Source organism: Rattus rattus, chromosome 2, assembly GCF_011064425.1.
Source record: "Rattus rattus isolate New Zealand chromosome 2, Rrattus_CSIRO_v1, whole genome shotgun sequence".
NCBI lineage: Eukaryota > Metazoa > Chordata > Mammalia > Rodentia > Muridae > Rattus > Rattus rattus.
In genome coordinates this window covers 101,650,193-101,722,281 of record NC_046155.1, presented here as the reverse complement: position 1 = coordinate 101,722,281, position 72,089 = coordinate 101,650,193, and the positions used below count along the sequence as shown (strand labels likewise).

Sequence of the window (72,089 nt, the reverse complement as noted above, 5' to 3'; positions counted from 1 at the left end):
TAAGACAATCACTTGGCAAATCTCAGGGTAAATGCTACAGATGTGTGCCTACCACAATATTTGTAATAAGAAAATCCAATATGATAAAGCATTCTCTTTTCTTGTTCTAATCTGTTCTTGTATTTAGTGTTAAAAGCATGATGAAGATAGCAATCATTAGTACTTTTATAAATCACAACCCTAGATCTCTACTGGCTCCCCAAGTTCACTGCCATTGAGAAATAGCAGCAGTGGAACAGCAATCAAATTCCGAAGAGTGAAGCTCAATGATCTTGGAGATACATTTTTACGACGAAGGTGGGTCCATGAGTAATGGCTAAAAGTTCACTAAGATATGTTTTGACAGCATGTGAGATGCACAATCCACATGAGATATGGAACAAGGTGGTCAAAATTTTTCTGGCTAATACCAGAAAATGAATGCCTCCCTCCAATAATACCTTAGAGTTCTGATCATGAAGCTTTCTCAATTTATTTAAATTTCATCAGACTCCAGTTATTGAAACATTGTCCATGTGACCATGTCTAAATAATGAATTTCTAATTTGCTTCTCCAAGTAGCTGACATGTAACAGTAATTTGTCTGATGTTACCAAATAGTGCCTCCAAGTGATTATCATAGACTTGTTTTATTGTTCATTTTTATAAGTATATTAGAAAACTCTGGAACTTTCAGAAGAGCTCATGGGAAGCTAGAGTACTATACCATTTGATAACTTGGAGGTTCATTTTTTTGGGAAATACACATGCAGATCAGTGTTATATCATTTTTCATCCTCCCAAAAATCTTTAGACCTTTATCATGTGAAGATTACTTACAAGTATGTTGAATATATCCAACCCTAAAATTAACTATTATCTTCTGTTTATTTACAATTTTCTTTACATTATTTTTCAGTCAGATATCCATGCCTGGTCTTCAACAATGCTTAGATGCTTTCTGGCATTCTGTCTCCTTTATTCTGGGGAATCTTTGGGTCTATTCTAAATACCAATATTCATGATGAGGAGTACCATGAAAATAGCCCTGTAAGTACCAATTCTATTAAAGCACTACTCAACTATACCTCATTTTCTTTGAAGAATAAGATTTACAAAGATTTCATCTAAGTCTACCCTTCACGGATAGCTTATGACTAATGTACATTCCAATGATGTGAGCTCTGGAAATGTAGAGTTGTTCTTGACATATCCTGTTTTGTCATACCTAGAAAGCTCCCAGGAATATTGAATTATCATTGTTGTTGGAAAGCAGAACCACTGATCATCCACACAGCAAGTAGCATCCTCAAGGGGCAAATCCTAAAGAACTGTATTTGATCATCGTGTCAGATGTGACTATTTCTGTCTGCAATGCCTACAATGTGGCTCAACATTTCCTCTTCCCCATTCCTGCTCACTGGCTTCCCAGGTCTGGAGAAAGCCCATCATCTAATCTCCCTCCCATTACTGATGGCTTATATCTCCATACTGCTTGGCAATGGCACCCTCCTTTTCCTCATTAAGGATGACCATAACCTCCATGAACCCATGTACTATTTCTTAGGTATGTTGGCAGCTACGGATCTTGGAGTAACATTGACCACCATGCCCACAGTGCTTGGTGTACTGTGGTTAAATCACAGGGAAATTGGTCATGCAGCCTGCTTCTCTCAGGCCTACCTTATCCACACTCTGTCTATTGTGGAGTCAGGGGTCTTGCTTGCCATGGCCTATGATCGTTTCATTGCCATTCGCAACCCATTAAGGTATACAACCATCCTTACTGATACTAGGGTAATAAAGATTGGCATAGGTGTAGTAATGAGGGCTGGTCTGTCAATCATGCCAATAATCATTCGCCTGTATTGGTTTCCCTATTGTCGATCCCATGTACTCTCCCATGCTTTCTGTCTACACCAAGATGTCATCAAGCTAGCCTGTGCTGACATCTCATTCAATCGTCTCTATCCAGTTGTGGTTGTGTTTACAATGGTCCTGCTAGACTTCCTGATCATCTTCTTCTCCTATATTTTAATTCTCAAGACTGTCATGGGCATTGCTTCTACAGATGAGCGGGCCAAGGCCCTCAACACATGTGTCTCCCATATCTGTTGCATCTTGGTCTTCTATGTCACTGTGGTTGGTCTGACATTTATTCACAGATTTGGAAAGCATGTTCCTCATGTGGTCCACATCACAATGAGCTACATCTACTTCCTTTTCCCCCCTTTTATGAACCCTGTCATCTATAGCATTAAGACCAAACAGATTCAGAGTGGTTTGCTTCGCTTATTCTCCCTGCCTTGTTCTAAAACATGACTCTGACTGCTCCTGGAATGTAAATATAGTGACAGTGTTCCAGGCAGAAGCACTCACACAAAATACATTAGTAGAGACATACTAATTCCTCTGCTACTTGATTACTATTTATTGCTGACTTGATATGCCATAATGTATTCACAATGCTAAATGCTATGTCTTGATCTCACTTGATGTTAACTATTTCCCTAAGGAAACTTAAACCATTTGTTGAGCTTATGACATACAACAAGCACATACATATATGGCTTTTGAAACTTCAGGATAGTTCATACTATACTATGTCATACATGTTTGGGTCAAAGGCCATCATTCTCCATGTGTTCCCCATACACTGGGCCTCCTATATGTAATGCTAAGGCATTTAGTAATCTTGTTCATATGTGGCTGGTTTCTGGTTCTAGAAAACTATCTAAAATGAAACAAGCCAGACTAAGCCTCGATTCAGGATGCTTGATCTCAGAAAAGCATATTCATGAAAAGTCTGCTCAGTTTCAATATTGATAAAATTTATCAAATAATGATACCAATAATAACAATTTTAAAGCAGAAATGCTAGTCCAGATAACCATCATCTTAATAAGTTTGGTCCAGGGCACTACTAAATAGACATAGACACATTTTTATTTATCAACACATATTAAAAATTTCTATTTAGAGAACAGAATGGTTAAACCTAAATGGGATAACTGGTACACAGAAGTCCAGAACATCATATCCTGGTCATTTTTCTGGAATGGCAGGATGGGAAAAACATAGCCAATGGTTCTTACTGGAAGAGAAATTATCTTTTATTTCCCCCAATACCTTTCAGATTTTATTGCCTCTTAAAGAACCAGTATACAAAATCAAAAGATAAGTTTTAAATGTACCAAACAAACAAGAAAACAAACAAAAAACTCTCATGAGCAGACTCAACAAGACATAAAATGCTAGGATAATTGCATAGCCAGACCCAAGATGAATCACTTATTTTCCAGGTTCTGGGCTCTGTCATGCTAGCCTTCCAGGTGATCTCTACTAGCCGCATCTACTCCTTCTCACAAAAAGTGATCATTTTCTCAAATTTCTTAGACTTACAGCTAACTTAGAGGGAAAAAAAAGAAATATCTTTATAGCAGTTTCCAAGCTACTAAAAAAGTTTTATCTGGTCTGCCTAGTGAACTATAACTTGTTTTATATTCTTCTGCAACTTGGCTTTTTGTTCTGATTTTATGTAAAAGCTGTTTCTCCTTTCATAGCTCCAAGAGTTTGTTCCTTAGACAGAACAGAATAAAATAATATAATAATTGTTGTGATACAGAATTTACCAAATAGATTATTTTTAATAAAATAAAATTTTTATTAAACCAATGAAAGTAAGTTTAAGTGACTGGCTCTCTCTGTCTATATGTCTGACTGTTACTTCCTATGTCTCTTCTATTTTCTCTAGTAATGTGTTCCAAAATTTGGACAACCCAGGATCATCTAGAGAGGTCAAAAATATCACGGTTTGCCTGTAGCTCAGTTTATGGAATCCTTGCTTGGCATATATAAAGCCTTTGACTCAACCCTCAACATCACATAAAGCTACAGAGTGTAGAGATGGACACCAACAATCCCAGCATTTAGGAGGTAGAGGCATGATGATCAATAGTTCAACATTTTTCCATGTACATAGAAAGCTTCAGACCAGAATATAATGCAGGAAGTTCTAGCTCAAAAAAAATTTTTTTAAAGGTTGATTTTTTTCTTTCTCGGAATAAATTCAGAGGGAATCTAATCTACATCAAAGTAATTATTTCTCTGTAGTCATTCTGGTCTTGAGCTCTGCTCCATCCAGCTATTGGGAATATTATGATAACTATTTTTTAATATCTATAAATTGATATATATGATGGATACCATCTTTAGTGTCATTTTATCATATATGTTGTCTATAATTCTCCTTCCTTTTTGCTTTTTGTGGTGTCTATATCGTCTTAGGTGTTTTCACAATTCACCCAGAAAACAGAATGTACTAGGTAACAAGATGAAGACATGCCAGGCTATGAGAAAATTTCCATCAAGCATTTGGCAGAATGCTGAGACAGGGTAGAACCAAAGAAAGCTGTCCAGTAGCCAGATAAGATTGCCATTGCTGTCTTGTGGAATCCCTATGGCCTAGTGTTCTTTAGTATGAATAGTATAAGTCGGTAACAAGTCTCCTAACCCTGATGGCTCTCAGTTGGGCAACAAGGAGATATTCTTACAGCTGTGGAATTTTAGAGAGACGTTTTGCTCCAGAAAACCCCAGTTAACCCTTTTAACAATAGGAAGCTTTCATAAGGTATCTGTTATTATGGATCAAGGAGTACTCCTGTCCTGTTTTTCACCATTTTGCCTTTAAAGCTAATTTATCTGTACAAAAGTGGTATAGTGAGCAGTACTTCTGCATCTTGTGTACTTCTAAGTACACAAGAGTAGATGTAATGTTTCCTTGCAGCTATACCTTATTGTGTAGAAGGTGCTTTAAACATTTGGATCAATGAACACATTGGGACCTCTCTGAAAGCTTCTTATTCGTGATATATGAATATTGGCTAGACTTCCCAGGTTTCGATAATAACAGATGTTCCTTCTCCAACTTTAACATGGTAACGGCTTATGTTAAAGTGTCAGGCACACTCCCAAGCAGGAGGAAGGGGCCAGATGTCTGTAGTAACAGTTGTTAGAGTATGATAATCTCCTAGATGGACATCAGCTTGCAGCTGCTGGCAGAGGCCAGCTGAAGTGACAGAAGCCGTGTGATCCTGAATAGAGGTAAGGGCTCAGTGATAACCAGTTGTTTTGAGATTAGACTACAAATTAAGCTTTGAGGGTAGAACAAATGTGGACAATCTGCTTTAATAGCAGTGCAACTTCCTGCCTAGAAACACAGAAACAACTTAGTCTATTATTGATAAGCCCCTGCCTCAATGCCCAGAAGGAGCAGGGATCCTTTGTAATAAAATATTCCACTCCTGTTTTGCATAAAAGCAGCATGATGCAGCCAGGTAAATTCACTCTTCAGGCAATGTTGCTGCATTTCAGGAACACAAACAGAGGATTACATCTTGCCCAGATCTTGAGTCTCCTAAGAAGTGTATGTGGAACTGGCAGTAGCCAGAGGACAGGAGCACAGCTGCACACAAGACAGGAGCGGAACTCCACACTGTTACCCTCAGTAAAGGGAGATATTCTTGAGACTTTTAGAGACTTTGACTTAAGCCAAATGAGAATTTGAAGCTTCATCTCTGAAGAGAATTTCTAGGACTAGACATTTAAGTGAATCAGAGATGGTTTCAAGATATTTTAATACAGACTTAAGTGTGGAGGATGAAAGAAAGAGAGGTATTCAGAAGAAGGTGCTTCATAACCAAGTCAGGGAAGGTGTATCCCAAAAAAGGGAGAGTTAACAAAAGCTAGATGCACCCAAGTTTCTTATTTCTACAGGAGCAACCATTCCTATGTGTTGCAGACAACATATTCTTATCTCTCCCAAGAACATGGGAGATCTCAAGACCATTTCTTTGTTTTTGTTTTTGTTTCTAAACCAGAAATTTCTCATAAAACTCTGGCTGGCTTGGAGCACGCACTTCTTCTATTAACTTCCCCAGTGCTAAGATATTCTGTATGTGCCAACATCTTTGACTCTAAAACCATTTGTATTTTTCTTGTTTCATTTATTTACATTCCAAATGTTGCCCCCTTCTGGGTCCCCTCTCCAAGAGTTCTTCACCCCATGCTCCCCTCCTTTGCCTCTTAAAGGGTGTGTCTCTCTTGCCTTATTCTAATTAGTCATTACTGGGTCGGATTCAAAGCAGAATAGCACAAAGTAAGGAAACACACAATGGTTTCTTTAAAAAGACTCAGAGACCTGTTGCTTCTGCAGGACTTGGAAATAAGATCATCCTTAAACTCAGCCTCCAGGTGCATGCCTTGTTGACCCCAGCCTTTCCTAATGCTGAATTTGTGGGGATAGAAAAAGACTGTCCTTTCTTATGGAGATTTTTCTTGGCAGGAAATTTCTACTTCATTTGCAGAGCCTGGTAAATTAATGTCGCCTCATTGATTCTAAGGGGAATACACTTTTGAAAAGAATGAAGATAAATGAAGGGACATGATAGAGAGGAAAGTAGATGACAAAGAATCTTAACAAAGAGCTCAGAAAATGCATGGCTTTGGTTGGCCTAAAAGTAAATTATTGTTAAAGACTTGTAAAAATGAGGAGTAGAGCAACCCTTTAATGTAAGACCTGAATGTCCAGGACTTTAAAGATAGGACTCGGTCTCAGAAGGATGCATTTATGGAGAGTTGTTTAGTCATCTGATCAAAATCTTGACAATTTGCAGGTTCTATAGTTTCTATGTTAACTTACAACCAATATCTGTATCATCTTTCCTCCAAATTTTTATTGAGAGTCTCAAATATTTCTGTTACAGCATCTAAAGCCAGTGGCTATTTTGGTCATTTCTTTTAAGTCATTCCACATAGAAAACCACAACCAATCAAAATGCAATTGCAGAGCCAGCCCCAAAGGATACAACTACAAACAACTCTTGTACCTAAGACCTAGGGACCTTTGTGGAAGAGGGAGTAGAAAGACTATAGAAGCCAGGTGACCAGAGAGTTTGCTGAGAGATTATGTTCCCTGGGAATGTCAGAGGCCACACCTATAAAGTCTCACCAACGTGGCTGCCTAAACATGAGCTGAACAAGGACAACAATAGACATGATGAAGTGAATGGGGAAAAAGCCAAGAGGGCTTAACCCTACACAAAGAGCTACAGGCAACTAAGGAAAGCTGGAAGGAGAAGTTGTCTTCACCAGGGAATGGTCAACCAGTTGGTTATTCAATAACAGTGATCAGTCCTGAAAACATGCATATGAGTAACATTATACAAATTGAGCAGATTATATATCGGAATATATATATATATATGTATATATATATATATATATATATATATATATATATACACACACATATACATATAATGTATGTGACAGCAATTAGTGAAAAAGAGAAGCCATAGATGTGAAGGGGAAGCAGAAGAGCTATATAAGAGGATTTGGAGGGAGGAAATAATGTAATTATAAGCCCATAAAGTAAAAGAAGCAATTTTTAAGTTTTGTTAACTGTTTCAACACCTCCTCACTATGAGCAAAACCATTCTATCCCAAGGATACATAATGGTCGCATGTGCAGTGAGCTACACTGTGGTTGTGACATGCTTATACTGATTGAGTGACAAATTCACCAGGCTTTAAAGAAACTACGTCCTCCTTAACATGATTCCTCTATAAGATGATGGAGTGACACAGGAATAAGTGTTTAGGAAATAACAGATTTGCTTTAATAAGACAGATATATCATTTCCTAGTGGTTGCTGTACAGTCTCTAGCCCACCCAGCGTTGTGTGTTATCCTGCATGGTTTGGATTCCTCTGCTGAGCTCTGCAGTTCTTCTAGGATTTGATTCACTGTATTATGTAACATTCATTCCCAAATCACACTTGTTAACCTTTCCAATTATCCCATTAGAAATGTCAAGTTCACCGTGGCAAATTAAACTTTTCCGAGGCTCCAGCTTTCACTTTTGAAAGCCTGGATTTTTCTACTGGCACCCAATACTTTCCACTGTTTTCTTTGAAGAAATGGGTTTATTCATTCATTAAAAAAATGCCAAACATCAAGAAATAAAAAATAATATATAAAAAAATAAAAATAAAGATATTTGACATCAATAGTCCACTGTCTTTGGGTTTCTGTGTGAAGGAATACCATGATCAAAAATCAAGTTGGGGAGGAAAGGGAGTTATTTTGGCTTAAACTTCCATATTGCTGTTCATCATCGAAGGAGTCAGGACAAACTGAAACAGGGCATGCACCTGGAAGCAGGAGCTGATGCAGAGGCCATGGAGCAGTGATGGTTACTGGCATTGTTCCTCATAGCACTTTTAGCCTGCATTCTTATAGAACCTAGGACCACCTGCCCAGTGATGGCACCAGCCACAATGGGTTGGACCCTCCGACATTGTTCATTAATTAAGAAAATGCTTTACAACCAGATTTTAGGAAGGTATACATACTTCATTGAGGGTCCCTCCTTTCATATTTCTCTACTTTGCATGTCAAGTTGACATAAAATTAACAAGCCCATCCACAAATGAAACACATAAGGGAGGAAATGGTTACTTCTTCAAAAAGGCTGGGCAGTGTGAACTTTGAGGAAGGGAGAGAATTGTCTCTTGGGCACCGTGGCAACTTCTGCTCTGTTACTATTCTAGACATAAGTAAGTGTGCAGGGGAGTAGAGGATGGATTAAAGTCCAGCAGTATCATTCCAGCCTTAAAAACCCATATTAATCCTCCATCACCCACTGGAGCTCACCCTGCGCCTTGGATAAGGGGAGAGTGACTTGATGTTGCAGGCATTTCTCACCTCAGCGAGCCCAAAAAGAAGCAAACTGTTTGGGGATGTTGAGGACAGTAAGTGAGGGCTTCTTTTAGATCTGCTTGTGTTAAGTTGGAGTGAGAGCTAAGACTTGATGAGGATTGCTAGGACAAAAGACACTCAGAGAGATTTATATCTGAGACATTGATTCTTTTAAATTATGAATAAAGTAGAGAATAATTTTGTTTCCCTCAAAGTCAGAATTTTTATTGAGAGTTTGTTGGATATGGAGTGTGAGCATATGTGAGAGAGGAACAGATCATTCTTGAAGAACAAATGGGTCTGGAGTTCTCGGTTGTATGGCAGGCATAGATCACATGGCAGCATAGCCCCTAAAGAAAGTAAATTCTGGGAGGTGATATCCAGGTGCCGGCCTGAATTTATCTTAGGGTTGCATTCTACCCCTGGTGACTACACTAGAGAACTACAACATGTACACTGACCAACTTGAGCTTGGGAGGAGCTTCAGGTTCCAACCAAGCCTGGCTCAACCAGTGCAGGTATCAACTCTGGAAGGAGCCTGCTTACGTGTAACTGATACTACAGTATCTGTGAAAACCATGGTAGTTGAACTCTGTCTTAATAATACCTCTCCCTTTTCCTCTCCCTACCTGTCCCTGCCCCTTCCTTCTCCTCCTATTTTTCTCCTCCCCTCCCCTTCCCTCCTCTCCAAGTACATGTACTAAAATCCAGAGAATGTTTAAAACAGAAAACTCTTGTTTCCAATATTTATAATATTGGAGTTTATATTACTAACTGGATATTGTATGTATCTTTATAATAATGGATTCAGATACTTGGGGGAGAGAATCAATATAATCCTGGTTGAAGCCTTTAAATGACTAACTCTAACATAGGTTTTCCATAACCCCATATCAATCTACCTTCATTCGTTTCCCTCCATATCTCCCAGACCCCAATATTATCCAGAAACACAGGAACAGAGGTAAGGGCAGATGCTTTGTGGACTCAACACTCTCATTTTGTCCTCATTTCTCATAAACAACCTTTGTCTTCCTACTCTGTGCTAATTGTAGTTTCACAAGTTCTGATAGATCAACTATTTTATTTACTAAATGTGAACTTTGTATCCATGTACATATAGAACCTGGGTTGGAGTTCTTCACAATGAACACTAAACTCATGCATTTGAGTTGTATTAAAATGTATAAGAATGATTAATTTAGCTAATATTCCAAATAGGTTATGTACAGTATGATAAAATAAACCTAACTATCAATTGGGAAAAGAAAAAAAGCAGAAATGTAGAGTGCTTTGTGTTTGTCTCTTTGTATGACCATTGAATGCTATTGTTTAACTCTAGACCTTCAATTATATAATTTACATAGGTAAAGCAGAACATTGTTATATGGGTTTTATAATAAACATTGTAAAGCCAGTATTAAAGACTCTACAAAAATCATTCTGGTCCACTTTCCCTGTTGAAGGATATGACACAGTTTTCATGACAGTCTCTAAAAGACCACCCTGGTGCATTATGAAGGGAAAGAAAAGCAAGCACATTGACTAAAGATATCATGAAAAGATGAAATTGCACAGCAGAGAAGTAAAGAAAGCAAAAGCAGTTAGGAAATCTGCTTGCTGTTGATCGTGTAGGAAATATCCTATGCATTGCAAGTTGAGTAGAGACTGTTAAGGAAGCCTGGGATGTTGGCCTGGACAAGCACTTGCAGGCAATTGTACAAGGAGTGATTAAAGTAAAGGGATCTCAAAAACACATAGTGGCTGGCAAAGAAAAGTGAATAATTTAGCAATCAAAAAAGTAGTAATAAACACGAAGTAAATAATGAGTGTAGGAAGGTAAGATATTTGAGGTAGTTGTGACTCTGAACTTGAAAACAGATGAACAATTTAGAAAGCAGAATGACATCCCATAGATAACCCCCTTCATACATCACACTTAACCTGTGCTGGAAATTATTCTTTGTCATGTGCAAAAGGAGGAAAATGAAGTCAGAACTAACAAGGATGCTTCTTCATAAAGCAGGAAGAGAATGCAATGCCGTAGGATGACTTTCACTGCCTTTCACCGCTGGATCCAACCCTGTAAAGTAAGAAAGCTCCAGCTTTAGGTGACTCTGCAAAAAGAATGACGTGGGAGTAATCAAAGACTCTGCCTACATGGGTCCCAGCCCTAGGGACTCGTTGTTTGTCCCCGAGTTCTCCCAGTTGAAGTGAAATGCTTTACAAGCACAGAGGAAGGAGGAAGATAAATACTTCCCTGAGAAAGCAGCCTGATGCTTCTCCCTGATCCAGCAGCCATTCTAGTCTACAGAACAAACTGCTCTGACTTCATGTTTTTATATTAACAGCAGCTGGTGAGTGTCCATCACCATCTCCTCTTGGAGTGGTTTAATAGGCAGTCATAGAGGAGAGGGTGGGGATGTGTATATAAAGGTAGAGGGATGAATGAAGGTTCCGAAAGGGCAGTCATCATGCAAGGGGATGTTCTCAGCTCTAATTTGGGCTTCTCCCTGACATGTTTGAGTGACCTTCTGTAAATGTATTTCCCACATTTCCCTCACTGAAGCTCAGATGTTTTTCTCTTAAGAAAATTAATTCTGAGGATCTGAGCTCTCTACAGAATCTTCTCTATTTCTGATGTTCTCAGAGAAAGTCAGGGTCACGGTCAGAGGGAAGGGCCTGGTATCACTGGAGAAGATAACAGACTATTTGCAATATTATCTTATGGTTAGGGAACAGTGCTGCCCCGTCCTCATGACTGTGACTTCTGGACCAGTCAGGCTCTTTCCAGGTCAGGCCTAGAGATTAGCTTTCCACTGGCACCAAAGGATAAGCTTTCTACTCTGTGTGTGCCCCTCTTGCCAGCTCTGAACTACACTCAGTATGCCTCTTTCTCTCCTAAACAAAAGTCATTCATTTTTCTAACACATATGTCAAGGACATTTTGTATTTCAAGCCTATGCACACAGCAGACCATATAGCTCTGCTCTTCAGGTATCAATGCTGACAACCTCCCATGACAACCTTACTGTCCCAGCATGATCTCCTCTTCCACAGTCCTCCTCTGCTCTACTCAGAAGAGGCTGGCTCCAACATGGTGCGGATATTCTCAAGTTCTCAGTATGAGGATTCTAGTTGGAATTCTTATGCTTAAAACACAAGAAATAGTGTTTCTACCAATAGTTCATTCTAGAAATAGCAAATACTAAATTTGAAAGAAATAGGTATAGCAAAAAATAATTGTTCATCATTTATTAGAAAATCCCATTTTGAGAAAATTTGCTAAATTTCACCTATATTTGTTCTGCTTTACTGTTGCAACATCACAGTCATTAGGAGTTTGAATATGAATTGATAGACAAGACTTCTGTTTTTCTGTGAAAATTGTGATATGGATGTTACTCTCCCTCTAAAAACCATTGTTCCACATTGCCAACATAAACCATGCATAACATTCACTCTAAAGGAGAAATCCCAGTTCCACCATTGACTCTGCGGACTTCTTGTCTGTTGTGCCATGTCACACTGAAGACAGTGACAAGAGCCAACCCAGGATTCCAGAAACAGCCAGTCAGGACAAGAAGTGAGTAGCATGACCAATCATCTCTTCATTTCATTCTTAATACTACAAGGTAGAGCTCACCATGTGATAAACACTGACCTGGAATCCTGGGCTCTAAGAGAACCTAGTTTACATGGTTGAAAAAAGAAGAGTTAAAGAATCATTAGTTTTAAATATGTGTGATTGAGGGACATACATAAATATAGATTTGTAAGTGCTATATGCAACATGTAACTAATTCATGTAGCATAAAGTTTATTGAAACATACATTGTTCTTAGCATTTTTCCAAAGATCAATTATAAAGTACATATAAGTATAAATATATGTATAAAATAAAATTATGATTTTAATACTTGTGCATTTATATGCATTTCTTCATCTTTTTATAATATCTTATATTTTCAATAAAATCTACACCATATAAAAGTACAAATTACTGATAAGTAATACACATTTTATAAACTGTTAGTAAGTTCTTAAAACACATTGTACACAATTGTAATTATGCTAATGTGTGTATATTCTCTTCTACATAGAAATACATTCCTTATATAACTACAAAAAGTATATACTTCAAGATATATGTGTGTGTGTGCGCATTATATTTCAGTAATGTTACATAAAAAAGAATATTGAGAACTCTCCTAACTACACAATGAAGTCTGGAGAAATCTGTAAGACCAAATATTTGTACTAAGTCTTAAACAATCAACAAGCATTTACTAGTTGAACTCTCTTAACTCTACACAATGAAGTTGGGAGAAAATTGTAAGAAGGAATATTAGTATTAAGTCTTAAACAATTAGGAAGCATTTACAGGTTGGATGAACAAAGGCTGTTGTTTGCTAAGAAAGTAAGGAATATAAAATGTAAAAAAATTAATATAGAGAGCATCAAGAATTAACAACATCAGTATATTGAGTGGAGTAAGTAAAGGCTGTATATGGAAAGGGACCAAACCAGGTAGGGCTTGGCCAGGGTCAGTGTATTACAAACTCTTGTATGACATTAGGATAATAAACTTTGGAATGAGATGGGGCTTATGTGCCATCTGTCAGATAGTGATAAAAATCTCATAGTTATGAGAAACACAAATGTGTAAAGTTCTTTTTGTGTGTGTGTTCTTCATGAATTGTTTTTAAGCTCGACAAACCGAACCCATTGCCAGAGATTTTTTTGTGTGCTGAAAGGAAAGTTAGTGAAGGACTGTCATAGTAGCTCAGAGTTAGCACTTTCCAAATGATGCTGTGACAGTAAGAGGTGGACTCTGAAGATGGAGGATCAAACATTGCAAGTTACATAGCAGAGGGCTCAGCTAGGATGGGAAAACTATGGACTAAGAGGATGATTACAAAGACAAAGACCAAGGAATACATGAAGGGATACTTTAAAGGTAAGAAAGATTGAACCCAGTTAAAAATAGATAAATTCAAAAAATTGTAGTGGATATTTGGAAATAGTAACTGATATCTAAAAATCATAGGTAAAGGATCATTAAGTGTGGGGTGATGGACTTGAACTCAATGGCAAATGTGTTAAGTATAATTGTCACATACAAGCAATTCAGAAAGAAACAGTCATTCAGACTGGCTACATAACGAAACTATCTAGACTGGAGATAAGTATTCACAGACATCTTCGCAATTATAAATAATCATAAATGAGAAGTTAGGAAGTCTTAGGTCAGAAAATTGAGTACTATGAGCATTTTGATTAGGGGAAGGAAAAATACAATGGGAACTATTACCAGAATATATTTGTATATTTTGTGGCAAAACCAATTCTTTATATAATCATTTACATCTAGCATAATGCAGTGGTTAAGTATTAAGGCACAGGGAATTAACAAACTTTGAAAGACACAAGAAAATGAGCACTTTAACAATTTAAATGTATTATGATAGGATGATCAACACCCAGAATAGAAAATGCCTGTGTTAGAGGGTTTTAGAGAAAGAAAATATCATTGTTGGATAATCAAGTAGCAATAAGATTTGCCATTTTCACATTCACTTTAGAAACACTTTCATTGTCTAGATTTTACCTATCAATTCACTGATTTAGAAAAACAGAGTAAGTTAAAAGTAAATTTACATATGTACAGTTTGTTTGTGGATGTACATCAACTAACCCAACATTAGGTGTAAACAAAAACTATTTGCCATAAAATTAAAGAAAAAATAATTTTGGCAAAAGAATAAAGAAAAGGAGAGGAGGAGGAAGAATCTCAAGGGAACAAGCCAATATGACATCAAAACTTCTAAAGGAGGAACATACGGTAAGACATGGTCAGAAGTATGTATTAATAATGTAACTAAATAATGATATTTTAAAGATGCAGTAAACATAGACCCCCTATGGTACACTTTAAAAGCATTTCTCTAAACAGACTATAAAATTAATTACTTGTATACTATATACTTTAATAGAAAACTACTAAAGAAATGGAGAGGATAAGTGGGCAAAACATTCTCACCCCTTGGCTGAAGTGAGGTGGGCTCATCTTAGTCTTGTTCATCTTTCTGTTGTTTGTTTGTTTGTTTTAACTAAATAATTTTTTCTTTAAGTTTTTTGAGACAAGGCATTTTTGTATAGACCAAGTTGGCCTTGAACTCAAAACTTTGTCTCTGCCTTCTTTTTAGTCCAAGAGCACCATCACTGGCTTTGTTTTTATTGTAGTTTTGTTCTGTTTTCATTCTTCCAGTATCCTCCCAAAACCTGTTCTGAGCCACCTCATACATTGTCACCATGATCCTCCTTATGTCATTCACCTGCCCTAGAGTATTACTGTAGACTCTAGCCTACTGACTTTGCTCATTCTCATAATCGTCATGATATAATTCTTTGTTTTTAACTTAATATCTCATCAAGAATTGCATAATATACCTAAAATCAATGATCAAGCCTAACCCATGATCGAAAAAGTCTGTTTCCTGGTCATTATCCCTCCTCCTCTCCTATTTTAACTGGATTTTTAACCTATAATATTCTCTATAGTACATCATGACTATTAATCATTTATTTGCCTATTTGAATTCAGACTATGCTGACTTAGCCAAAGTTCAACTAATTAAATCCTCTTTGTAGCTATTTATTTTGTGTAAGCTAAATGTAGTGATGGGAAATAAACAAGAACACTTACTGATTATATTTTGAATATGTGGACCTGAAAAGGGCCATCTGCATTGTGGAATCCCACCCCACCGGTCTGATACACTCTCCCCATTTCTCCTTGATGCCTTAGAATAAGATTTTATTTCAGTCACTCTGCCGGAACTGCTCCATTCTTGATCATCCATGGCTTCCATGTTAATTACACTTTGGTCCTTTCTCAAATCATGTTATCTTGACCTCTCATCAGCACTACAGATATTTGTTGAACACCTGTAGTACATGCTTGAACAGAATTCCCTGTCTTCATCCCTGTCTTATTGAAGTGTTTCTTCTCTGTGTTATTGTTGTTGTTGGCTTCTACTTGGCCACAGTTTAAGAAAAATGAAACTCAAAAACAGTTAATGACAATTCTCATGAGCTGTGAAGGCATACATAATCTAGATTAAGCTGTTGTCTCAAACTCTTGTCTCACCAGGACCCTCTACTTCTTCCTTTGCATACGCATGCCCCTTTGTTTTTCCAGCCAAGCAAGTAGTTAGGCTGCAATCTGTTTCAGACACTCTTACTTTCTGTTTTCTCACTAGAAGGTACTTTTATAAGATATAGTTGCCCAAAATCAGTGGTATTTTTGGAGATTCCATTTCTCATAATACTTTGGTCATATCTATTTATCTTTCTTTGGTTCTATCTGTGATTCTCTCCTTTTGTCTTTCTTTTTTACTTCCTTACTTTCTGCTTATAAGTCTTTTGCATATACATTACAGTCTCCAGTGTTATGTTTTTATGGGATTTCTGTGTGCACAAAGTATGTGTCTCTGCATCTATATGTGTTTCTTGTGCTTTTTCTTTGGCTCTTTGGCTCCTTGTAGTTTGTTTGTTCGATCATTCTCTGGTTTGTTTGTTTTTATTTTCTGTTGTTTTGTTATTAGTTATCTGTCTGTCATCAGAGAAAGAAAGAAACTGTGTGCATTTGGGTGGGTGGGGAGTTAGAATCTGGGAGGAGTTGAAGGAGGGGAACCATAGTTAGAATTACATTGACATCAGTGCAAATTTAAAAAAACAAAAATGTGACTTATGCTCCTATGATAAGCAACATAAAATAATAAAAAGGTTGTTGAAAGACAAAATTGTTAGCTTCTACTTAGTCACAGTTTAAGCACAATGGAAATCAAAAACAGTTAAAAAAACTGTAAAATAACAGTTAAAAATGTCAAAAACAACTGTAAAACATCAAGTTACACATTCGTATGTGCTATGACATACAAATCTGGAAATTAAAAGAAAAGTTCTACAGTCACAGATTTAATTCTCAGAACAAGACTGAAAAATGAAATAATGAGAGTCATTTATATTGCTAAGGAGAAATAGAACATTATAAAAGAAATGCCTAAAGATGAAAACAGCCATACTTAAGGAATAGGCATGATTGGAAAACTAGTGGAAAAGACTAGAAAAAATATAAATAGCCTGCAATGGTGGTTCATGCCTTTAATATCAGTACTCTGGAGGTAGAGGTAGGCAAATCTCTGTGTTCAAGGCCAGCCTGGTTTACAGAGTGAGTTCCAAGACAGCCAGGACTGCCCAGAGAAACCATATTCCTTGAGGGAAAAGAAAGGAAGAAAGAAAGAAAGAAAGAAAGAAAGAAAGAAAGAAAGAAAGAAAGAAAGAAGGAAGGAAGGAAGGAAGGAAGGAAGGAAGGAAGGAAGGAAGGAAAGAAGGGGAGAGAAAGAGAGAGAGGTAGAAAGAGGAGGGAGGGAGGGAGAGACGTATAAGAAGACTAATGACAATTATTTGTGATGTAAATGGCTAAAGGGTACAGCTGATGGATGGGGTTAATAATATGAATGGAGAGATCATAGCAAAGTTCCTGCCAGAGATGTGTTTATGAAGCCGAAGAACTAATTAATAATCAGAAATATCAATTATTTTCAGGTCCATCCTTGAGAAATACCAGCACAGTATCTTCTTACTTCTCAATTCATGATCCTGTCAAACATAACTCATTTTAGCCCCATGTTTTATCTCAGTGGCTTTCCTGGTTTGGAAGCCTTTGAACACTGGATTTTCATCCCTTTTTTCTTGATGTACCTGGTGGCCATCTCAGGCAATTGTCTCATTCTGGTGATTATTAAGACCAGCCCTCGTCTGCACACACCCATGTACTATCTGCTCTCCTTGCTGGCGCTCACTGACCTGGGGCTGTCAGTGTCTACCTTGCCCACCATGGTGGGTATTTTTTGGTTCAATTACCATAGCATTTATTTTGGAGCCTGCCAAATCCAGATGTTCTGCATCCACTCTTTTTCCTTCATGGAGTCTGCGGTGCTCCTTGTCATGTCATTTGATCGTTTTGTGGCCATCTGCTACCCACTGAGGTACTCGGTCATTATCACCATTGAGAGGGTGATGAGGGCAGGCCTATGTATCATCCTCAGGGGGCCTGTAGCCCTTATCCCAATTGTCCTCCTCCTGAAGAATTTTCCCTACTGTGGACCTCTTGTTCTCTCCCATTCATTTTGTCTACACCAGGAGGTGATACACCTGGCATGTGTGGACACCACCTTCAACAACTTATATGGACTGTCACTGGTGGTGTTCACCGTGATGCTAGACCTTGTGCTCATTGCACTGTCCTATGGATTCATCCTATACACAGTGGCAGGTCTGGCTTCCCAAGAGGAGCAGATCCGAGCCTTCCAAACATGTACATCACATCTCTGTGCTGTGCTTGTGTTCTTTGTGCCCATGACGGGGCTGTCTCTTGTACACCGCTTTGGGAAACATGCTCCACCTGCTGTACATCTTCTCATGGCCAACATCTACCTCTTCGTACCTCCCATGCTTAACCCAGTCATATATAGTATTAAGACAAAGGAAATCCGAAGAGCAATCATTAGGTTCGTAGGCTTTAGAAAGGTCAATTCTGAGTCCTGGAGCTAAATGAATCATTGAATGTCCTTACTGTAAGAAATCAAAATTCAATTACATTAAGTACCTGTCATAACACTCAACAGCATGATAGCTTCGTCATAAATAAAATGTAAATATGTTTCTTTTCCTTCAAGTTGTGGCTCACAAAAACGACCTTCATTTCCTTAAATTATGATGCCTATTTCATCTCATCTTTTCTTCTTGGCCAAAGTCCTCTTCCTTTCTTATTATTCTGTTTAAACCTTACTGTCAGACTGCAGACTCATATCAATTCATTAACATTTGGCACACTTCCCCTAAACTGGTTAGAATGAATCCCTGAACTCTTCCTGAAGTTGATCTCCTATGAGCATTCCTCTAGAAGCCCTTGAACCTCCTCCTGAGTCTGCTCATCTCTGATTTTCTCTTGTTTGTTTTAATCTCTTGAATCTTGCAACTCAATTCAATGTGAAGCTGAAGCCACTGTTTCTATCTGTCTGCCGTAGTTGTGAGTTGCTGAACAGTGATGTGCAGCAGAATAGGTTCAGTCAAGGAAACCGTGACAAACATGTGGAGTCACAGTTCCACTGCTCAGGATATGTGAACTCCAAATCAACAGAGCATCCAGCTCTACTATACCACAACTGATCATAATCCATGTTTAGTCTCACCTTTAATTTTGCTTCCTAAATGACAGGCAGTTTTCTAAACACAGAACAGACAAAGCTGTTTGTTTTCATCACATCCTATATGTACATTTGTCATATGGTTTGTATGTTCATGTATTATGTGCCTGCATCCAATAGAATATAGGACTAATTTAATTTAAACTCCTTGCAGGTATTATAGATGCATCTAACATTAATAAATATATATGTTGTAAATTCAATGACTGGTATATAATGTATCTTCACTAGTAAGTGTCAATAATAGCAAAAGAGACACAGTCACCAAAGAAAATGGTTTGTTGATATAGAGACATCAAACATTGTACAAGACTTCCTAAAAGTCATATTCTAGACCATAATCTCCTAGTTTCTGAATGATTTCGTGTGGGGGGAGGGTGTTTACATGCCTGTGTTTATACATTGTGTTTTTCTGTTTATGTATGTGTATGTCTGTATGTATACATATGTGTGTATATCTATACAGGTGCATATTTTGTAATAACTCTGCCTAGACTCCCTGCAGCTTCAAAGGCAGATACTCCTTACATATAAGTTTTATTCTGAACATTAAATCTTTCATAAACAAACTGAACACTTAGTGAGTTACTAAAAAAGTTAACTGTCTCTGCTCCCAGAACCCGTGGGAGAGATACCTTACCGCCTGGTCAGGTGGGCACTCCTGAGGCTGCAGAGCAGAAGAGACCACCAACACTGCCCACCCCTGCCCACATCCCTGGCCCAAGAGGAAACTGTATAAGGCCTCTGGGCTCCCGTGGGAGAGGGCCCAGGTGAGGCAGGAGCCCTGCCTGAGACACCGCCGGAACCTGAAGGAAACAGACCGGATAAACAGTTCTCTGTACCCAAATCCCGTGGGAAGGAGAGCTAAACCTTCAGAGAGGCAGACACGCCTCTTGAAACCAGAAGAGACTGCTCTCTACACATTGCTGATTCCAGAGGAAAACACCGAGGCCATCTGAACCCTGGTGCATGGAGGCTCCCCGGAAGAGGCGGCGCAGATCTTCCTGGTCGCTGCCACTGCGGAGAGCCGTGGGCAGAACCCCGCGAGCGAACTTGAGCCTCGGGACCACAGGTAAGACTAACTTATCTGCTGCAAGTGACTTGCCTGGTGGACTCAGGACAACAGAGGAAGAATCCCTCTAGGACCATGCACGTCCAGTGTATACCGGACGTCCCACACCAGCGGATACCCGCCCGCAGCAGCTCTCTGCTCCCAGAACCAGTGGGAGAGATACCTTACCGCCTGGTCAGGTGGGCACTCCTGAGGCTGCAGACCAGAAGAGACCACCAACACTGCCCACCCCTGCCCACATCCCTGGCCCAAGAGGAAACTGTATAAGGCCTCTGGGCTCCCGTGGGAGAGGGCCCAGGTGAGGCAGGAGCCCTGCCTGAGACACCGCCGGAACCTGAAGGAAACAGACCGGATAAACAGTTCTCTGCACCCAAATCAGGTGGGAAGGAGAGCTAAACCTTCAGAGAGGCAGACACGCCTAAACCAGAAGAGACTGCTCTCACACATTGCTGATTCCAGAGGAAAACACCGGAGGCCATCTGGAACCCTGGTGCACGGAGGCTCCCGGAAGAGGCGGCGCAGATCTTCCTGGGTGCTGCCACCTCGGAGAGCCCGTGGGCAGCACCCCGCGAGCGAACTTGAGCCTCGGGACCACAGGTAAGACCAACTTTTCTGCTGCAAGTGACCTGCCTGGTGAACTCAAGACACAGGCCCACAGGAACAACTGAAGACCTGTAGAGGGACAAAACTACACACACAAAAGCAGAACACTCTGTCCCTATAACTGGCTGAAAGAAAACAGTAAAACAGGTCTACAGCACTCCTGACACACAGGCTTATAGGACAGTCTAGCCACTGTCAGATAATCTGATGGCCAGAGGCAAGCGCAGGAACACAAGCAACAGAAACCAAGACTACATGGCATCATCGGAGCCCAATTCTCCCACCAAAACAAACATGGAATATCCAAACACACCAGAAAAGCAAGATCTAGTTTCAAAATCAGATTTGATCATGATGCTGGAGGACTTCAAGAAAAGCGTGAAGAACTCCTTTAGAGAACAAGTAGAAGCCTACAGAGAGGAATCGCATAAAAATCCCTGAAAGAATTCCAGGAAAACACAAACAAACAGTTGAAGGAATTAAAAATGGAAATAGAAGCAATCAAGAAAGAACACATGGAAATAACCCTGGATATAGAAAACCAAAAGAAGAGACAAGGAGCTGTAGATACAAGCTTCACCAACAGAATACAAGAGATGGAAGAGAGAATCTCAGGAGCAGAAGATTCCATAGAAATCATTGACTCAACTGTCAAAAGATAATGTAAAAAGCGGAAAAAGCTACTGGTCCAAAACATACAGGAAATCCAGGACTCAATGAGAAGATCAAACCTAAGGATAATAGGTATAGAAGAGTGAAGACTCCCAGCTCAAAGGACCAGTAAATATCTTCAACAAAATCATAGAAGAAAACTTCCTAACCTAAAAAAAGAGATACCCATAGGCATACAAAAGCCTACAGAACTCCAAATAGATTGGACCAGAAAAGAAACACCTCCCGTCACATAATAGTCAAAACACTAAACGCTCAAAATAAAGAAAAGAATATTAAAAGCAGTAAGGGAAAAAGGTCAAGTAACATATAAAGGCAGACCTATCAGAATCACACCAGACTTCGCCAGAAACTATGAAGGCCAGAAGATCCTGGACTGATGTCATACAGACCCTAAGAGAACACAAATGCCAGCCCAGGCTACTGTATCCTGCAAAACTCTCAATTAACATAGATGGAGAAACCAAGATATTCCATGACAAAACCAAATTTACACAATATCTTTCTACAAATCCAGCACTACAAAGGATAATAAATGGTAAAGCCCAACATAAGGAGGCAAGCTATACCCAAGAAGAGGCAAGAAACTAATCGTCTTGGCAACAAAACAAAGAGAAGAAAAGCACACAAACACAACCTCACATCCAAATATGAATATAACAGGAAGCAATAATCACTATTCCTTAATATCTCTCAACATCAATGGCCTCAACTCCCCAATAAAAAGACATAGATTAACAAACTGGATACACAACGAGGACCCTGCATTCTCTGCCTACAGGAAACACACCTCAGAGACAAAGACAGACACTACCTCAGAGTGAAAAGGCTGGGAAACAACTTTCCAAGCAAATGGTCTGAAGAAGCAAGCTGGAGTAGCCATTCTAATATCAAATAAAATCAATTTCAACTAAAAGTCATCAAAAAAAGATAAGGAAGGACACTTTATATTCATCAAAGGAAAAATCCACCAAGATGAACTCTCAATCCTAAATATCTATGCCCCAAATACAAGGGCACCTACATACGTAAAAAGAAACCTTACTAAAGCTCAAAACACACATTGCACCTCACACAATAATAGTAGGAGATTTCAACACCCACTCTCATCAATGGACAGATCATGGAAACAGAAATTAAACAGAGCGAGACAGACTAAGAGAAGTCATGAGCCAAATGGACTTAACGGATATTTATAGAACGTTCTACCCTAAAGCAAAAGGATATACCTTCTTCTCAGCTCCTCATGGTACTTTCTCCAAAATTGACCATATAATTGGTCAAAAAACAGGCCTCAACAGATACAGAAAGATAGAAATAATCCCATGCGTGCTATCGGACCACCACGGCCTAAAGCTGGTCTTCAATAACAATAAGGGAAGAATGCCCACATATACGTGGAAACTGAACAATGCTCTACTCAATGATAACCTGGTCAAGGAAGAAATAAAGAAAGAAATTAAAAACTTTTTAGAATTTAATGAAAATGAAGGTACAACATACCCAAACTTATGGGACACAATGAAAGCTGTGCTAAGAGGAAAACTCATAGCGCTGAGTGCCTGCAGAAAGAAACAGGAAAGAGCATATGTCAGCAGCTTGACAGCACACCTAAAAGCTCTAGAACAAAAAGAAGCAAATACACCCAGGAGGAGTAGAAGGCAGGAAATAATCAAACTCAGAGCTGAAATCAACCAAGTAGAAACAAAAGGACCATAGAAAGAATCAACAGAACCAAAAGTTGGTTCTTTGAGAAAATCAACAAGATAGATAAACCCTAGCCAGACTAACGAGAGGACACAGAGAGTGTGTCCAAATTAACAAAATCAGAAATGAAAAGGGAGACATAACTACAGATTCAGAGGAAATTCAAAAAATCATCAGATCTTACTATAAAAAGCCTATATACAACAAAACTTGAAAATCTACAGGAAATGGACAATTTCCTAGACAGATACCAGGTACCGAAGTTAAATCAGGAACAGATAAACCAGTTAAACAACCCCATAACTCCTAAGGAAATAGAAGCAGTCATTAAAGGTCTCCCAACCAAAAAGAGCCCAGGTCCAGACGGGTTTAGTGCAGAATTCTATCAGACCTTCATAGAAGACCTCATACCAATATTATCCAAACTATTCCACAAAATTGAAACAGATGGAGCACTACCAATTCCTTCTATGAAGCCACAATTACTCTTATACCTAAACCACACAAAGACCCAACAAAGAAAGAGAACTTCAGACCAATTTCCCTTATGAACATTGGCCTTAAAAATACTCAACAAAATTCTGGCAAACCGAATCCAAGAGCACATCAAAACAATCATCCACCATGATCAAGTAGGCTTCATCCCAGGCATGCAGGGATGGTTTAATATCGGAAAACCATCAACGTGATCCATTATATAAACAAACTGAAAGAACAAAACCACATGATCATTTCATTAGATGCTGAGAAAGCATTTGACAAAATTCAACACCCTTCATGATAAAAAGTCCTGGAAAGAATAGGAATACAAGGCCCATACCTAAACATAGTAAAAAAGCCATATACAGCAAACCAGTTGCTAACATTAAACTAAATGAGAGAAACTTGAAGCAATCCCACTAAAATCAGGGACTAGACAAGGCTGCCCCTCTCTCCCTACTTATTCAATATAGTTCTTGAAGTTCTAGCCAGAGCAATCAGACAACAAAAGGAGGTCAAGGGATACAGATCGGAAAAGAAGAAGTCAAAATATCACTATTTGCAGATGATATGATAGTATATTTAAGTGATGCCAAAAGTTCCACCAGAGAACTACTAAAGCTGATAAACAACTTCAGCAAAGTGGCTGGGTATAAAATTAACTCAAATAAATCAGTAGCCTTCCTCTACACAAAAGAGAAACAAGCCGAGAAAGAAATTAGGGAAACGACACCTTCATAATAGACCCAAATAATATAAAAATACCTCGGTGTGACTTTAACCAAGCAAGTAAAAGATCTGTACAATAAGAACTTCAAGACACTGAAGAAAGAAATTGAAGAAGACCTCAGAAGGTGGAAAGATCTCCCATGCTCATGGATTGGCAGGATTAATATAGTAAAAATGGCCATTTTACCAAAAGCGATCTACAGATTCAATGCAATCCCCATCAAAATACCAATCCAATTCTTCAAAGAGTTAGACAGAACAATTTGCAAATTCATCTGGAATAACAAAAAACCCAGGATAGCTAAAACTATCCTCAACAATAAAAAAAGGACTTCAGGGGAATCACTATCCTGAACTCAAGCAGTATTACAGAGCAATAGTGATAAAAACTGCATGGTATTGGTACAGAGACAGACAGATAGACCAATGGAACAGAATTGAAGACCCAGAAATGAATCCCACACCTATGGTCACTTGATTTTTGACAAAGGAGCCAAATCCATCCAATGGAAAAAGATAGCATTTTCAGCAAATGGTGCTGGTTCAACTGGAGGTCAACATGTAGAAGAATGCAGATCGATCCATGCTTATCACCCTGTACAAAGCTTAAGTCCAAGTGGATCAAGGACCTCCACATCAAACCAGACACCTCAAACTAATAGAAGAAAAACTAGGGAAGCATCTGGAACACATGGGCACTGGAAAAATTTCCTGAACAAAACACCAATGGCTTATGCTCTAAGATCAAGAATGGAAACAAATGGGATCTCATAAAACTGCAAAGCTTCTGTAAAGGCAAAGGACACTGTGGTTAGGACAAAACGGCAACCAACAGATTGGGAAAGATCTTTACCAATCCTACAACAGATAGAGGGCTTATATCCAAAATATACAAAGAACTGAAGAAGTTAGACAGCAAGGAGACAAATAACCCTATTAAAAAATGGGGTTCAGAGCTAAACAGAGAATTCACAGCTGAGGAATGCCGAATGGCTGAGAAACACCTAAAGAAATGTTCAACATCGTTAGTCATAAGGGAAATGCAAATCAAAACAACCCTGAGATTTCACCTCACACCAGTGAGAATGGCTAAGATCAAAAGCTCAGGTGACAGCAAATGCTGGCGAGGATGTGGAGAAAGGGGAACGCTCCTCCATTGTTGGTGGGGTTGCAGACTGCTACAACCATTCTGGAAATCAGTCTGGAGGTTCCTCAGAAAATTGGACATTGAACTGCCTGAGGATCCAGCTATACCTCTCCTGGGCATATACCCAAAAGATGCCCCAACATATAAAAAAGACACGTGCTCCACTATGTTCATCGCAGCCTTATTTATAATAGCCAGAAGCTGGAAAGAACCCAGATGCCCTTCAACAGAGGAATGGATACAGAAAATGTGGTACATCTACACAATGGAATATTACTCAGCTATCAAAAACAATGACTTTGTGAAATTCGTAGGCAAATGGTTGGAACTGGAAACTATCATCCTGAGTGAGCTAACCCAATCACAGAAAGACATACATGGTATGTACTCATTGATAAGTGGCTATTAGCCCAAATGCTTGAGTTACCCTAGATGCCTAGAACAAATGAAACTCAAGACGGATGATCAAAATGTGAGTGCAGATCGCTCATGAGAGACACAGCCAGAATACAGCAAATACAGAGGCGTATGCCAGCAGGAAACCACTGAACTGAGAACGGGACCCCTGTTGAAGGAATCAGAGAAAGAACTGGAAGAGCTTGAAGGAGCTCGAGACCCCATATGTACAGCAATGCCAAGCAACCAGAGCTTCCAGGGACTAAGCCACTACCCCAAGACTATACATGGACTGACCCTGGACTCTGACCTTGTGGGTTGCAATGAATATCCTAGTAAGAGCACCAGTGGAAGGGGAAGCCCTGGGTCCTGCTAAGACTGAACCCCTAGTGAACTAGACTGTTGGGGGAGAGGGCAGCAAGGGGGAGGGTTGGGAGGGGAACACCCATAAGGAAGGGAGGGGGGAGGGGATGTTTGCCCGGAAACCAGGAAAGGGAAAAACATTCGAAATGTATATAAGAAATACTCAAGTTAATAATAAAAAAAAAAAAAGTTAACTGTGTTGTTCATAATGAAAAGTACAGCACATAAAATATCCAAGCCAAAAGATATGAGATAGTACATTAAATAAAAATGTTGATTATTAAAATAATGTTTAATACTTAGGAAACTATTTTCCACGTGGCAATGTAAAAGCCAAGAATGGAGATACATATTGGGAACCCCAGCAATTATATTTGAATTCAAGACCCACCTTGGCTACATAACCAGATTCTCACTGAAAAGAAAAGACGAAGTCAAAAAGGAGAGAAAACTTTTATGAACAGAAAAATCAGAAGGCATAGGTTTTTCAGAACATTTATACCCATTATAAAGAGCACTGTTATGTATAATCTTAACTATATGTTTCATTATATCTAATGCAGGCCAATTTTTCCAAATATCATGACTCAGTTGCATTTCCTAAAATAGATAATTTAGAAAGACTCTGGAACATCCTATATGACTGCTTTGGTGATGATGACAATGACAGCATTTGTTAGCACTTGTTAAGCATTAACAGTGACAGTGCATATTACCACTTATTAAACATGAACAATGGCCTGTGCCTGGAGGTAATCTGATATTACAGCTCTCTGTACACAGATCATGTGGAGAGTAAGCAGGACTCTCAGAAATGCAGACAATCCTGAGAGCACAGGTAAACCACCATTACTGCTCACATTCCTGGCCCAAGAGGAACCACCTGGAGCTCTCTGGACACAGGAACCTAGGAGCAGAATGGGGCAGGATCCTTGCGGTTTCTGCCTGCTCCTAGAGCTGACCCTGTGGCACAGCTGTCTGTACCCAGAAACCACCGGGTGAAAGCCAGTCTTCAGGAGTACCAACACATCTGAGAGAGGAGGTAAGACCATCACTTCTGCTCCAAGACACTTGCCTGGAGCCTGCTGGACACAGGAACTTAGAAGCAGACTGGGGTAGGATCCTTCCGGTTTTCCCCTGCACCTGGAGCTGACCCTGTGTGTGACACAGAATTCTATATACAGATCCTACTGGGAGAAAGCCGGTCTCCAAGAGTGCTGACACAGTCTTACAAAAATCTATCAACATAATCCACTACATAGATAAACCCAAAGAAAAATAAGCACATGGTCATTTATTTAGCTGCTGAAAAAGCATTTGACAAAATTCAACACCATTTCATGTTAAAAGACTTAAAAATATCAGGAATTCAAGGCCCATACCAAAACATAGTAAAAGCAATGTACAGCAAGCCAGTAACCAACATCAAACTAAATGGAGAGAAACTTGAAGGAATCCCACTAAAATCAGGAACTAGACAAGGTGGCCCACTCTCTGCCTATCTATTCAGTATAGTACTTGAAGTTCCAGCTACAGCAATTAGACAACAAAAGGAGGTCAAAAGGATACAAATTGGAAAGGAAGAAGTCAAAATATCACTATTTGCAGATGATATGATAATATACTTAAGTGACCCCCAAAAGTTCCACCAGAGAACTACTAAGCCTGATAAACAACTTCAGCAAAGTTGCTGGATATAAAATTAACTCAAACAAATAAGGAGCCTTTCTCTACCCAAAGGATAAAATGGCTGGGAAAGAAATTAGGGAAATGACACCCTTCACAATAGCCAAAAATAATATAAAATACATCAGTGTGACTCTAACCAACCCAGTGAAAGATTTGTGTGACAAGAACTTCAAGTGTCTGAAGAAAGAAATTGATGATCTCATAAGATAGAAATATCTCCCATGCTCATGGATTGGCAGGGTTAATATTATAAAAATGGTCATCTTGCCAAAAGCAATTTACAGATTCAATGCAATCTCCATCAAAATTCTAACTCAATTATTCATAAAGTTAGAATGAACAATTTGAAAATTCATTTGGAATTGAAAGACCCCCAGAGCGGGGAGACCCTCACTCAAGTCTCAGGATGACATGACCCACCAAGAATTCACGTGAGACTGTCCTTGCTGTAATAACACGAGGTTTATTAATAGGAACCAGTGCACTGGGGTCAAGACTTGTATCCCACGGAGGGGCAGAGGAGTTTGACCCTGAGTAGCTGGGAGAAGACGTATTTAAAGGAAGAAACCACAACCCAAGGGGGTAAGGTTGGAAAATGTTGAGAATACCAGTGAAAAATCACAAGGAGGAGCTTCCTGTTTCTCCAGATTGTTTAACTTTATGGTCAGCCAGTTCCTGGGAGAAGCTTCCTGTTTCTAAAGATTGTTCTTTAAGATTTTAATCTAACTTTATGGTCAGTTAGCTCCTGGGAGAGAGTTGCTGAACCAGCTGGTGTAATTGCAGTTCCAGGGCCTGACCAGTTTCTTTCTTCTGCTCTAAACTTTTGCTTAGGGGGGCAACCTTAAAACTTCTACCTTTCAGAATAACAAAAATCCCAGGAAAGTGAAAACTATCCTCAACAATGAAAGAACTTCTGCGGGAATCACCATCCCTGACCTCAAATTGTATTACAGAACAATAGTGATAAAAACCGTATAGTATTGGTACAAAATCAGGCAGGTAGATCCATGGAATAGAATTGAAGACCCAGAAATGAACCCACACACCTATGGTCATTTGATCTTTGACAAAGAAGCTAAAACCATCCAATGGAAAAAAAGACAGCATTTTCAACAAATGGTGTTGGTTCTACTGGAATTCAGCATGTAGTAGAATGCAAATTGATCTATTCTTATTGCCCTGTACAATGCTCAAGTACTAGTGGATCAAGGACCTCCATATAAAACCAGATACACTCAAACTAATGGATGAAAAAGTATGGAAGAACCTCAAATTCATAGGCACTAGGGAGATTTTCCTGAACAGAACATCAATGGCTCTAAGATCAAGAATCAACAAATAGGACTTCATAAAATTTAAAAGCTTCTGTAAGGCAAAGGACACTGTCATTAGGACAAAACAGCAACCAACAGATTGGTGAAAGATCTTTACCAATCCTATATCCAATAGAGGGCTATCCAATACATACAAAGAACTCAAGAAATTAGACACCAGAGAATCAAATAATCCTATTAAAAATGTGGTACAGAGTTAAACAAAGAATTCTCAACTGAGGAATATCAAATGGCTGAGAAACACCTAAAGAAATGTTCAACATCCTTAGTCATCAGAAAATGCAAATCCAAACAATCCTGAGGTTCCTCCTGACACCAGTCAGAATGGCCAAGATTAAAAATTTCAGGTGACGACATATGCAGGCAAGGACATAGAGAAAGAAAAACGCTCCTCCCATGTGGTGGGATTGCAACCTGGTACAACCACACTGGAAATCAGTCTGGAGTTTCCTCAGAAAATTGGACATAGTGCTTCCTGAAGACCCAACTGTTGTGTAAAATATAAAAAATAAAAAAAGTAAGGTTGTCTTTTTCCTTGCTAGGTCCTGCACCACGGTGCCCCAAGATATCTGCTAGATATCTTGGCGGAAACACATCCCAACTCCATGGTGGCCCAGACCAGCTGCCCCTTAAGAACATTAATAACAACCTGTAAATACACAGAGTGGAATCTAAACATCACCTGTCATATTCTCCTGCCACCGCTTCTCTCCATCTCCCTCCTGTCTCTTCTTTTCCATTCTGTTCTCCTCTTCCTTCAAATTTCTCTCCCACCCATCCATCCATCTCATCCAATGACAGGCCTCCTTCTATCCTGTACCTGCCCTTCACCTGTATTTTACAAATTCAATGGGGAGAAGGTTCTGGTGAAGTCACCTGAGTCCTGAGTACATGACTAGGCAGCTGTCCTTGGGGCAGTGGAATTAGCATCAAAATACAGATAACTCCCGGGCAAACCAGAACACCCAGCTATACCACTCCTGAGCATATACCCAAATGATGCGCCAACATATAACAAGGACACATTTTCCACTGTGTTCATAGCAGCCTTATTTATAATAGCCAGAAGCTGGAAAGAACCCAGATGCCCTTCAACAGAGGAATGGATACTGAAAATATGGTACATTTACACAATGGAGTACTACTCAGCTATTAAAAAGACTTCATGAAATTCATAGGCAAATTGATGGAACTAGACATTATCATCCTGAGTGAGATAACCCAATCACAAAAAATACACACATGGTATGTACTCACTGATAATTGGATACTAGCCCCAAAGCTCAGATTACCCAAGATACAATCCACAACCCACATGAAGCTCAAGAAGAAGGATAATCAAAGTGTGGATATTTCTGTCCTTCTTAGAAGGGAAACAAAAATATTAATAGGAGGAAGTACGGAGACATAGTTTGGAGCAGAGACTGAAAGGAAGACCATCTAGAGACTGCCCCATCTGGGGATACAGCCCATATACATACAGCTACCATACAATATTGCTGATGCCAAGAAGTGCATGCTGACAGGAGCCTGATACAGATGTCTCCTGAGAGGTTCTGCTAGATCATGACAAATACAGAGGCAGATGCATGCAGCCAACCATTGAACTGAGAACAGGGTCCTCATTAGCGGAGTTAGAGAAAGGATTGAAGGAGCTCAAGGGGTTTGTAACCCCATAAGAACAACAATACCAACCAAACAGAGCTCCCAGGTACTAAACCACCATCCATAAAGTACACATGAACAGACCCATGGCTTCAGATGCATATGTAGCAGAGGATGACCTTGTTGGGCACCAATAGGAGAAGCTCTTTGTCCTGCCAAGGCTCGGCCCACTCAGTATAAGGGAATGTCTATGTGGAGAGGAAGGAAGGAGTGGGTGGATAGGTGTGGGAACACCCTCATAGAAGAATGGGGAGGGGATATGGGATAGGTACTTTATGGATGGGAAACCAGGAAAGGGGATAACAACTGAAATTTAAATTAAAAAAATCCAGTAAAAAAAAAAAACATGAACAACGACAGTGTGTATTAATGCACTCATTTTCAATGTCATCTGAGAATTAGGTAGACATTTTTGCATAATGAGAAATTGATATTTCTAGGGAGAAAAAAATCTTTTCATTCATTTCATTGTTGCATTTATTTATTTATTAGACTTCTCAAACAGGACCTCATGCAGCTTAGACTGGTTTCAAACTTGCAGTTGAGCCCTGGATTACCTTGAACTCCTGATTCTCCTGTTTCTGTTTCTCTAGTGCTGACTTGAATTCCAAACATTTAACACCATGTCCAGCTGTCTCAGCAAAAAATTCTAAGGTTACAGAATTGAAATAAAGTTTACCGTGACTGCATTTCTTAGACCATTACAAATAAGAACTTTCATTTCAGGATCTGCTAACTTAGTGAAAGAAATTCCAACTTTTAGCCCTTAACCTTAATGTAGTTTTGTCATACTGTATTTGAACGTTTCAATTTTATATCTAAAAATGAAAGAAAAAAGAACAAACAACAAAAGAAAAATAAGAAGTTTGTAATAGACTCATTTTAGAGCAATATTAGATTTAGAAAATTGAATGGATAGTACAAATTTTTCCCCCAAAGTACCTTTAATTTAGAGACAGACCTGTATCCCAGTCCTGCCTGGAGCCCGTGATTCTCACCTTTCAGCTTCCTGGGAGAGCAGGGATTACAGGTATAGAGCATTATTAAGGCTAGAAGCTATTTTGAACACATACTGTGATCTAGGAATCATTATAAAGCCTCAGTGAGCTGTATATTATTTAAATTAAACAGTATCCTTACTAGGTAAGTACTGTTAAAAGTCAATTTATAGATAAATCAACTGGGGCCAAGAGGTAAAGTAACTTTCCCAAATAACAAAATATGGCATTGTTCTACCTGATGGCAGAATTTGTGTTTTTTATGTCACAGATACTTTAAAAAAACACAAGCAGGGGTTGGGGATTTAGCTCAGTGGTAGAGCACTTGCCTAGCAAGCGCAAGGCCCTGGGTTGGTCCCCAGCTCGAAAAAAAGAAAAAAAAAAAAAAAAACACAAGCAAACAAAATTTATAATAAGCACATTTATCCTGCAAGTGATTCTCTGTTGTAAATGGTCTGGACCATCCCTCATCTTGTTTAATATCATTTGGGTTCCTGAGGCCTTTGAGGGCAGCACTACATTGGTAAAAGAAAATTGTTCAAGCAATGGATAATCACATAACTTCATGCATCACTTAGTGAGGACTCAGAACCTTTGCACATCTCCTTTATCTGTCACATGGGCTCTTGACATCTGTTTTCTGTTTTCTCAAAGACGGGGATTCTTTCTTACTGATTTGGTGTCCAAATATCTGAGCAGACTTGTAATCATTGGCTATCTGCTGAATTCAGGAGTGTGAGTATTTATAGGATCACCTGGAGGGATTTCAAGGGATCTGCTGGAGAAAGAAGAGGGAAAACTAGCTGAAAGTCAACTAATGTATTGTCTAAACAAGATGGCAACTGTATGAGAGGAGAGTGAAAGAAAGACCACCTGACTCACTGAAGCAACACCTGTGGTACTTCCAGGCCACTACTACTACATTTCCACTGAAGAAAACTAAGGCACCAGGATTAAGTTTTTGGAAGGATCCTCAATGTTACTTTGTGTTTGCAAGATCTGCATCAGTCTAAGCAGAATTCTCAGGGGTTTCCAAGGCCCAAAGGAGAAACAACAGGGCCTTATAGATTCCAATGCAGACCACAGCATTAGCCTGAATCAGCCAGAAGAGGCTGGCGCAGGAGAGGGAAAGCTGAAGTGCCTGGAAAGAAGCTGTACAAAATCGTGAGTTGCTGGAGACCCTTTGGATTTTGGTAGTGTAAGCCTACCCAGGGTCCTCTGTGATATCTCAAATCCAGCAGAACTACTTGGAGAGTTGTAAGATAGGGAAGCTCCCGGAATGATGGCCAGTCTGTGACTGGGTCATTGTTCTGTGCTTGCTCCATGTTCTATTAGGAAAAGAAATCTTGGCTTGCTACAGGGCTGTACTTTATAGTTGAATGGTTAAGGTTTTCTTCAGACAAGAAATTGTAATCTCCATAACTGTACTAACACAGCTTGCAACATTTTAGACCAAGTCTTTTTAAAGTTCAATAAGCCACACCATTTTCCTGTAAGGCAGATAAGACATGGGTGAAAATTATCCCTCATAGAAAGAAACCATGTAGTTGACTTGTCCAAAATCATGCTTAAGAGTATCAGACTTTCAAATATGATATGTCCACTAAATTCAGACTATGCACTGAATTTGCCTACCAGTCTACTGTAGACACGAAGAACCATACTCAGAATATAAGAAAAAACCTCATGAAATAATTTTTAAAGAGAGTGTAGTATTGGAAACTGCATCCAGTAATCCACATCTATTGAGTATAGGTCACCTTAAAACTGCATGTAAATGACTTAATAATCTCAAAAACTGAGTAGTTGTTCCAACTTCACAGATGAAGAAATTGAGACTTAGTTATGTTATGCCTAAGCACGGGAGTAAGAGACAAGGCAGCTTTGGTCCGAATGAAGGGCAACCCCAGAGCCAGTACCCTTGGTAATCACACCACACCTACTGTGCCAGAGAACTGCACCACTTCTTGGCTGTTGTGTTCACCAAGATGAGGATGCTGATTCTTCCCTCCCTTGGGTACTGATCTACAGGCTCCTCACAACACCAACCAATACTGCTGCTTGTCTTCCTCTGCACCTCTCTTCACGGTTGATTTTCAACAGTTTTCCCTTCTCACATCCCTCTGTGTCCCTCCCTGTTTCTTCTCTGCCTTTTCCCATCTGTTCTTGGTCCCAGACCTCTTTTGATTCTTCTAAAGTCTTCCATCTATGCAAGATTGCTACACATATCTCTATATCATCAATTCCTTGCCCAAATCTCCCACTATGCATTTCTCTGGCATGCTTTTCCCCATCTTTCAAGCTGGTGTCCCTTCCTTCTCTTGCCCATGTCTCCGGCATCCTCTGCTCCTCAGATTCTCCATTGGAGTTTTAGAAATTCCTGTCCCTCTAACACTCTGTTCTCTAGTGTCTTCCTCAACATCATTTCAGTGCTGGTCTACTTGAATTATTTTGCTTTCTTCATCAACTAATCTCCCTAGTTTCTTTGACCATGACATCATCATAACAACTTACTTTCTATATTCTTATAAAGGCCACCAGTGTGTTCCTCATATTCCACATATCTTGCTGTGACTGTACCTTAACCCTTTCCTTCCTTCAATCTCACTTGTCAACTCATCCTTCAACCAAATTTCTTTTGACTTAAACTGTAAGTTTTTCTTTGCTCTTTTTTTCCTTTGCATTCCTTTTCTTTTGGGGAGGATTAAAGTTATTTTATTAAATCATTCACATCACTTGCGTTAGTGCTAATAGTTTAATCTCTACTCCAGAAATTCTATTGTATGTTTTATCTCTACAAAATAAATTTCAAACAATTATTTACTTTAAAAAAGTAATTTGGAAGTTATGCATATCAGAAAACTATTCGCAATAACTATATATAAGACATACTGGGTACCACTGGCATATTAGCATTCTGTGGTGGAGTGGCTTCCTGTAAAAGAGAATTGTAAAATCAACTACATGACAGTATTTTCTACAAGCCATTTGTGACTAAGTTCTCCATAAATCTAGTGATTCACCCAGCAACAATCCCAAATAGTTTTAAACAAAGATCTTTTCCAAATCTGTTTGTTGCCGTTTTGTCCTATTGACAGTGTCCTTTGCCTTACAGAAGCTTTACAATTTTCTGAGACCCCATTTGTTAATTCTCATTCTTAGAGTATTAGTCATTGGTGTTCTGTTCAGAAAATATTCTCCTCTACTCATGTGTTTGAGGCTTTTCCCTTTTTTCTCTTCCATCAGATTGAGTGTATCTGGTTTTATGTGGAGGTCCTTGATCCACTTGAACTTGAGATTTGTACAGGGAGATAAGAATCGATCAATTTGCATTCTACTATGTGCTAAATTCCAGTTGAACCAAGATCATTTGTTGAAAATGCTGTCTTTTCCACTGGATGGTTTTAGCTTCTTTGTTAAAGATCAAGTGACCATAGGTGTGTGGGTTCATTTCTGGGTCTTCAATTCTATTCCATTGATCTATCTGCCTGTCTCTGTACCAATATCACGCAGTTTTTTTTTGTTTGTTTGTTTTTTGTTTTTTGTTTGTTTGTTTTATCATTAATGCTCTGTAGTATACCTTGAGGTCAGGGATGGTGATTCCCCCAGAAGTTATTTTATTTTTGAGAATAGTTTTTACTGTTCTGGGTTTTTTTGTTATTCCAAATGAATTTGCAAATTTCTCTTTCTAACTCTGTAAAGAATTGAGTTAGAATTCTGATAGGGATTGCACTGAATCTGTAGATTGCTTTTGGCAAGATGGCCATTTTTACTCTATTCATCCTGCTGATTCATGAGCATGGGAGATCTTTTCATCTTCTGAGCTCTTTGATTTCTTCCTTCAAGACTAGAATTTCTTGTCATACAAATCTTTCACTTGTCTGGTTAAAGTCACCTCAAGATATTTTATATTATCTGTGACTATTGTGAAGGGTGTCATTTTTCTAATTTCTTTCTCAGCCTACATATCCTTTGAGTAAAAGATGATTCTTTGATTCTACTGATTTGAAATCTACTTTGAAATCTACTGATTTCTTTGAGTTAATGTTATATTCAGCCACTTTGCTGAAGATGTTTATCAGGTGTAGGAGTTTTCTGGTGGAATTTTTGGGGTCACTAAAGTATACTATCATATCATCTGCAAATAGTGATATTTTGACTTCTTCCTTTCCAATTTGTATCCTTTTGACCTCCTTTCGCTGTCTAATTGCTGTAGCTAGAACTTCAAGCACTATATTGAATAGACAGGGAGAGTCTGGGCAGCCTTGTCTAGTCCTGGATTTTAGTGGGATTGCATCAAGTTTCTCTCCATTTAGTTTGATGTTGGTTACTAGTTTGCTGTATATTACTTTTACTGTTTTTAGGTATGGGCCTTGAATTGCTGGTCTTTCCAAAACTTTTAACATGAAGGGGTGTTGAATTTTGTCAAATGATTTTTCAGCATCTAAAGAAATGATTACTCTGAACCTGTAAGTCAGCCCCCATTAAATATTCTCTTTTATTAAAAAAAAAAGAAATGATCATGTGGTTACTTTTCTTTGAGTTTGTTTATATAGTGGATTATGTTAGTGGATTTCGTATATTGAACCATCCCTCCATCCCTGAGATAAAGCCTACCTGATCATGATGGATGATCATTTTGATGTGTTCTAGGATTCAGTTTGTGAGAATTTTATTGATTATTTTTACATCAATATTTATAAGAGAAATTGGTCTGAAGTTCTCTTTTTTGTTGGGTCTTTGTGTGGTTTTGGTAGCAGCATAACTGTGTCTTTATAGATGGAATTGGGTAGTGTTCCTTCTATTTCTATTTTGTGGGATAGTTTGAAGAGTATTGATATTAGGTGTGCATTGAAGGTCTGATAGAATTTTGCCCTAAACTCCATGTGGTCTGGGCTTTTTTTGGGTGGGAGGGTGATGCTCGCATCTATGACTCCTGATCTCTTTCCTAGATTTTCTATCTCCCTTTGTGATTGTCTCCCTTTGTGATTTCTTTATTGTTTCTATTCCCATTTTCAGACCCTGGATGGTTTTGTTCAATTCCTTCACCTGGTTTGGTTGTGTTTTCCTGTAATTCTGTAAGGGATTTTTGTGTTTCCTCTTTAAGGGCCTCTACCTGTTTACTTGTATTGTCCTGTATTTCTTTAAGGCTGTTATTTATATCCATCTTAAAGTCCTCGGTTATCTTCATGAGATGTGATTAAATCTGAATCTTGCTTTTCCATGTGTTGAGGTATCCAGGGCTTGCAGTGGTGGGAAAACTGGTTTCAGATGATGCCAAGTAGCCTTGTTTTCTGTTGCTTTTGTTCTTGCACTTGCCTCTTGCCATCAGGTTATCTCTGGTGTCCTTTTGTCTTCCTGTCTCTGACTCTGGCTTTTCCCTCCTGTAAGCCTATGTGTCAGCACTCCTGGGAGACCAGCTGTCTCTGAGCAGAATTTGGGTATAGAGATCTCTGGCACAACCTCAGGCCTGGGCACAGATAGAAAAAGGTGCCTGTGACCCTGAAACTACATGTTAAGATAGATTATTGACTAATTTCTAGTTGGCAGTTATAAATTCCTTATCCTCAAGGATTGCTTAGGTAGTCTGTTACTTTTAAATAATTAGAATCTCAGTAAATGGTAATTATGTGTCTGTAAAGACCCAGAGTGAATAGATGTAACATCTACAACTCTTTGTGGAAAAGAATGATCAGAGACATTGAAATATTTGAGCCTGGATTCTGGGCAAGAAAAGCCTGGAACTCCTTGAGAAGGTCTGCATTTGGGAAGAAGAGCATAGCTCATCATTTGATCACATAGACAATATGGAAAGTGTCTACTAGCCAGAAGATAAAAATGGGGAGATGAAAGAAAGGAAATCTTTACAGTGATCTGCAATTTGTTCAGAATAGCTAAAAAAATAACTATTGTACAGAAAGAGAAAAAAATAAGATCACACAAGACCATTTAGGAAAGGAATTTAGATACTCCGCTATACCTGGCTTTGTTTTTTGTTTGTTTGGTTAAAGAAATCTGAGGTAACCATTTATTCATTTTCTCAAGGGCAGGGAAAAATTCATTCATATTTAATGTCACTAAGTGAAGATGTATGTTACATTGCAATAAGAAAATATATGGGTAAATAGGAAAAGAGTGTATCCTGCTTGTGAAGACAGTTGCTAATTAAGAGGCCATTGAAGGTTGGGGATTTAGCTCAGTGGTAGAGCGCTTGCCTAGCAAGCGCAAGGCCCTGGGTTCGGTCCTCAGCTCCGGAAAAAAAAAAAAAAAGAGGCCATTGAAGACCAGACAGAACACGTAGTGGGAGTCTTTCCCTGTGTACACTGGGGGGGGGGGCTCATTCTTATTGTCCTAAGTTTTGACCACATGCCTTCATCCCCAGAGTGTATCTTGAAAATGAAGGTGTCTGTTCCACCAAGTGCCAACTTCAGCTACGCCATATTCTTGCTCACCGGCTTCCCAGGCCTGGAGTGGGCTCATCATTGGATTTCATTGCCCATATTTATGGGGTACTTTGTAGCCATCATGGGTAATACCATTATTTTGCATCTGGTTCGAACTGAGCCTTCTCTCCACCAGCCCATGTACTACTTCCTGGCTATCTTGGCCGTGACAGACTTGGGCCTGTGCATGTCCACGCTGCCTTCCGTGCTAGGGGTGTTATGGTTTGAGGCCCGGAGGGTGGGTCTGGTGCCCTGTGTGCTGCAACAGCACTTCCTCCACTCTTTCTTCTTCATGGAGTCAGCAGTGCTATTTGCTATGGCTCTGGATCGTCTGGTGGCAATCCGATTCCCACTGCGCTATGCATCTGTGCTTACTGGGCCCCGTGTGGCATTGATAGGCACGGTGTTGGGTATGCGGAGTGCAGCTATTACAGCCGCACCCTCACTACACCTATTGACATTTGACTACTGTCACCCTGGTGCTCTCTGCCATGCCTATTGTCTTCATCAGGACATGATTCGCCTGGCCTACTCTGATACACATTTCAACAGACTCTACGGACTGTGCACCATCACGCTGGCCATGGGCTCAGATGTCCTGTTCATCCTGCTCTCCTATGTTGTCATCCTCCGCACTGTGCTGGCCATTGCCTCTGCAGAGGAGAGGCTCAAGGCCCTCAACACATGTGTCTCCCACATCCTGGCTGTGCTCTGTTTTTATGTTCCCGTTCTGGGTCTGTCCATTGTGCACAGATTTGGACAGCACACCTCACCTCTAGTGCACATCCTCATGGGCACAGTGTCTGTTCTTTTCCCACCTGTGATGAACCCTGTGATCTACAGCATCAAGACTCAACAGATCCGCAGGGCCATTGTCAAGGTGATCTCACTGGGTAAGATTCAGTAACAGTTTGTGGCTGGACTATTGTAACTAATGTTAAGGGATGAGTCAAAGCTTCTTTTCAGAATCCTTGCAGCACAGAAGTGTCTGAACTTCGGTAGAATGGTTGTCATGAACTGATTACAATATTATAATTGATGAGAAGAATTAACTCATATACATTCAAAAATATACGCTTTGCTTTCTGAAATGTATAAGTGACTGTTTTTACACAATGTTTGCACTATTCCTTCACAAATTTTGACGCTACTTTCTATAATAATGTTATCACCAATAAATTACTAGAATGACATGGAAGTTAAATTAATGATGTATACACTTCGATCACTTAACAATTTTACTTGTGATCAATCCTCCTAATACTCCCTTTGGACAGTGTTAAAATGACTCCTGATGACTTACTGCTATATCTGTAGGTCAACATATCTCTGCCCTCACACGAGAAGCTTCTTCCTGCCTTAGATGGTGGTAACAAAGAGACCTCAAACAGTCAAAGTGCAGAGAATAAGAGACTGGAGTATTCAGCATTAAATGAGATGTACCTATCACAGACTTTCCCACAAGGCCAGGGAATCTTCATGGAAGAGTGAGCAGAAAGACCCTAAGACTAAGAGGTTGAGGATTAACCATGGAAACTGTGTCCTTCTAAGTGGATCACTGTTTCTCCAGCTCTTTGGAATTAAGTATGTTTTTCACGAAGCTGCACAATTCTTCACTTTTTAATGGCTGACAATTTCATATATGGATACAAGCGATTTTATCTTTTCATCTCCTAGTCCCCACTTTCAGACCACTCCTCTCACACTGTTTTTCCAACAAATCTCTGCCTTTCTGTCATGCCCTCCTTTTGTGTGCGATCCCACTTTAATTAGAGCTTCTTACATGGCCATGGGTGAAATGTTCTCAATGAGAAAGGGAAACTTATGAGCAACAACACTACAGAAAAAAATGGCATCCCTTCTCCCAACAACAGTAGAGGTAGAAAGAGGCTCAAATTTTAAGTATAAGTTGAGTACTTGTCACAAAGCATGCACATACATATATCATTTATTTTATTTTATCGTTATCTATAAATGTGTGTGCTTGAGTAAGTGTATATGCACCATGTATGTGAAGAAGCCCATGGAACTCAGAAGATGAATCTAATTCCCTGGATCTAGAATTATAGGTGGTTGTGAGCCATCATGTGGGCATTAAGAAATCAAAGTCATGTCCACTACAGAGTAGTACACTCTCTTAACTAATGTACCATATCCTCAGTCCTCATGCTCACTTCTTTTTATTCATACTCTGGCATAGTGACCAAAGTTACTTGAGGCCCTCAAGACCTGTGCCTCTCACATACAGGCTATGCTTTGCTTCTGTATGCCTGCGTTGCTCCTGTTCATTACATACAGCTTAGGGAACCATACCTTACCCCTGGTACATCACCATGGGCACTGCATCCTAATCATCCCTCCTTTGATGAACCTTATTATCTATGGTATCAAGACCTAAAAGATTTTATGACAACTCTGTCATCTCCTTTGTTATCCTAACCTATGATACATTCACTAAGCATTTTTTAATATTGCTTCTGTTTTGGGCAGAAAATTGTCTATTTATAATAGCTGCAAAAACCGGATTTCCTTTGACAAATAACTATGTGGCTTCCAATAGGACACCATGGCCTCTCTGAGGTCTCCATAAATGAGATTGGATTGTTGTCAGAAGTATGCCTATCAAATATCCACCTCCTTTGGGCCATCAGAAAGTACATAAATTAGATAGCTCTACACTGGTAATGTGTCCCTGCTAACTCACAGCTTAAAACTGTTCTAGGTGTCCTGATAAACACTGGGAGTAGAAATTCTCTGGTTTAGTCTCTCCTTAAAATGGCTACATAGACAAGACCAGAACAATAACAACATCAATAGGACTGTTAAGATGAAAAGAGAAATTCCAAGAGGACTCATCCCTACACAAAGAACAATGGACAATTAATACTGCTGAGAAGAAGAGAATTAGCTTTCCCAAGATGAGCCCCCTTATTGGTTGTCTAGTGAAAACTGGTCAGCTTTGAAACATAAACAACAAAAATAGACAGCATATTGCAAACATATATATATGCATATACATACATGCACACATGTAACAATGATCAAAGGAAAGGGGGCTATCAAACTATCAACTTGAAGAAGAATGGGAGGGGTTTGAGGGAGGATATCAGGGGGTGGACAAAGGATGAGGAAGGATGTGATGTAATTCTATTTCCATTGTAAAACAATAAAATAAGTAAAAAGAGATAAATTCTGTTTCTGTATTTTGAGAGGTAGTATTTTCATGCAGTGAGCAATAATATACAGGTCCCTTCTCCAAACTAAAGCTTGAATTGTTGCCTCATGGTGTTCTACATCCTCTCCTAACCCACAGCCAGGCTGTCCAGAACCTGTCTCTCATTAAAACCCGCTTTTCAAATGCAGTCTACCAGACACATCTTTAACAATCAGGCTCATTTTTTGTTTGAAAGATGAATATCCATAGCAACCCCTATGAATTAAGATAATGTAGGCTCTGGAGCAAGCCATGCTGCCTGAGCAGCCTGTTATCCCAAGGGGACCTTGCCCCTCCCCCCACATCTCCGCCCACCTTCATCTGACCTGTGGATCCTGAACCAGACAGACAGAAGTCTAGCCTGGCTTTCCTCTAGAGGCTCTACCAACAGCTGACTCAGATGTGAATACCCACAGCCAAATAGTAGATGGAGCTTGGGGACTCTTATGGAAGAGTAGGGGGAAGGATTGCAGCCCCTAAGGGGATAGGAACTCCACAAGAAGACCAAGAGAGTCAACTACCTGTATGCTTGGGACTTTAGAGACTCAACCGCCAACCAAAGAATATACACACATGGGCTGGACCTAGGCTTCTTTGCACATATGTAGCAGAAGTGAAGCTTGCTCTTGATGCAGATCCCAAACAACTGGAGCAGAGGCTGCCCCAAAAGCTGCTGCCTCTACATGAAATATGTTCTTCTTGCTGTCTTCTCTGGCCTCAATGGGAGAGGATGCACCTAGCCTCATAGAGACTTGATGTGCAGGGAAAGGACAATACCCAGGGGGTCTCCACCATCTCAGAGGAGAAGGGGAGGAGAATGGAGGGAAGAATTGTGGGAGAAATGACTGGAGGTCGGGGGAGTAAGCAGAATGTAAAATGAATCAGTAAAATAATAAAAAACTTTCCATTACAATAAAAAAAGTGTAGCAGATATGAAAGCAGTTGCTAGAAGGTTGTCTGGATTTTACATTTGAAGGAGTTAAATGTCACAGTGAGGTAAAAACTGGCCTTACTCACTAACTTTATATTAATTAAAATCATAATAAATGATTTTGGCATATTTCTTTCTTCGTAGATTTTTCTTTATAGCATCTCAGTTTCATGTATTTTGACTGATATGCCACTCTGCACCTTTTCCATTCAAGGCACAGGTAGTGAAGGAAGCACAAAATGGACCAGACAAAAACTAAACAATGTCACAATGACCCCAGAGGCTCAGTATAGATTACATGTATGAAGTGTTATTTCAAGCTAGTTGTCATGTTAGATAGTCTGGGTCAAGCTTTTAGCTTTAAGTAAAGATCTGAAACGCACATTGTCTGTGTCCCATGACATATATATGTATATATGAAATGTAGAACACACTGTCTCCTCACTCCAGAAGCTAGCAGTATAACTCAGAGGACGAGCAAACAAGCCAGCCACTGATCTCCAACTTTTGCTTTAGTTGTAAACATCTAGCAAATCAGCTCGGACAGGCAGCCCTCTGCTGCCCTCTCCTGGTCCTATCTGTGACTACAGTCTTCAAAGAATATACCTTGATCCCTCCCTGTCCTCTCTGGGTGAATGTCTTAGACACTTCTCATTGTTTTTGTCTACCTGCTGTAGGAGAAACGATGGCTAAGTCTGGCCAGTTTCAGAATTCAGTAAATTTTCAAATATTATGGTTTACCAATTATTCCCTTTTCCAACTCCTTCCTGCTTCAGATTGTGCTCAACCGTGTCTCTTGTTAGCTTTTTCTGCCCATTCTGTACATTTGCCTATAGTCTAAATTAGACCTAAACCCTTGGGTTCTTCTTACCTCTTTAATTTATAGTCCAGATGTGAATCAAAAAGAGCAGATGTTTATCTAGCCAACTATCTGTTCTCCTGATGTGTTCAAATGTTTTAGCCCACTACCTACTGGCTAATGGCCCAGAACTGCCTGCTATTTGAGAGATTATGCAACAGAGTTTCTAAGACTCAGCAGTAATCCTGTCCTTCAAAACTATTCTGTTATCTCAATTTTCTGTAGTCATCTAATTGCTCTGAGATCTTTCAACATTTTATTATGTATCAGTGCTTTTGGGTAGGGTGCTTGATCCCGAAGAAAGCTTGATGATGCAGTTCCTAACTTGGATTCCACACCCTTGAAAGCATGCACAACGGGAAGGAATAGCAAAGAAAGAGTTTGAAAACTCTTGAGTAAAGCAACAGAGAGAGTGAATCATAACATATGTCAAGCCTACAGGTGCTTGTATGACCTTGGCATGTCCTTAAGTCCTAATCTAGGTAAAAGGGCCAAGTACGCATGTAAGCTACAAATCCAAACAGTTTTATAGATCATATTTAGCTGGTTTAACACAAGGTAACATGTTTGTGCCTACAGGAAGGGCATATGAATTACTCTGTCTAGTGGGTTTAAGATTTTATAATAAAATAAGGAATAAGCATTAAAGTACTTAGGAAAAGTTATAAATATTAATATTTAAATATTATTATACATACCCTATATTTAAATAAATATTTTATATTATATAGACATAAGCATATCTAAAGAAATGCAACATATTGATGAACATATAAAATCATGAACATATTCAATTTGTACATTTAAATATATGGATAAAATGTGGTGAACACAATCATAAATTTATGCAAACCTCCAACCAAAATTTTCCATAAACACTTCTATTATGTATATACAAGCATTTATGCACATGTATACAAAGTTTAACTTGTGTTTACATAAACTTACACACTTGCATGTGCATGTAAAACCACACACTCACACACACCACTATCGTGTTCTTGTTTTCTCATACTTTCAATCCAAAACAATACCCCTGAGACCTTCTACTCTTGGCCTAATTATTCCTGTAGGCACAGAGATAGGACGATCTTCAAAGGCTGGTTGGCCTGTATCACTAGGGAGATTGACTAACAAGGTGGGGTAGAAAAAGAGCTGCGGTTCCTGGGTTATGATATATAGAAGGGCCAGAGGACCTCTTATTAGTATGCTAATACCAGGCTGAGGCCAACCACCCTGTAGGTGAGTGGTATCCCACAAGAGGGGCTGGTATTACCCTGGAAATCCATTAGTAGCATGGGGAACCTATGGGTAAGCATGAACTTACAGTCTTTGTGCTGAGTTGCCCCTCAGACCTAGTAAACATTTTATTTCTCCTTTCCCCATATCATGAGAGATATTTTACCCTTCATGATACATTCTGGTGTTTGGTAGATAGTCTCGAAATGACAGAGGGGCACTTGAGATGTCTCTTTTCCAGATCTCTCTTGGGTCTTAATCTGCTAAGCTACAAATCTGGAGGCTACATATTGCACAAAGGCATATGGAATATCAGGTTATTCCTATCCAAGAAGTACTCAGTCCAACAACTAAAATTAATCTACTACAGTGTAGAACAAAAGAGAATGAAAAAGAGAGGTTTGGGGCAGGAGAAAGGGAGAAGAGAAGAATGTTAAGTATTTATTAAACAATAGCAATGTGTAAGAAAGACAAGCTTGGGTAATCCTGTCACCATGTAGAAAAGAGCAACAGTAGTTGATCCTGCATAGTAGATCTCAAAAGACATTATGAAATGTAAAGACAGCAGGTGCCTCACACCTGCAACACCAGTACTTGGTCTAGGGCAGAAGACCTCCATGAGTTGAGTTTATGGTCTCTGAATACAACCCATCAATTTGAATTATTAAGGGGAGTGCCAATTTTCTTCCAAATTTCAAGATGAAAAAAAATGTTTGCTTTTTTTATCTCATGTGTATCCTCTGAGTTAAGAACACCTTCTTTTAAGCAGAGTCTCATGCTTTAGCCTAGGCTGATCATGAACTAATCTTCTAAATGGTTTGGTAGAATGAAACACAGAAGTGTTACTTCCTTTATACTAATGTACCTAGAGGGAACACGTGAGCAACAGTTCAATAACGATAACCATCCCAAATTTCGACTAAATTCTATAGCATGTTTCCCTCCTTCCACCTGCATTATTAGAGAACATATTTTCTTCCAACATTCCCGGTGACTTTCCACAGGGCAGGTGGGATCCAGTACTTTGTCTGTTTTGAGTTACTAATTTCTTATTCAGTAACTATGTTTTGATGTTGTTGAATGTATACATCTGAGAAGTTCCTTAATGAAATGAAAATTAGTACAAAGAGCAAAGGGACATTACTTCTTACAATCATACCAGATTTAAAATAAAATCTCAATAATGTCAAGTCTCAGTTAAAAATACAAAGTTAATATCTTCAGTGTGGACAATTGAGGGCACCCATAAAATTGCTTAACTTATAAAAATATAGATGTTGCACAGAACAAGTGAGAAAAGGTCCTTAGGTGAAATACTTGCTTAAAAATGAAATACCACATATGATGATAGAAATGCTACTCTTGTTCCTCCAGATACGAACTTTAAAAGATCTATATTCTTGCCCATCATCCAACTCGCACAGTGAGTTTGTTGGAAAGGCACTGTTTACTAGTGCAGTGCCATTCACACTAGCTCAGAGAACCCACTTGCTAGAAATAGTGCTTACCTGTGCTTCAGAGCTGTGAGCCGGAGAGAACCAAGGGGAGTGAGACTTCCACTGGTAATGCAACGAAGTAACCTGCAGTCCTGTTCTTAGGTATACTGATCTAAAATTTACAGTGCAAGATATGGAGTCTCAAAGCCATTAATAAGGCATGCAAGAACTGACTCGTGCACACTAAGCAAGAAAAGGAAACAACGGAAAATGCATGATGCCCTTAAGCATTATAAGACATTTAGACTAATGCTTTGATGAAGTGAGACTGAAAAGTTTGAGTCAAAGGAAATATATATCCTGAAATACTAATTTAAAAGAGACAGTATCTTGAGTATCAGAATACTTCTATCAAGGAACTCCTGATCCATTTCTGACCTTTCCTCATGAGAGAAAATTTAGACACCTGCCTAGAGAACTCATTTTCCACAGTGGCCAGTATCACTTTCTGGTGGCTGGTGACTACTGCAATTCAAAGCTTCATAAATATAACTAGACCTACTTCTCATAGTTTGTCTTAATAACATAATAATCTCCATTCACAGATTTTAAAGGTCAAGCTCAACACTTTCACCTTCTAGAAAGTAGAAGCCTGAAATCAAGTCAACCACCAATCAAGGCCTCGACCTCTTTCCAGGACATTTCCCAGCATGCCGAGCTTCATTGCTTCCAGAAGCGCTTCAGATATGCGTTCTTCATCTGATGACAGGGGGTACATCGTACCCTCAGCAGCAGAGGTTCCCTCATATCTCAGCAAGTGAGATCTCATCCTCATGCTGAGTAGAGGAAGTTTTCTCACATTAGCAAGCAGAGTCACATGCCCTCTTCTTGAGAGGTGTTTTTCTCTTTGATAAGATAATTAGATTCACTGTCTCCTCAGGGAGGGCTTCAGGGGTGTCACAAACACACATTAGTGTTCTGTTCTCATTTCTGCTGAGTTCACTCAGGCATGTACTCCGAAAGATTTATATTCTTGTCCATCACCCACTCACACATTGAACCTCACAGTCCACTGTTTAGATAACCAATGGTGGAGGAATTTTCTGAAAGAACACAGACCTGGTCAGTACTCAGAAACATTCCAGTGAGCAAAATGCTCCTTCCCATCACCCTCTGATGCAGACTTATTCTGTACTTGCCTCGCCCTCTGTGTGTAAAGCCCAAAGGGATCCTACAAGAGATCCTGATGAAAGCTGAGCCCATCTTACAGATGATTTACGAAAGTAAAGGCACATCATTCTGTATTCTCAATGCTTTGTTGTGTAAGTGGTAGAAATGAGATTTAGGAGTCTTTGTCACGTGCCTGGTTCTATGTACAATTAAAATCATTTTTCTTTAATTCCTATCTTTAGCCGCCACTGGAAATTAAATATAAATATACTTAAATTTACAGAATGCCTAGTTACTTTGTTTAATTAATTTTAGTCTTTCTAATGAATGCCTTCTTTCTCTAGAGAAAGGGTAACAATACATTCTTGAAAGTTAAACACCATTAGATCAATAGGAGAAATCAATTTGACTTGTGATTAGTACAGCCACTTGTCATATTGTCTTCTATATACACTTGCCTACAAATCCTGACAGATTTTATATTGCGCTGATGGTCACATTGAATTGATCATAACATAGGAGAGATATAAATTGGTAGGCTATAACAGACAAAAAAAAATCTGGTGTCTTTTTATCTATAACAAGTTACATTTTATGTCAGGTTATATCTGTGGCACTGACAAACCAAAGTCCTCAGAGGAGTCCAAGCACAGGAAAATGATCAACAGCAGTCAATTCACCCCAGAATATTTTCTGCTGACTGGTTTCCCTGGTCTGGAAGCATGGTACCCTTGGCTGATCTTCCCATTCTGCTTCACGTATATTATAGGCATTGTGGGCAACACCCTCATTCTGACTGTGATCAGGAAAAACAGTTCTCTGCACCAGCCGATGTTCTTGTTCCTGGCTATGCTGGCCTTCTCCGAGCTCGGTGTCTCTGCTTCGACCCTGCCCACGGTGCTAAGCATCTTTCTGTTTGGTGCCAATAAAATCTGCTTTGAAGCCTGCCTTTTGCAGATGTTCTCCATACATTCATTTTCCATCATGGAGTCAGGAGTTCTTCTAGCCATGTCTGTGGATCGCTTTGTTGCCATCTACAACCCACTCCGCTACACTACCATCCTGACTCTGCCCCGTATTGCTGGTACCAGTGTTACACTTGGACTGAAAAGTCTGTTGCTCATGTTCCCCCTGCCTTTTCTCCTAAAGTCTCTGCCTTTCTGCGGCCACAATGTGCTCTCCCATTCCTATTGTCTGCACTCAGATCTAATCCAGCTGCCCTGTGGGACACTCGTCCCAACAGCATTTTGGGGCTCTGCATCGTGACTTCCACTTTTGGGCTGGACTCACTGCTCATTGTTGTCTCTTATGTGCTGATCTTGTACACAGTACTAAACATTACCTCTGGGGAGGGGCGGAGGAAAGCTCTCAATACTTGTGTGTCACATATGTGTGCAGTTCTGGTGTACTATGTGCCTATGATCAGCGTGGCTCTGGTACATCGCTTCATGAAGCATGCTGTACCTGCTGTCCGCCTGCTTCTGGCCAACATCTATCTTCTGGTACCACCGATGCTCAACCCCATCATCTACAGTGCTAAGAACAGGCAGATTCGCCAGGGGTTAATACAACTCTTTCTTCAAAGAAAATATTAAAGGCATTGGCCCACCTATTAGAGCCCCCCAAAACCAGTCATATCACTAAAAGTAGGAGTGTGTGTGTGTGTGTGTGTGTGTGTGTGTGAGAGAGAGAGAGAGAGAGAGAGAGAGAGAGAGACATTAGTTTACAATGCTAGAATACTTCAAAGTATCTCGTGTTAATGAATGCATAGATAACAAACATTGCCTTGCAGCACATGTGTCAACCTAAATTGATAGTTTGTTCATTGGTTCTTAAACTAACAGTTCCGATGCTCAGCTCTGGCCTAGGTTTATAGTCTATTTCCTTATCATGGCAGATACTTAAATGCAAAATTCTCTCTAGCACTATTCAAGATAGTGTATTTGTTTTGCCCAAACAAGAATATAACAGGGCTGTAGATGGCTCATCTGTTAAGAGCACAGACTATTCTACCAAGCGACAAAATTTGGTTGCCAGAACCTACTCAACTACCTGCAACTGCAACTCCAGCTCCAGGGGATATTTTAATGTTCTCTTTTCAAATTTGGAAGGATCCACAGCAGGAGCTGGAGAAATGGCTCAGTGGTTAAGAGCACTGACTGCTCTTCCAGAGGTCCTGAGTCCAAATTCCAGCCACCACATGGTGGCTCACAACCATCTGTGATGGGATCCGATGCCCTTTTCTGGTGTCTGAAGACAGCTATAGTGTACTCAGACAATAAATAAATAAATAAATAAATAAATAAATAAATAAATAAATAAATATAAAAAGAAAGAATTAGAGGCACTCAGATGCACATACAAAATAAGTAAACAGATAAATAAAAAACAAATAAATAAATATGATCTTTTCAAAATGAAAATTCAGTGTTCTTTTTCTTTTAAATTTTGTTTTGTTTGGATTTTTTTGGTTTGTTTGTCTGTTTATTTTCTAGAGAGGGAGAGAAAAAAAAGGGTGTGGAATTGAGTGAAAGAGGAAGTAGGAACCATCAGGGAGGAGGTGAAGGAGAAGACACACCAAACAGAATATATTGTATGAAAACAATTGTTTCAACAAGAATAAAAATATTCTCACAAATCAGAAATGGATAAATAAGTAAACTAGGGTTTAACTGTACCATGGAACATTCTATATTAGTCAAATGACGCTTCAACCTTATAGGTACTCAAAAGTTAAGCAAGAAATTGCAAATTTTATATTAAAAATGGTTATAAATTAATCAATTTGTCTATTTATTTTTAAAACACATTCAATTTATAATAATAATGGTTATCTGGGGGAAGCATACCATAGTAAAGAAAAGAACAAAGAGAAATAACACATATACTCTGGGTTTTTTTTCAAGAATAAGTTATCCAATTGTTTCTTTGTTGCCATAATTTTATCTTCCCTCACGGATTATATATAAGATATAGACATAGGTATAGATATAAAACTTATTCAAACCTTGGGACAATTAGAAGCACAGATTCATGTGGCTGAACATATACATGGTTAATGACACAGTGAAGTATGTTGGACATTTATAGGCTTGTATATGCTAGAAAATAAATTATTTAGCCTGCGAAGGCTTATGGATATAGGGGTAACCAAACACTCCCTGGCTAGTTTTGGGGCTACCCCACAAGAGTAAATTCAGGCTTAGTACTACAAATCTAGTCCAAACCCCACAATTTGAGAGGTCACAGACTCTTGGAAGACAACCTACTGTTGTTGTTTTGCTAATAACGGTCATGTTGCCAGGCCTCTTCCCAAGTACCTTTCATATACTACAGATTAGAGCTGCTCTCAACTTGGATCAGAGCAGTGTATTTTCCTGTGGGAAATGGTTTACAACAAGACTCAACTGATCAGAGAGCTGAGGGTAGATGACAAGGAATACTTAGTAGTCAATAGGCCATTGACAGCTCAGGGAACATCACAAAAGAGGGGCAAAAAGAAGATAGAGTCACAGACAGTGAAGAGTACTGTAAACTGTTACCTCCTGGACATGACATAGATTTCACGCTCATAAACTCACAGTAGCTGTGGTAATATGCACAAAATTAAGCCAATTAAAACTACAATAGAAGAAGGGAGAACTTCCAAGGCCCCATCTCTTGCTGAAGAGAGCTATTGGCAATCAATGGCTTCTGGCAGTAGGAGAGTCACTTTTCCTTGAAAGTGGGGTCACTTTTAGGCTGTCTGTGCAAAGGTAAATGTTTCTACTCATGTGCAAATACGGATCTCACAAATTAACTTTATGGATTATTATCTTTAAAAAGGATAAGAAATTGGGAAGGATATTTGTTAGGAGAGAGTTGAAGGGAATTAGAGGAAGGATTGTGGGTAAATAGGATGAAGATAAGTTGTTTAAATTACTGAAATTTTAAAAATTAAATTACTATTTAAATGGCATCAAAATTTGCTGTAGATACACACTGAGATAATTAAGTGAAGAGCAAAAGACATGGGTATGCACACTAGACATTCTCAGTCAGCCTGAGATTTTGAAATATGAAGTTTCAGAAGAACTTGCACTAAGCTGACATCATTGTGACATAACAAACCAGATGTTGATAAACTTTCTTTTAAATATTTTTGACCAGATTTTCAAATGTTCTATTCATCTGTAGTCACTTCCAGCAGTCACCAGGATGGCTTCCCATTCCACGCTGCTAACAGTAGGTTTTCCTCTTTGTTCTCACATTTAACTAGTCATCCACAAACTATATGTCTTAATGTCTGTCAACCCAAGACTGTTTCAAGCCCAGCAAGGCATGGACTTCATCTCCTTTTTGTCTCTCACTGTGTCTATGCACTGGCCTGTCTCTGTAGTGCCTGGAATATAGTAGACACTTAATAAATACTTGGTAAGTGATCAAATAAATTTCTGGCTGAATGAACACATTAGATAGATAGATAGATAGATAGATAGATAGATAGATAGATAGATAGATGATAGATAGATAGATAGATAGATAGATAGATAGATAGATAGATAGATATAGACAGACAGAGAGACAGATAGATGATAAATATTTGACCTTTGTGTTCTTATTCTTCTACTGGCTGCATCATTCCAATTCATGATACTACATGTCTCTTATTCTTTGTCCTTTTTTTCATTTATTTTTTGACTTCTCTTATTTACATTTGTATTTTTGTTATTCACCAACTTCATAAATGAACACAATATGTTCGATTACTCTTTCCCTTAAACCTTCTCTGAACCCCTTTTCATCCCCATCCATATCCCTCACTGCTCAGTTTTTCTTATTGATGCATATGAGGGGAGGAGTAATCATTGTCTTCAATGATATATTCACTGACGACCTCAAAAGACTCCAATAATATATTGTTCCACTTCAATGTGCTCAGATGTATGACCTAGTTAAACTAAGTGGGTCACAAAATATTTTTTCACTTTTCTCACTTACTTTCTAAGGAAATACTAAAAAAAGAAAACCTACAGACAAACAAAGCAAAACAACAAAAAATATGGGGGAAGGCTGGTTTAAAAAAAATAACACTGAACTTATAAATAAGTACTCATAGTCTTGGTATAAACCTGATTTTCAATGGACATTCCCAGAAACATTTGGGAGACTTTTGAAAAGACACATGCATGATTTAATCTAACCGTAGTTGGGTAATCTGTGGTTATATCTGAAGACTTAGTATGGTATATTTGGAGAGAGATTACTGTTGTTGCTCTTGTTGTTGTTATATATCCTAATCATGATTTCCCTTCCCTCCTCTCTTCCCAATCTCTTTACCCAACCTCCACCCCTCCCAATACAATCCACTCCTGTTCAGTTTCTCTTCAGTAAAGACTGTCCTCCACGGATGTCAACCAGTCATGGCATATTAAGGTGCAGTCAGACTAATCATCGTCTCTCCTATTAAGGCTTGACAAGGCAAACTGCTTAGAGGAAAGGGTCCCAACGGCAGACAACAGAGTCAGAGATACCCCTGCTCTCACTGTTAGGAATCCCACAAGACACTCAAGCTGGGCACCTGTAACATATGTACAGAGGGCCTCAATCAGGCCCATTCTGGGCCCAGGATAGGTGATTCTTGGGTTTTCTTGTGGTTTCCTTTACCCCTCTCCCTCTTACAATCTTCTCAGGAGAATGTTAAGTGGGAAGAGAATGTATGGGACATCTGTTAAAATTACAAAGACTTCAAAACATCGTATTCAATCTCGTATTAACTAATAGTATTATTCAGGAGGTAATGGTGAAGAAAACCTTCACATTTATAGGCACATAACTTTAAAATTTTATACCATTAAACAACTTAATAATTTGCCATAAGATGTGGAGATAAATAGTTTAAGCTGAAAATTTGAACATGGGCTTTTCCCGAATATAGTTTTAACTTATTATAGTGGTCTGTGGCTCCTTTATCCATGGGAAAAGCTCACTCCTTCTCATGGCTTCTGTCCTTTGCTAAGCCATCCATGGTACCCACTGTGCCCCATCTCTGTCCCACCGATTAAACCCCCTGTGGTAATGAAGAATGTAAATATTCTTTTCTTCTTTCTTCTGACACACTGAGACCCACGCTAACATTCCATCACTTACTTACATTCTCTCCAACTTAGATTAGGAGCTCCTAAGAAAGATAAAAATAAAAGTAGGCTGTATTTTTCTTTCAGAGCATGTAATTTACTCTAGAGATCTCCATTCTCTTCTTCTTGTTGCTGCTGCTGTTGTCTCACATCATCTGTTCTGAAAATGAATTAACCACAATAACATTCTTAGAAAACATTCCTGCATTTCCTTGCGTTTCTAAAGTAACATTTCCTGGAAGACTCCATTCGTGTTCACATTTATGTTTCAGCGTGACCTTTAAATATCTTTTCTTTGCAGAATGATAGAGTGTGCGCTGACTGTGTAAGAGGTCAGAACACCTCTTCATATTTGCTCTGCTCTTACAGACTTTCACCTAATTTTTCTACTTTTTTAAAGTCTCTCAGACCACTCTTGGTTTATTATATCTAGATTTTGTATATATTTGTGTATATGCTATCATTTAAAGCATTTTTTGCTAACTATATAATTATACACAGCCTTCTCCTCTCTTGGAAAACTAATTGCACAAAGAAGACACTTCCAAAAAAAAAATCTTAGTAAATCTTAAAATTGGATTATGGTGAATTTTAAGTCAAAATGTGTTTAGATAGTATTTTATCTGTAACTGATGCAATAATTACACATACTTACATTATTTTTCACACAGTTAAATACTAGATAATTGAATCAAGATAATGTACCATATCCATGCTTTAGCCTTTCTGTGAGGTGATGGGATTCACAATCCTGTTTGCTCTTTATTTTAAAAGAGACAATGTATTAAAATAGGTAATTATAGTTATCCTAGTATGCAGTAATAGAATACCAGGATTTGTTCTTCTTTTTAACTATAAAATTATGTATTTAACCAAAGTTTTTCTCATCTCCCATCATTCCCTTGTTTTCTTTAGCCTTTTCTAATTTTTAATCTAACTTTAATTTCTATATGACTGTTTTTAGATAACATAATGTCCTCCAAGTGTTTGCTTTCATTTTCCATTGTAAGGATATAAAATGTTCTAAGTAATTTCTATATATTCCTTATTTAATTATCATATATGATAACTCTATCCATACTCATTTTCATACCCATGTTTAATTTCCTTAGAGGCATCTGATATTACGAAAGCAGTATGATTACTTAGATAATTGCTCTTCAGGGAACCTGACTCTGTCTCTTTTACTCCACAGATGGAGCTTCTGATTGGCTTTAAAAGATGCAAGGCATCATTCTAGCCACAGACCTATGAAGCTAAGGAGGCATGGGCCAAGAACTTGCCAAAGCGAGGCTCTCTGGTCACATCCAGTATTAAGAGGTAAGTGCTCAAGCCTGTGTTCTCCCAGCCTTGCATCCTAAAGCAGCTTCAGCAAGATTTTAACCTTCTACCACATATATATCAGAGGACATCAATGGGAGGAGAGGCCCTTGGTCCTGGGAAGGCCTGATGCACCAATGTAGGGCAAGCAGGTGGGAGAGGGTGGGTGGGTAGGAGAGCACCCTCATAGAAGCAGGGGGAGGGAGGATAGGATACGGGGTTTCCAGATGGGAAACCAGAAAAAGAGCTAACATTTGAAATGTAAATAAATAAAATATCCAATAAAAATATAAATAAATAAAAAGATATCAACCTTCACCCCTGGTCAGAGCTCTGTAGCTTTGTCTCTAAACATGTGAGGTGGAAAGACAAGAAGACTAAAGTCAGCTAAGGGCAAGTTAACAAAACAAGATCATAGGTCATAGGTTCTAGAAATCGTTGTTCTAGTGTAACACTTCTAGTATATACTTCTTGTGTATCACTCATGCAGCTTGTCAGGATGCTCATCTATAATGGAAACTGCATGTTTTCTTGCTTCCCACATAAATGCAGTGATAGTTTCAGTCAGACAGTGATAGGAGAGAATAGTGTAATTAGATACCTTGGGGATAAACTGATCTCTCAGAGAATACTTTATAAAAGAAGATTGTTTGCAAGAAATACTAACACTTACTCATTGCTAAAAGCTTATGATAAATGTTCAGACATATTGTCTGAGGTAGATAGTAACATTTCTGTCTTGAACAGTAAAGAAGCAAATATACACACGAGTAGAAGAAGATGCACTTTACACAGGAGTCACCTTCCATTCTGTCCAGTTCCAAGACCGTGGGACTCCGTGTATTACATTCTTATCTTTCTGTTGATATTCTCTGAATCATTATTCTATTCTGTGCTGTTGGGTTTTTGTCTTCATAACTAAAATGATCCCTTTTTATCAACTCCCAGCCTTTAAAACACGTCCTAAATTCAGGAGCACAACTATGTTAAGTGATCTTGCAAGAACACATGCTCCTGTATGACTGCAGGGATTGGAGAAGAGGGATGAGAAAAAAACAAAAATGCAAGGGCAATAGAAAAAAATCATCAGAGAACAAAGGGCAGGGAAAGTAAGGAAACAGGGAGCCTCGTTCTCAGAATCTACCAAGATCAGTCTGTTCACTATCAGGTTTCTCGAGGTGTGGCAGGCAATATATGTCTGCAGCAGGATCAAGGATTCAGTAAAGCAAGTTACAAGGAAGAGCTTTTCAGTCCAGGAGATTCACACTTGACCCACTTAAGGAACTAAACGTTGAGGCTTGTGTTTGAACATATCTCTGTGTGTACAATCACTTGTTCTGAGGTCATTGATTTGCTCCTTACTGTCTCCACCTTAAGCTACAGCACAGCCCACAGTGCAGATCTTTCCCAAACCTGATACCTGCTGAGTTAACCTGCATCCGAAAGTGATGAGTACCAGGATCCCATGTGCAGGAGCAAAATGAGAGCTGTGCTTTTCCATAGCTATCTTTGATATTTTCATAAAAGGTTTAAAAGACTATGGTTTTTAATATCCCAATATATCCACAGTTTTCATTTTCTCAGCCTGCTATATCACACGTGGACCAGGGCAGTGAGTTTTTTTTCCTGTTAGGCATTGTCATCCTGTTGACATTACTTACAGTGTCATCATCTACAAAGTTCACAGTTAAAAACTGCAAAATTAATTTACAAAGAAAATTACAAAAAGTATAATGGTTTACATTGATTTATGAATTTATGTTGGCTCACATGCATAGCTATCCTCAGTTGCACACATTCCACAGGCGGCAAGTTAGAAACACCTGCAAGATACATCTCTCTTCTCTACTTAACCTTGAAACTTTCTGCTGATCCTCAGATCTGAACTGAAATGGTTTATTGTAAGTAAAGCTTTCTCTGGGTTTAAAACTAAATTAATTTCTTTTAGAACTTTATCACAGAATCCTGAACTTTTCCATCCCAGGATGTAATATGCATGAGAAGAAGGCTTTGGGATACTCAATGAAAGTGTCTGAGCAGCAGAACAAGTACATGTGCTCTCTGTTTTATGGCTAAAAGTTCCAGAGACTTCCTGAGTAAGTCCAGAACTCTATACTTTCTTCATCATATATGGTGACTGGTGGAGAAAAATGCTAATTGGGTATAGGCCAGTAATTCAGAGAGAACTTAGTAATACCTCACTTAGAATAATGAATTCTCTCTGTTGCATGGCTTCACAAAAGAGTCACACAAGATAATTTGTAACTTAGGCTTGCATGTGTGTGTACGAGTAGATAAGCAGAGAGCTGGGAAAGGAGAGGATGCATTCATGAACGAGATAAAAATCTACCATGAGATATTCTCTCCTATACTCCCTGTTCAGAATGTGTTTATAATATTCTACTGGCCCAGACAACATTCTGCTAGGAAGGTGCTTTCACATCTGATGACAACAATTTCTGTCCAGGAAGTCATCCTTACTGAATATGTGCGTAGACTATTAGTGTTGCTGTTGTGAGTTCAGTGTTGTGTCTAAGATTTAAAAAAATATCCTGACAAATAAGGTTAGCAGTTTTGGGACTGGAAAGGTGGCTCAGAGGTTAAGAGCACTGACTGATCTTCCAGAAGTCCTCAGTTCAAATCCCAGAAACCACATGGTGGCTCACAACCATCGGTAATGAGACCTGATGCCGTCGTCTGGTGTGTCTGAAGACAGCTACAGTGTACTTATAAATAATTTTTTTAAAAAAAAAAAGGTTAGCAGTTTTTAAAAGCACCTGTCAAAAGATATTGGGTATTATCATCACAGTATTTTCATAAGCAGTAGTCTTTTACAAGTAAGCCAGCCTGGCTTCCAGTTCATTATAAGTCACCCGGTCAACTGGACACTGTCTTTCGAAATAATTCCTCCAGGCTGTATTCACTGACACAAATCAGCCTTCCCTTCGTCCTCCATCATTCACTACCTACTCATTGGGTTTTTTAAAGTAGTTGTCTTGTACTTAAATATTTATTATTAACATCTGTTCACCTATTGCAAACATTAGTGCTTTATTCTGGGATTGCATATTAGTTGTCTCTCAAGTGGCTTCTATTAGCCAGGAGTGTCCCCACCAGCACAAGATGACCATTTCCTTCTTAGCAGTTTGGGTGTATACTTTTCTCCATCTGTAACTTCTTTGTAACAGAGAAAGAAACTCCTTGACAATGCAAAAATTTGGATGGGAATCAACTGACAATTGTGAAAAATAATATCTTTGGTGACATGAATGAAAGTTTGTTTTCTTCTCTTTTGTTAACTCCCAATTATTTTTTCACAACATAATATAATCTCAGTAGGTTTTTTTGTGACTTTTGAGGTGGCACGTCCCCCACGAGATGAGATTTCAGCATGAAGAATTCCAGTAGCTCTGTGGGGTTCTTACCTACAACATTCATTTTGGTTGGCATCCCAGGACTGGAGACTGAACACATCTGGATATCCATCCCCTTCTGCCTGATGTACATCATCATCTTCCTTGGGAATGGCACCATCCTTCATGTCATCAGAACAGATGCTTCCCTACATCAGCCCATGTATCTCTTTCTTGCCATGCTGGCATTGGCTGAGGTTGGTGTCTCTGCCTCCACTCTGCCAACCGTGCTAGGTCTCTTCCTTTTTGATACTACAGAGATTACCTTTGAAGCATGCCTTCTCCAAATGTTTTTCATTCATTCTTTCTCCATTATGGAGTCGGCTGTGTTGCTGGCCATGTCTGTGGACCGCTTTGTGGCCATCTACAGTCCACTACGTTATACAGCTATCTTGACACTGCCTCGCATCTTTGGCACAGGAGCTGTCATTGGACTGAAAAGTGTTATACTAATGGCCCCATTGCCTGTACTGTTAAGGAGACTGCCCTTCTGTGGTCACAATGCCCTCTCTCATTCCTATTGTCTCCACCCTAACCTTATCCATCTACCTTGTGGGGACATTTCTATCAACAATATCTATGGACTTTTCGTTGTTACCTCCACTTTTGGGATAGATTCATTGCTCATCGTGGTGTCCTATGGGCTTATACTCCATACTGTACTGGGAATTACCACTGGAGATGGGAGGAAGAAAGCACTCAACACATGTGGTTCACATATCTGTGCTGTGCTTGCTTATTATGTACCCATGATTGGCTTGTCTATGGTGCATCGCTTTGCACATCACGTGTCTCCTCTGCTACAGACCATGATGGCCAATGCTTATCTCTTCTTCCCCCCTGTCATCAACCCCATTGTCTATAGCATTAAGACCAAGGAGATCCGTCGTGTCATTATCCAAATGCTGTCAGAAAAGAGGTTGAGAGTTTAGTGGAAGTTGTTAAAACTGGGGGATATTTTAGTTGGCTTATATCATCACATGTGATCCAGTTTCATGTGGAATGTCTGATGTAAGCTTAAAGCCCAATGTCTAGGAACTGTGGATGTGCTCAGTGGTAAGGATTGCATACTGCTTTCAGAAGGAACCCATGTTCTCTTTTCAGCACGCACACTGGACACCTCACAGCTGCCTTCAATTCCAAGTCAAAGGGTAACAGACTCCTCTGGCCTCCATCAACACATGCAATTCAACAAGACACATACAGATAATTAAACCAAAATAAATATTTCTTCAAAGGTGCAGTGTCTTGTAGAAGGATATTAGAGTCTGATTCTTTAACTAGAATGGTATGACAAGTAGATGTAGTTTTTTTGTGATGGATCAGTTCACAAACATGGTATTTCATGCCATGCCATGTGGCATGCATGCCTAAATGCATTGCCTTGTAAAGTTGGGGCAGAAATGCAAGAAAGAATGTTTCTGTAGAACACCTCATTCTTCATAGGCAAATGAAACTGACATTTGAAAGATATCTGAGAAACCAACTGTACTCTCTACCCTAGGAAGAAAGAAAATAATCAGTGTTGCATCTTCTTAAATCTCTGAATTACACAGCAGGTAAACTGATCCTTCACTTCCATGCTGTCCAAAGAGGTTCCCAACAAAGATGCTGATGTGTCATTTTCCCAGCTCTTCCAAGGCCCCATACTAGGGTTCTCTACAATTACAAGTCCTGCATATGATACAGACCTGCACATTATATAGGATATTAAAGTTGTTCCACACATCTGCAGAGAAACAAGGTTCCTCTTTATATATATTTTTTATATTGTTGGATGTGATTCTATCGACATTTTAAATAATTAAAGTGTTTTGACTCAATATTATTCAGGGACAAATATATATTAGATATAGAATTCTTCTAGTGATTTCTCACAAAGCATGAGGTAGCATTAACATAATGTTTATTCTTCAAATAAATATCTAGTGCTTGTGGCTGCTCTCTGAGAGGTTCTACCTAGTATCAGACACATGCAGATACCCACAGCCAAACAGTGAATGGAGCTTGTGTACTCTTATGGAAGAATAGGGTGAAGGATTATAGGAAGAGCAGCAGAATCAACTAACCTGGACTCTAAGAGTTCTCAGAGACTGAACCAGTAACCATAGGGCTGGACCAAGGTTCTCTCTCTCTCTCTCTCTCTCTCTCTCTATATATATATATATATATATATATATATATATATATATATATATATATATATACACACACACACATATATATATTTTGTGTGTGTGTGTGTGTGTAATATCAGATATGCAACTTAGTGTTTGTGTGGGTCCCTCAAAAACTGGGGTGGATGCTGTTCCAAAAGCTGTTGCCTGTCTGTGGGATATGTTCTTCTACCAGAGTCAACTTATCTGGCCTCATTGGGAAAGGATGTGCTTAACCTCACAGAGACTTGATATGTCAGAGTAGGAGGATAACCATGGGCCCCCATCCATGCAGAGGAGAAAGAGATGGGGGTATGTGGGAAGGATTGTGGGAGTGGATGACCATGAGGGGGTCAGTGAGTGGGAAGTAAAGTGAATAAGTAAAAATATGAAATAAAATTTTTTTAAAAAGTGAACATTTCATAAACATCTAATACTTCCTGGTATCTTATTCAAGCATATAAAAACAAGAGCTACAGTTTTCCCCTAACTGAGCCAGATTTCAGAATAACAACTATTAACAGATAGTTATTAACATATATTAACATATGTCAATGGAGCTAGAACTCAAACATCTTGCTCGTACTAAAATTCAACCAAATAGAATGTACTGAACACACTTGTAGAGCATCAACACCAAGCAGTGACAAAAGATACCAAGTTCCTCACTCATGGAAAAATGCAAATATATTCTCCATATATTTTCTGTCTCTGCCACATTTTGTATTTCCTAGAATAAAGTTTAGAATCAGTTTTAGTAAAAATTTATAATATCCAATATATGCATTAGCACAGATAAAATAATATTTTGAATACAAATTTTAAACATTAAAAATCTTGCTTCCATGTTACACTTTAAGGACACTGATGACAGAGAAGGACTTCCTGAAGAAGTTATATCTGTGGCCTGACTGCCAAGTTTTTATTTGCCATCCATGGATACACTCTGAACTACGAATCTGTAGTTGCTTAAGAGTACAGGCTAGGGTTTCTAGCTGGGGCCCAAACCTTGCGGCCCACAGCTCCCTGCTCCCAAACCACATGGGAGAGAGAGCTCACCACCTAGACAGGTGGGCACTCCTAAGACTGCAGCGCAGGAGAGACCGCCAGTACTGCGCACCCCTGCCCACATCCATGGCCCAAGAGAAAATAGGGCCTCTGGGAAAAGGAAGATAGGGGCACTCAATGCTGCAGTCCAGGCAACGCCCAGATCTGAAAGGACCCAGGCAAACAGCTCCCTGCACCCAAATCCCATGGGAGGGAGAGCTAGACCTTCAGAGGGGTAGACAAACCTGGGAAGCCAGAGGAGACTACTCTCTGCCCACATTTATGACTCTAGAGGAAAACGCCTAGTGCCATCTGTGCCCCCTGTGCACAGGGTTCTGAGTGAAGGCGGGGAAGGCCCTTCTGGTTGTTGCCCTCAAGGAGAGCTGAAACCCAGCTCTGAGAAGGGACTCCAGGCCTGAGACCAGAGGTAAGACCAACTTTGCTGCTCCGAGTGACCTGCCTGGTGGACTCAGGACACATGCCCACAGGAACACCTGAAGACCAGTAGACACGAAAAACTACACGTCCGAAAGGAGAACACTCTGTTCCCATAACTGGCTAAAACAAAACAGGAAAACAGGTCTACAGCATTCCTGACACACAGGCCTATGGGACGGTCTAACCACTGTCAGAAATAGCAGAACAAGGTAATACCAGAGACAACGTGATGGCAAGAGGCACGTGCAGGAAACCAAGCAACAGAAACCAAGACTACATGGCATCATCAGAGCCCAATTATTCCACGCAGCAAACACTGAATATCCAAACACACCAGAAAAGCAAGATCTAGATTTTAAATCGCATTTGATCATGATGATGAAGGACTTCAAGAAAGACATAAAGAACTCCCTTAGAGAAATTCAGGAAAACACAAATAAACAAGCAGAAGCCTATAGAGAGGAAATGCAAAAATCCCTGAAAGAATTCCAGGAAAACACAATCAAACAGGTGAAGGAATTAGAAATGGAAATAGAAGCAATAAATAAAGCACAAAAGGAGACAACCCTGGATATAGAAAACCAAAGGAAGAGAGAAGGAGCTGTAGATACAAGCAACACCAACAAAATGCAAGAGATAGAAGTGAGAAAGTCAGGAAAAGAAGATTCCATAGAAATCATTGACACAACCATCAAAGACAATGTAAAATGGAAAAAGCTACTGGCCCAAAACATACAGGAAATCCAGGACACAATGAGAATATCAAACCTATGGATAATAGGTATAGAAGAGAGTGAAGACTTCCCAATCAATGGACCAGTAAATATCTTCACCAAATCATAGAAGAAAACTTCCCTAACCTAAAGAAAGAGATGCCCATAAACATACAAGAAGCTAACAGAACTCCAAATAGACTGGACCACAAAACAAACTCCTCCCGTCAGATGATAGTCAAATCACCTAATGCACAAAACCAAGAAAGAATATTAACAGCTCTAAGGGGAAAAGGTCAAGTAACATATAAAGGCAGACCTATCAGAATTACACCAGACTTCTCACCAGAGACTATGAAAGCCAGAAGATCCTGGAAAGATGTCATACAGACCCTAAGAGAACACAAATGCCAGTCCAGGTTGCTGTACCCAGCAAAACTCTCAATAAACATAGATGGAGAAACCAAGATATTCCATGAAAAAACCAAATTTGCACAATATCTTTCTAAAAATCCAGCCCTACGAAGGATAATAAATGGTAAAGCCCAACACAAGGAGGCAAGCTACACCCTAGAAAAAGCAAGAAACTAATCTTTTTGCAACAAATCAAAGAGAAGACAAGCACAAACATAATCACAAACATTCAAACACGAATATAACAGGAAGCAACAATCACTATTCCTTAATATCTCTCAACATCAATGGACTCAATTCCCCAACAAAAAGACACAGATTAACAAACTGGATACCCAATGAGGACCCAACATTTTCCTGCCTATAGGAAACATACTTCAGAGACAAAGACAGACACTACCTTAGGGTGAAAGGCTGGAAAACAACTTTCCAAGCAAATGGTCTGAAGAAGCAAGCTGGAGTAGCCATTCTAATATTGAGTAAAATTGATTTTCAACCAAAAGTCATTAAAAAAACATAAGGAAGGAAACTTCATATTCATCAAATGAAAAATCCATCAAGATGAACTCTCAATCCTAAATATCTATGCTTCATATAAAAGGGCACCTACATACACAAAAGAAACCTTACTAAAGTTCAAAGAACACATTCTACCTCACACAATAATAGTAGGAGATTTCAACACCCTACTCTCATCAAAGGACAGATCAGGGAAACAGAAATTAAACAGAGACATAGACAGACTAAGAGAAGGCATGAGCCAAATGGATTTAACACATATTTACAGAACATTCTATCGTAAAACAGAAGTGTATACCTTCTTCTCAACACCTCCTGAATTGACCTTCTCCAAAATTGACCATATAATCAGTCATAAAACAGGCCTCAACAGATACAGAAAGATAGAAATAATCCCATGCGTCCTATGTGACCACCACGGAATAAAGCTGGTCTTCAATAATAATAAGGGAAGAACGCACACATATACATGGAAGTTGAACAATGCTCTACTCAGTGATAACTTGGTCTAGGAAAAAATAAAGAAAGAAATGAAAGACTTCTTAGAATTTAATGAAAATGAAGGTACAACATATCCAAACTTATGGGACACAATGAAAGCTGTGCTAAGAGGAAAACTCATAGCTCTGGGTACCTGCAGAAAGAAGCAGGAGAGAGCATATATCAGCAGCTTGACAGCACAACTAAAAGCTCTAGAACAAAAAGAAGCAAACACATCCAGGAGGAGTAGAAGGCAGGAAATAATCAAACTCACAGCTGAAATCAACCAAGTAGCAAAAAAAAAGGACTATACAAAGAATCAACAGAACCAAAAGTTGGTTCTTTGAGAAAATCAACAAGATAGATAACCCTTAGCCAGACTAACCAGAGGCACCTACACATATAAAAGAACTAACAGAGAGTGTGTCCAAATTAACAAAATCAGAAATGAAAAGGGAGACATAACAACAGAATCTGAAAAACTTTTAAAAATCACCAGATTCTTCTACAAAAGCCTATATTCAAAAAAACTTAAAAATCTGGAGGAAATGAATAATTTCCTAGACAGCTACCAGGTACCAAAGTTAAATCAGGAACAGTTAAACCATTTAAACAACCCCATAACTCCTAAAGAAATAGAAGCAGACGTTAAAATTCTCCCAACCAAAAAGAGCCCGGGTCCAGATGGGTTCAGTACAGAATTCTATCAGACTTTCATAGAAGACCTCATACCAATACTATCCAAACTATTCCACGAACTTGAAACAGATGGAGCGCTACCAAATTCCTTCAATGAAGCCACAATTACTCTTATACCTAAACCACACAAAGACCCAACAAAGAAAGAGAACTTCAGACCAATTTCCCTTATGAATATCGACGCAAAGATACTCAATAAAATTCTTGCAAACCGAATCCAAGAGCACATCAAAAAAATCATCCATCATGATCAAGTAGGCTTCATTCCAGGCATGCAGGGATGGTTTAATATACAGAAAACCATCAACGTAATCCATTATATAAACAAACTGAAAGATAAAAACCACATGATCATTTCATTAGATGCTGAGGAAAGCATTTGACAAAATTCAACACCCCTCCATGATAAAAGCCCTGGAAAGAACAGGAATCCAAGGCCCATACCTAAACATAGTAAAAGCCATATACAGCAAACCAGTTGCTAACATTAAACTAAATGGAGATTAACCTGAAGCAATCGCACTAAAATCAGGCACTAGACAAGGCTGCCCACTCTTTCCCTACTTATTCAATATAGTTCTCGAAATCCTAGCCAGAGCAATCAGACAACAAAAGGAGATCGAAGGGATACAGATTGGAAAGGAAGAAGTCAAAATATCACTATTTGCAGATGATATGATTGTATACTTAAGTGATCCCGAAGTTCCACCAGAGAACTACTAAACATAATAAACACCTTCAGCAAAGTGGCTGGGTATAAAATTAACTCAATTAAATCAGTAGCCTTTCTCTATACAAAAGAAAAACAAGCTGAGAAAGAAATTATGGAAGAGACACCCTTCATAATAGTCCCAAATAATATATAATACCTCGGTGTGACTTTAACCAAGCAAGTGAAAGATCTGTATGATAAGAACTTCAAGCCTCTGAAGAAAGAAATTGAAGAAGATCTCAGAAGATGGAAAGATCTCCCATGCTCATGAATTGGCAGGATTAATATAGTAAAAATGGCCATTTTACCAAAAATGATCTACAAATTCAATGCAATCCCCATCAAAATACCAACCCAATTCTTCATAGAGTTAGACAGAACCAATTTCCAAAATCATCTGGAATACAAAAACCCAGAATAGGTAAAACTATCCTCAACAATAAAAACACTTCCGGGGAATCACTATCCCTGAACTCAAGCAGTATTACAGAGCAATAGTGATAAAAACTGCATGGTATTGGTACAGAGACATACAGATAGACGAGTGGAATAGAATTGAAGACCCAAAAATGAACCCACACACATATGGTCACTTGATTTTTAACAAAGGAGCCAAAACCACCCAATGGAAAAAAGATAGCACTTTCAGCAAATGGTGCTGGTTCAACTGGAGGTCAGCATGCAGAAGAATGCAGATTGATACATTCTTATCACCCTGTACATAGCTTACGTCCAAATGGATCCAGAGCCTCCACATCAAACCATATACACTCAAACAAATAGAAAAAAAAGTGGGGAAGAATCTCGCACTGGAGAAAATTTCCTGAACAAAACACCAATGGCTTATGCTCTAAGATCAAGAATTGACAAATGGGATCTCATAAAACTGCAAAGCTTATGTAAGGCAAAGGACACTGTTGTTAGGACAAAATGACAACCAACAGATTGGGAAAAGATCTTTACCCATCCTACAACTGATAGAGAGCTTATATCTAAAATATGCAAAGAACTCACGAAGTTAGACTGCAGGGAGAAAAATAACTGTATTAAAAAGGGGGATTCAGAGCTAAACAAAGAATTCACAGCTGAGGAATGCAGAATGACTGAGAAACACCTAAAGAAATGTTCAACATCTTTAGTCATAAGGGAAATGCAAATCAAAACAACCCTGAGATTTCACCTCACACCAGTGAGAATGGCTAAGATCAAAAACTCAAGTGACAGGAGAGGCTGGGGAGGATGCGGAGAAAGAGGAACACTCCTTCATTTTTGGTAGGATTGCAGACTGGGACATCCATTCTGGAAATCAGTCTGGAGGTTCCTCAGAAAATTGGTCATTGAACTACCTGAGGACCCAGCTATACCTCTCTTGGGCATATACCCAAAAGATGCCCCAACATATAAAAAAGACACATGCTCCACTATGTTCATAGCAGCCTTATTTATAATAGCCAGAAGCTGGAAAGAACCCAGATGCCCCTTCAACAGAGAAATGGAAACAGAAAATGTGGTACATCTACACAATGGAATACTACTCAGCTATCAAACACTTTATGAAATTCATAGTCAAATGGATGGGACTGGAAAATATCATCCTGAGTGAGGTAACCAAGTCACAGAAAAACACACATGGTATGCACTCATTGATAAGTGGCTATTAGCCCAAATGCTTGAATTACCCTAGATGCACAGAACACATGAAACTCAAGAGGGATGACCAAAATGCGAATGCCTCATTCCTTCTTTAAACGGGGAACAAGAATACCCTTGGCAGGGAATAGGGAAGCAAAGTAAATAAGAAATACCCAAGTTAATAAAGATGGAGAAAAAAAAAGAATTCAAACCATAATAATAATAAAAAAAAAAAGAGTACAGGCTAGACTCACAGGTACTGACTGGCATAGGAATTCAGTAGAGGACAATGATTTAATTTTGTAGGGGGATATCAAGCTGACAAACCCATAGGGAGCACCTTTCTGTACAGAATCACAGCAAGAAAGATTAGGTCATTTCCGAGAAAATAAGAGGGAATATTTTTAGGGAATCCAGAGAAAAGCATTCCATATTTAGAGGAATACAAAGAATATGGTGGGGTCAGGCTGTCAACACTATAGTAGAAAATAAATGTCTTAACAGCTAACTTCCTTTTCTGGAGATTGCATCATAAATATTCAGGCTGCTTACTAGGGATACTCTGTGGAGAGATTTTGGTGCTGCTTCAAGGATATTGGCAAGAATTTGATATTGGGTTAGGACAAGGAAGTCTGCTCAAGATCTTGATCATCTTGATGAGCCCCTGAACACAGTTATCATGGGACCTAGATTATATCCTTGTTTGTTCGTTGACTATTTTGTTTACTCTTTGTTCCTTGACTATTTAGGTTATGCATTGTTTGTTCCGTGACCTAGACCTGAACTTATTCTTGGCATGTACTTAGAATGATATAAAAGCAGACAGAAGAAAAGTAAAGGTGCTTCAGCACTGGCTGGAGTCATGTTATAGTGTTGTATAACTGCCTTTTCTTTAATCCTCGCTTCCTTCCTTGAGACCCTGTTGACTAACTGAACTGGCTTGGTCAATAGCCCAGTATCTAAGCCTGCTGAAACTTTGAGTCTCTTAACACAGATGTATATCAAGCATATTTATTTTTATCTACTATTCAGTAATTCTGTTTTATCTCTCCAAACATCAAAACCCACTTCAAATTATTATATTCCATATAAGTATATGTTTATAAGTACACATATACATGTGTATGTATAATCAATTGTATGCATCATGGGTCTTTTATCTTAAAAACAAAAGAATATTTTACAACGAACCTCTAAATCACAGTTTAATACCACTGGCGGAGAAGATATATAGATTAGATAGAGTCTTACAACGTCGAGGGACATAGCTCAGTTAATAGAGTGCTTGCATGATATTCATGAAGTCCTGTGTTTACAGTCTCCTGCACTTTGTAAAATGGAGTTTGGTGGTGCAAACTTTTAAGAACAGAATTTGAGAAGCAAACGTAAAAGAAGCAGAATTTTAGGGTCACCTTCAGCTACAGAGAAAATTTGATGCCAGTCTGTATTACATAGAACTACATAAAATACTTAAGAAATAAATGAAGCTACACAAATTCCAAATTCAGATGTCCCTAGGGAACACTTGTCACAACCCCATCAACCCTGAAGAGAAAGCCATCCTTCCTCATGGAGAATTTAAGTATGTCATATTCAATGACTATTTTATGCACATCACTGTAAAGGGTGAATCACTTTCCTCTCATGCTGTTTCCTATTGAGAATGTGTGATGTCATTGACTGATGTCTAATGTATGTGTGTGTCACTGAGGTATGTGAAAAAGCTTTGGCAGGTATTTTCATATCTCTATCTTTCATTAATTGAATTCTGATATATAGGTTTCCAGGGTACCTGTTTCTGTATAAGTCTTATAAATAATACTGTAGTCAAAAATTCTCAGATGTATGTGACAATTTTCATGTAGTCAAAATTCTCATTCACTTGTGCCAGTTTTTGTATAATCAAAAGTTCTTGTACATGTGAGTTGATTTCCATGTGAGTAAATGCATTTGTACATGTAACTTCTTGAGAAGGAATTGCTGAGTAAAGATTTCTGAAAACTTTACCTTTGGTAGGCAAAGCATTGCCATTACCCCACCTAAGATGCCATGCCCATTTACTTGCCAACCAGATCTTACTATTCTTAGGTTTTGCGTACAACAAATACAAAGCTGCCTCTCACTTTTTTCCACTAGTTATTGCTCTTTACATATAAGAAATATGTAAACATAATTTTTATTTTATATAAAAGGTCTCTTCACACCTGAGGAGAAATCCTACCTTCCTGGGGAGGAAGTAATGTAGACCCTATGCCTCAGCTGTTCCCTAAGGCCACTGTGAGAAGACAACCCATTTGCCTAAACACTTGTGAATCTCCCAGAAGATCTGGACACCTCTTACTCTAGTTGTGTTCATGACATGACCAACGTTAAAGGGTAATTGATTTCCAACAGTGGACACTCCTTAAAACCAGAATAAGAGGAAGACTAGCAGTCACAGAAGCAAACCTCCATTAGAATATGGACTAGGCCATTACTAAACCTTAGAGGAGCATCACATTGCCAAGTGCCAGCTTCTCATTTTATACACATAGAATGCTTAAGGAATGTAACTGAAGACTGTGTTTGCTGCCACTATTCAGTTGCCTTTTTCAAGCTAGGAGTCTACATTCATTCAAGACAAACTGCTTTATTTACTTTTTCACATCTTTATAGTAATTTCAAGCCATTTTCCCCTGGTCTCAACTGGCTTTTACAAGCAGGCAGAAAAGGAATTCACATAAATAATTTTTGCACTTCAAATTTAAACTTGAATCATAGGAGCTTTTTTCAATAAATTGAACATAAATCTGATTCATTTCTTCTAAGGAATGAGCACAACCCTTCCCTGGCATTTATAAGACTTAAATTTTAACCTCTACCCTTGGCCTCTGTGGTAGCCCATCCTTATACAACTTTGTGCTAATTTTCCAGAGAGTATGCTTTCTAACCACAGCCAAACCTTGTGCTCTCACATCTGGATGTTCAGGTTTCCATCTTTACAGTGTAATCCAAGAATATCTACTGAACAAGAGGGGCTGTCTGATTCGCTCCCTTGAGGACTGAGGTCTCAGAGCACAATCCACATATGCCTGTATGATGCTGTAGAAATCTCCCCATGGGTCTCCTAGTTTTCAACCTGGGATTGGCAGTAACATAAAAATCACATGCAGACAAGGGACAGAGAACAAATACTGAAGACCGCTCAGAGAACACAGTGAGTATCAATGAGGGTGGATTCCTCCTGAAATGGATAGCAATACGATAGATAGCGATAAGAGTAGAAAAAGCTGAGATAGAGGATATTCCATATAAACAAGGGAATAATTAAGCAGACCTGTTTAAGAGGTATGTCATGCTGACAAGAACCAGATATAGATCTCTTGAGAGACACAGCCAGAATATGTCAAATACATAGGCGAATGATAGCAGTAAACCACTTAACTGAGAACGGGAACCCCCTTGGAGGAATAAGAGAAAGGACTGATAGAGCTAAAGGGACTTGCAACACTATTAGAATAACAATGTCAACCAACCATAGCTTCCAGGAACTAATCCACTACCCAAAGACTATACATGGACTGACCCATGACTCCATCTGCATGTGTAGCAGAGAAGAGCCTTGTTGGGGCACCAGTGGAAGGGGAAGTCCTTGGTCCTGCCAAGGTTGGACCCCCAGTGTAGGAGATTGTCATGTGTGTGGGGCATAAGGGGGTGTCGATGGGGGGGAACACCCTTATAGAAGGGGATTGGGAGGAGCTAGGGGGCTGATGGACAGGAAACTGGGAAAGGGAATAACATTTGAAATGTAAATAAGAAATACCCAATTTAATAAAATAGAATATATATATATATATATATATATATATATATATATATGTCATGGGGAGGTAGGGCTGGAAGGAAATATCTCAGGTAGGACACATGAAGGAGTTTACGTGGAGATTTATCACACACTATCACTGATGCTAAAAGTGGTCTAGGTGCCTCTAATTCAGTGCTTCATGGAAGCTGTGTGTGATGGCCTGTGTCATCAGAATCTTGCCACCAAAAAGTGACTTTCATTGGATGAAATTGCACTTACTCCCCTATGATGTCCCCTACTGCGTTCATCTTTCTGTTCTACAAAAGGCTTAGCAAATGTCTCTGAAAGAGATGGATTCTAGAGAAACAAGACAATAGATGAAAGGAATGAACAGAAATTAGCAAGCACCATGTGGGGATTGGATGTTGCAGTGCCCCTTAAATGATGGCTCGTCATTTAAGGGCAATTTGATGGAAGAGAAACAGTTCTGTGAGTTACTCAGTCCAGACATGAGCACACAAAAACAGAGTAAAGAAGAAGCAGGACTAGAAAGGGCATGAAGAGCTAAATAAGCAATCCTACAAGCATGCAGGCATCATTTTCTCTTCTGGCAGGATTGGCTAAGGAATTGACCCATGTGTAGAATTACTCAATAGACTATTATGTGTTTTATGTGCATTAGAGGAAGAATATTGCTACGTTTTACCAATACTAAATCTAGTTCTCTTCTCTTTCCTCCTCCTCTCCCTTCATTCTATGCTTCCATCAGTCTTTGTTTCTTCTTAATATATATCTACTGGCTTTAGGTATACCCCAAGTTGTCACACATGCACGGGTACTCATTCTCAAATACATGTACTCACTGGCATGCCTGTGTTCACACACACTCACAAATTTGTAAACACACACAAATATATTCTCACCTTCACAAAGTGTGCTATCCACTGATTTAATCCTTTTTCCAGAGGTCCTCCTCCCCACAGTCCCTCTGCTAACACCTATGCTAATGGTGTCTCTCCTTGGCTTAAGGTCTTGTGAATGCTCCATTGTCCTTCCTAGGCATTGGATTTCACTCCCTTTCTGCCTTAGCTCCCATTATACCTACAACCAGGCCCACCTCTGTAGAGCCTAGAGGATTCATATTCATAGCATAAGCTGGTGTCCCATCTTAACCTTTTTTCCACCCTTTCAAATTGCTACTCAAACTGCAGAGAACCTAGTAGATTACTTTTCTAAAGATTCCCTGGCTTTCCATACCATATTCTCTGCCACATTCAGAACCTTAGCGTGTGTTTGTGTGTGTTTGTATGTGTGGACCCGCGTGCACGTGCGTGTGCCCACACGTACACTCATGCAAGCTCACACGAGTATAACGTGAAAGTTATATATGTCATGGTTCTCTCCTGATCTCTGCCATCGCCATCCTCAGTGACTATTGGCTTACCACACATACTATTTCGGTTGTATTTAACCATAACACCAT

The 72,089-nt window shown here is 39.1% G+C and overlaps 5 protein-coding genes across 5 annotated transcripts; all 5 read left to right on the top strand.

Moving 5' to 3' along the window:
• The first annotated feature begins 1,353 nt into the window (after window positions 1-1,353).
• On the top strand, window positions 1,354-2,301 carry LOC116894009 (olfactory receptor 51B6). Its single transcript, XM_032895725.1, has one exon. The coding sequence runs from the start codon at window positions 1,354-1,356 to the stop codon at window positions 2,299-2,301; it is 948 nt and encodes a 315-aa protein (XP_032751616.1).
• A 15,072-nt stretch (window positions 2,302-17,373) lies between these two features.
• Window positions 17,374-18,360, top strand: LOC116893159 (olfactory receptor 51M1-like). The gene has a single exon (XM_032895076.1). The coding sequence runs from the start codon at window positions 17,401-17,403 to the stop codon at window positions 18,358-18,360; it is 960 nt and encodes a 319-aa protein (XP_032750967.1). The 5' UTR covers window positions 17,374-17,400.
• A 19,907-nt stretch (window positions 18,361-38,267) lies between these two features.
• LOC116894008 (olfactory receptor 51L1-like) lies at window positions 38,268-39,221 on the top strand. Its single transcript, XM_032895724.1, has one exon. It carries the CDS (start codon window positions 38,268-38,270, stop codon window positions 39,219-39,221), a length of 954 nt encoding a protein of 317 aa, XP_032751615.1.
• An 8,599-nt stretch (window positions 39,222-47,820) lies between these two features.
• LOC116894007 (olfactory receptor 51I1-like) lies at window positions 47,821-48,758 on the top strand. The gene is given in 2 exon segments (XM_032895723.1): window positions 47,821-48,385; window positions 48,388-48,758. Coding segments are annotated over 2 exon segments (936 nt in total).
• A 9,232-nt stretch (window positions 48,759-57,990) lies between these two features.
• On the top strand, window positions 57,991-58,944 carry LOC116894006 (olfactory receptor 51J1). The gene is given in 3 exon segments (XM_032895721.1): window positions 57,991-58,291; window positions 58,294-58,556; window positions 58,558-58,944. Coding segments are annotated over 3 exon segments (951 nt in total).
• Window positions 58,945-72,089: the final 13,145 nt, after the last annotated feature.

Coding starts and splice junctions, on each gene's coding strand:
- LOC116894008 (XM_032895724.1), top strand. CDS start 38,268: ATGAAGGTGTCTGTTCCACCAAGTGCCAACTTCAGCTACGCCATATTC.
- LOC116894009 (XM_032895725.1), top strand. CDS start 1,354: ATGCCTACAATGTGGCTCAACATTTCCTCTTCCCCATTCCTGCTCACT.
- LOC116893159 (XM_032895076.1), top strand. CDS start 17,401: ATGATCCTGTCAAACATAACTCATTTTAGCCCCATGTTTTATCTCAGT.